This window comes from Nicotiana tabacum, chromosome 15 (genome assembly GCF_000715075.1).
Source record: "Nicotiana tabacum cultivar K326 chromosome 15, ASM71507v2, whole genome shotgun sequence".
NCBI classification, from domain to species: Eukaryota; Viridiplantae; Streptophyta; class Magnoliopsida; order Solanales; family Solanaceae; genus Nicotiana; species Nicotiana tabacum.
This window is the reverse complement of record NC_134094.1, coordinates 48,236,576-48,308,664: the sequence shown is the minus strand read 5'-3', so window position 1 is coordinate 48,308,664 and position 72,089 is coordinate 48,236,576. Positions and strand designations below refer to the sequence as shown.

The 72,089-nt window shown below is 37.4% G+C and overlaps 1 protein-coding gene and 1 long non-coding RNA gene across 5 annotated transcripts; both read right to left on the bottom strand.

The window, feature by feature from the left end:
• Positions 1 to 612: 612 nt before the first annotated feature.
• Positions 613 to 2,725, bottom strand: LOC107763981 (uncharacterized). Its single transcript, XR_001643153.2, has 2 exons — positions 2,357 to 2,725; positions 613 to 2,273 (listed from the first exon to the last, which is right to left on the bottom strand). It is a non-coding gene; the product is annotated as an uncharacterized LOC107763981 (long non-coding RNA).
• A 43,341-nt stretch (positions 2,726 to 46,066) lies between these two features.
• On the bottom strand, positions 46,067 to 66,260 carry LOC107776743 (delta-1-pyrroline-5-carboxylate synthase). Of its 4 annotated transcripts, none has more exons than XR_012699251.1 (20): positions 65,960 to 66,260; positions 65,235 to 65,306; positions 64,768 to 64,871; positions 63,971 to 64,073; positions 63,681 to 63,842; positions 62,156 to 62,433; positions 51,978 to 52,128; positions 51,731 to 51,895; positions 51,566 to 51,643; positions 51,116 to 51,205; positions 50,781 to 50,867; positions 50,585 to 50,671; positions 50,369 to 50,465; positions 50,160 to 50,263; positions 49,969 to 50,044; positions 49,386 to 49,536; positions 49,182 to 49,250; positions 48,927 to 48,993; positions 47,858 to 48,840; positions 46,067 to 46,458 (listed from the first exon to the last, which is right to left on the bottom strand). XR_012699251.1 is itself a non-coding variant. In XM_016596656.2 (20 exons), exons 1-20 carry the CDS (start codon positions 66,017 to 66,019, stop codon positions 46,371 to 46,373), a joined length of 2,160 nt encoding a protein of 719 aa, XP_016452142.1. In that variant the 5' UTR covers positions 66,020 to 66,260; the 3' UTR covers positions 46,067 to 46,370. The 4 variants fall into 4 exon arrangements, 1 of the variants encoding a protein (XP_016452142.1); XR_012699253.1 differs by having other exon boundaries at positions 48,770 to 48,840; positions 49,082 to 49,189; XM_016596656.2 differs by having other exon boundaries at positions 48,770 to 48,840.
• Between the last annotated feature and the right edge of the window lie 5,829 nt (positions 66,261 to 72,089).

Below are 72,089 nucleotides of genomic sequence, written 5' to 3'. Positions count from 1 at the left end.
CTAGCATATGATATTTCTCTGCACCAGGATGACAATAAACTAAGAGAGGCCCTCAAGTTCAAATTTTCGTTGGATGTGCTCAAGAAATTTCAGCATGTACTTTGTCTATTCAAGTGTCGTTTCTTGACTAAATTTCTATCAGATGCACCAGATGCTGGTAAGGATGCTGATGTGATTGTGAAGCAAATATATTCTCAAGAGATATCCAAACTTCCTTAGAGCTGGAACATCTAACAACTAGTGCAAGTACTCCTTCAGTAACTGCGGACAGCAACCGACTTAACAAAAGTTGATCTTGTTTCTTCAAAATAGATATTCTGGGTTGACGCTGGTTTCGTTGGAGCTATCATTACCTGGACTTGTAGTTATGAACTTTGAAGGACAAGAATAAGAACCATTAATATTGCCCTCCAAATTGTGCCCTCTTATGGCAGGAAGAATCTAACATTTCCACAAAATATAATTGTGGCGATCTAGTTTCATCAGATTTGAGTGGTTGAAGTTTGTCAATGATGAGTTCTCGTTTACAAGGGTAGTTTCCACGGTGAGGATGGGAGAGATGGAGTAGCATTGTTGGTATACATGATTCCAAATGGTGCTCCGATACCATGAAAGAGTTAAAGAAACTTGGAGTATTTTTAATATTAATCACGATACAGAGGAGGAGTTCCTCCTATATATCTACGCTTCAGAGACACTTTAAAAATACAACTCCTAGTGTATTATAAAATCTAAGAGATAATTGAAGAATACAATTCAAATGTATTCAAACTAAATAACCGAATGAGAGATCTACGTAGGCTTGAATTCTATCTTGAATGAGAGATTTACGTAGACTTGGACTCTATCCTAATAGAGCATGCTTATAAACCCCAAAACTTTTATTGGTTATGCAAAGATGCATGTCAGAGATTATGCACAACTTTCAATCATCCTCAACTACGGGCTTCAATTGCTCGAAAAGGAAAGACCATGAGTCATCGCACTTCTTGTCCACAACACAAAATGCCACTTGATGGATATAGTGCTCAGTATCCTGTCCCACCACAGTCAACGGGACACCAACATACTTGCCTGTTAAAAAGGTAAAATCAACAGCTAAAACCTTTCTTATGTTCATAAATCCTCTAACGCAAGCTCCATAAGCTACGAAAATATATAGGAACCTCCCCTCCGCATCAAGTTTCAATACAGTCTTACTAGCTCGATTTTTATTTTTCAAGCACGTAATGATATGCAATTTAAATAGCATATCTATTCTCAGGTGCCCCCCTTGTTAATGTTTTTAGCAAGAACACCCTATTCCAGCACTTCCAATAGCTCACCTCACAATGCAAATGATTACAAAATATTCCCAAATTTTTTAATCGATGGCCCTTTGCCATCAGCAAAGTCATTTATCAAAAATCCAACAATGACAAAAGCTGACGCATGCGATGTTCGCTCTTGAGATTTTGAACACCGCAAGTGTGCTCGATTTTATACTTAATAATATAGAGTCTATCCCCTTTAACGTACTTTCTTACGCGCCGTATCCACTTGCAATTTTCAACCTCACATGCCACTACATTCAATGGTTTATTACTCTTCTTTATATAGAAGCTAAAGGTCTTCTTCATGGTGCCTAGCTTTAATCTCCCAACTAACTCATGCTTCTTGAATGTTTTCTCATGAAAAAAACAGTTTTATCAAAATAACCATGACTGTCTTGTGTTCTAGAGCAACACGTCTACCAACGACGCTATGATGCTCTGAACATTGTGTTAATCGTCTGCTGGAATATCCATATTCATTGGATATTCTCTATTATCATCCAATTCCATGAACATTATTAATCATTACATCCTTCATTACACATTATTTTTGTATCAACTAATAGTTGTGGTTGTGAAAGTGGTGGTGCTGTTGAAGGTTGTTGAGACCTCTCAACCACGTTTATCCTTAGAATAGGCCTAGCACCACCATTAGCAATATCAAAAAAATACAGTCCCACATGTTGATCATTTTTTATGAAAGAAGAGACAACTTTCACCTTACTAGGAACAAAATTAGTCATAAGCTAATTAAAACATTATAAAGTTCACATCTTAACTAACCACATTTAATTACGCTCTCAACCAACTCGTTAAAAGAATAGATATAAGGCACGACAACAACTAATGCCACCTTCGATTTAGACTGCCAATTTCAGTATTTTACAGTCTGCACCCACTCACCCATGTATTCACGGCCTACTACTATATTATCCCTCATATTTGGCTGATAGACTCAACCTAATAAACCAAAAATGGTCGACGATCAGCTACAGCAGAATCAAATCTTCGAAAAAACAACAAAAAGAGCTTTCACCACTTACCAGCTAAACAAATCGAAGAAGATATCTCTTACAATAAATGTACTCACAAAAATACCTCCAAAATCACAAATTTGAATCTTCCACCTTGGATCCAATAATGAGAAAATACAGCGATACAGGTGAACTGAAACCGCAATGAGGATGGACGAAGCTTGGAGACCTGAGATTTATGCTAGCTAGGGAGAAAAATGCGAGCTCAATTAGCGCAATGGACCGGAACCACACCTAGGGCAAGCCAGATATGAAGATGGGGAGGGGGAGATTTATAGAAGGAACTGAATTGATTTTTTCCATATTGGCAAAATATATTTCTATTTTTAGCCAAATTGTATCTTTTAGAACTTTAGTGGTGGGGTTTGTGACACCTTTACACGCTTTGTTAAGCTAATCCTAAACACGAACACCTTAGTAAATGTGGTTCGCCATTTTTAATTTTTAAAAATAGAATTCATACTAGGTAAAATAGTCATTTAATTATTTTTTAAATATTTAAGACCTAAAAATTCGTTGTAATTTGATTATTAAGTCTTTCTTTATTTAAACTAGGTACATAAAATTTAAGACTTTAAAATCGATTAAAATTTTACCTTAAATAAATGTTTAAAAAGTCAATTATTTGGAACATTAGTACAAAATTTATAGAAGTTCGTTTGAAGTAGTTTATACATGACAACTAGAAAGCGACATCGTACTAGTACTCAAATTGTATTCATCGTGAACAAAATAATATTTTGACCTCAATGAGTAATTTTTTGAAGAACAATTTGACTTCATTTAGTATTTGCGACAAATTACATTAATGTATACTAACTATATGATAAATAATGTGAGACTAAAACTAAAAACTATTAAATATATAGAAATTTACACCATTTTTAAAAAAATTGTCCTCTTCAACCAATCTAACTATCATAAAAGCTTGAAACTTCAACGCGAAATTGATTGACTTGTTTATCATTTAAAAATAAATTTAATATGAACAAAATTATCATTTAATTAATATTGTTTAATATTTAGGACGTTGAAATCAACTAAAATTTTGATTATTAGATTTTTTTCTTATTTGAACTGTATAGGAAATCCTAATATTTAGGATTGTAATTCCAGTAATTACTTATATAAGTCGAGTAAGTTAATTTTCACAAGAAATCATAATTCTAGGAATTGTTATTTCACCCAAAATAATAATAATTCAGGTGACATTAGAAGTGTTCCACTTCAAGATACCAAGACGAAAACTTAAAGAAAATTGTACAGAAATCATACTCAGGAGCTCACAATTATTTTCAGATTGTTAAAATTTTAAGGTCGGTTATGTTAAAATATTAGTTATTTCAAGCTATTCTTTTTTTAAGAAAATATTAATAAAATATTTTTCAAAAGCATTGTCATAGAGTTCCGTAGTGTCGATATGTGGCTACCGATACTACCCATCATTATTGAGCTAAAAGAAGTAACAACATTTATTGGCATGTATAATCTCTTTATCATGATAATGATCGAATCTACGTGGAAAGATGGCGCGAGAACCTAAATCTATCGCTAATGAAAGTCCAAATAATAAGGTATTTGTAGAGCAAAGATCTTCTGAGTTAGATAAATAACTAACATTCATCAATATTAACAGGAACTTGGATTTTTTTGTTATTTATATTTAATAATTAATATGCTTTTGTGAATATCTGTCACGATCCGGAATTCCTACTCTCGGAAACGTGATGGCGCCTAACATTTCACTTGTTAGGCAAGCCAACGTTAGCTATATTTGTTAACCATTTTTAACAATTTAAATCAATGATAACAGTAAAACCGAATAGTCTGAAATAAAGTGATGAACTAATAAACGATGTAATCCAAATGTAATCCCAGAAACTGAAGTCACGAATACATGAGCGTCTATAGTACTACAGATAATAGTCTGAATAAAACACAAATGTTTGGAATAAAATAAACAGCAACGAGGACATAGAAGGGGACTTCAGGGTTGCGGATGTCGTGCAACTATACCTCAAGTCTCCACAGATAATTGGATCGGCGCAGTCTCACTCAGTGTTGCTGGGACCAACTCTGATACTGCACAAGAAGTGCAGAGTGTAGTATAAGTACAACCGATCCCATGTACTTTGTAAGTGCTGAGCCTAACCTCGACGAAGTAGTGACGAGGCTAAGGCGGGTCACTTACAATAATTTGTACGCAATAATAATAATAACAGGAACAGGAAAAATAGGAAATGGAAGTAAAGCAGTTAACTCATAAAAATGAACTCGAAATCCAACTACTAGAGAGCTCAGAATAACAAGTCTCATAATCTCATATCAAAATACTGAGGCAAATCCAACAATCACAAATAAATACAACATATACAATCTGTTATGGCGCGCAGGGGTATCAATGGTTTGGTTCGACCGGTTATTTTATAAAATTTATATCATACCAATTTTTCGGTTATTCTATTATGTATAACCAAAAGTAGACTTTTAAAAACCGTACCAATCATGTCGGTTTCTCTTCGGTATCGGCACGATTCGGTCAATTTTTGATATTTTTTAAATGTCATTTAAAAGTCACTAGTAGAAGCAGAATGCAATAATATACGTACTTTTATAAGACTTAACAAAACTCTCTAGACATTTTTACTATTTAAAGGGTGATGAATTAAGAAAACATGAAAGATGGCCAGAGTATAGTTCCATCAACTATTCTACAATATCGTAAAAGAAACTAAGCAAAGATTAAAAAAAAATCACAAGAGTGAAAAGATATTAGCAAGCTAGGAGTCAAGAATAAAGTTTATAGAAGATTAAATATTTAAAAATATAAATTTAAATTATACGAAAGGAAACATATTCAATACATTGTAGTTTTCTACTCATAATCACTACAATACCTTGTGTGTCTTGTTATTGAACATGTTGGAAATAATTTAGTTTCAATAGGAGTAGTAGAATAGGTTTGAGAATTAGGATATTAAGTTTAATTACTTGTTGGCTTGTAACCGTTTTCATAATTCCAAGGCCCAAGGAAAAATTTAATGCTTTATTATTTTTAAACTTGATATATAAATATATTTTCCATGTAAATTTATTCGGTACGGTTCGGTATTTTTTTAGTTTATTTTCATAAAATAAAAACCTACCCTAATTATCGGTACGGTTATAAATTTATATAAAATCCAACGGTTTTATTAAAAAAAACCTAAAAATCAGTTCGGTGCGGTACAATTCGGTCTGTTTAGTCGGTTTTGAAATATCCGTTGACGCCCCTAGTGGCGCGCAACCCGATTCCACCATATCATCATTTGTCAATATCATAATCCGTCCTTATTTCGCCATTTTAATTTATTACCTTTCGATTTCCGTTGCGGCGTGCAACCCGCTCCCCAAACAATTTCAATCAACATAAACAATTCAACAACCAAACGTTACAAGAATTTCTACATCAAGAGGGTAAATGTACGAGACAATAAATAATCAAATAATAATCAAGGAATCTCTAACAACTCGAAGTCTCAACTTTACCAACTCATCGGTATCTATCAATTAAACAACTCATGCAAGTGAAAACATATTGTAGAAGGCAACAAATATTACAAAACTATAAGGCAAGTAAAGCATATGACGATTTAGATATGCAAGTAAAGCAAGTAAAGACAAGTAGAAAATAAGCATGGAGGCATGGAAGGGACGGATAATTTAATACAAGAATAATTAAATGACAAGTAACAATGAAGGCATATGATAACAACACGATAGGGGTCCAAGAATTACTAAAGAAAACCAAGAAACGTGCGGAAGCTAAAAGAAAATAAAGAAACAAAAAAACAACGGAAAATTAAAGATAGATTGAATTCAAGAAAGAGTTTCTTGAATTCAAGAAGTCTATTCTTGAAGTTGAATCCTAACAATAACAATTAGCTAACAAAGAACTAATCGCCTTTGGTAGAGAATTAAAAATAAGAGATAGATTGTGAAACCCGACCCTTTAGAATAACAAGAACAACAATAAGCCTAAACTTATCATCTTTCTTGAATACCTAGAAGTGATCTAAGATTTCGAAAGAGTTTAATCTTACCACCTTAAGTTGAGCCTTGAAGGTTGAAGGGAGAATCATTACCAGCCACACACGAGTGCAAGAAAAATCTTACAATCAACATGCCTAGAGGAATGACTTCCCATCAAACAACAAAACTCACATTCTAGCAATTTATCACATGAAAACTCATTAGACACTTGAATAAGAGAAGAAAGAACATTTAACTCATTAGCAAGCCTCTTCTCATAAATTTCATGCCTCTTTCCACCAAGTTGGAATGCATAATCATCTATGTCATACTCAATTTCAAAAGGAAGCAAATTACTCTTGCACTTTAACTTAGATATTACAGTTAATGACTTGATATGCATCAAAATATCATCATCCACAAAAATTATAAAGTCACCAACATATGAAATAAGAGTATAGTTCATTACCTCCAAAAATACCTTAGGTGTTCTAGGAAGGCCAAGAATGTGAATGAACCAATTATACATATCATACTTGGACTTATTTACTAATGGAACAACATCACCTTGTATTCTTTTATGCAATGATTCCAGCTTAGCAATGGCTTTAGGAAACTCCATGTCATAAACCTATAAATAAGAATTAAAATAGTCAAAAGGTTCAATAACAAAGAATTTAACCAAACTTTTATCTTCCACCATCCAACAAGAATTAATTTCGCCTAATTCATGTTGGAATCTAATTGGAACCTTTACCACCATTTCTCGCGCCTCATCTCTCCTTTCAAAAGGTCTTTCAACACGTGACTACACAAAATCACAAGAACTAAAACAAGAATGAGTTAATGGGTTAGGAAGTAAAGAAATTTTATTCTTGCTTACACTCTCTTTGGCTTTTAATCACAAAACTAACTTTTCCCTCACCCTTAGCCTTTTTTCTCTCACTAAAGTTTTTTTCTTCTTCTTTACTCAAACCCTCTTGTTTTTCTCTCTCTCTACCTCAAAAACTTTTCTTATCTCATTGCCTTCTCTCTTTTCTTTTCCCTCAAGCTCACTTTTTTTCTCAATTGACATCCCATTCTCTTCACTCAATACAACCTCTCATTTTTCCTCTCTTGGGATGTCAACATGCACTCCCTTACTCCTCTCATTCTTTTCTCTCTCATATTTTTCCATATTCTCTTTAATAGTCTTTTCATCTTCATAAATTTGTGAGGGAGTCAAAGGTCTAAGAATTAGTTTCTTCCCGTTAACCTCAAAAGAGTATCTATTTTTTTCCATGTTATATGAAGCTCTTCTATAGGTATACCATGGCTTTCCCAACAAGATATGATAATTATTCATGGGAATCACATCACACCAGATCGCATCCTCATACCTTCCAATAGAGAATAGTAATAACACTCTTTTATCTACCTTTACTCCTCTCAACGTGTAGGGTTCAATATGCTCAACACAAGGCAAGTTTAATTTTTCAACCATATAAGTGCTAATTGAGTTATAGCCAAACTCTTTGTCAATTCTAAGGGCACAAATCGTAGACATCACTTTAGCTCTTGTTTGAAAAGTAATTTTACCATTGTCTTCCTTCCATTCGGTATACTGTAAGTTCGACTTTTCAAGTTGTTGAGTCATAGCTCGCCTCTTTTCACTATAACTACCTATTTGAAACATCTTGAACAAAGATTAGAAGAATTATGTATCTCTCAAATTTTGGCTTTTTCCTCTAATGTTCTCGCCTCTCTTGCCTTTTTTCCACTCAAAGCAACTCTTGGTCGTTAAACTTTAGATTTATTAATAAACCTTACTAGTCACAACTCTTAGTGATAAGAATGTGGAGTTAGAAAAAGAAAAAGAAAGTGAAGGACCAAACCTTGGAAGAATAGGAATTGGTTATGTAGAAAAAATAAGGAAAGAATTTAGGAAACCCAAAACCCACAAGAATAAGGAAAGAAGTTACCTTAATCTTCAAGAACTAGGATCCCCTCTTCTTGTTTCCTTTCTTTACTTGGAAACCAAATAACACTTGAATTCTACAAATAATTATAAGCCATAATGCTTTTCTTTTGGCTGATTTTCGTTTTTTTTTTGGAGTTTTTTTTTTGGTTTTGTTTTGCTTAAGAACCTCCCAAGATTATCAAGATTGAAATCTTGATTAACTTATGCTCTGATACCACTTGATAACAACACGATATGGGTCCAAGAATTACTAAAGAAAATCAAGAAACGTACGAAAGCTAAAAGAAAATAAAGAAACAAAAAAACAACGAAAAATTAAAGATAGATTGAATTCAAGAAAGAGTTTCTTGAATTCAAGAAGTCTATTCTTGAAGTTGAATCCTAACAATAATAATTAGCTAACAAAGAACTAATCGCCTTTGATAGAGAATTAAAAACAAGAGATAGATTGTGAAACCCGACCTTTTAGAATAACAAGAACAACAATAAGCCTAAACTTATCACCTTTCTTGAATACCTAGAAGTGATCTAAGATTTCGAAAGAGTTTAATCTTACCACCTTAAGTTGAGTCTTGAAGGTTGAAGAATAAATCCAAGAGTAGCCACACACAAGAGTGCAAGAAAAATCTCATAATTTTTATTGATAATAGTCTATAATAATCTAAAATCTAAAAACAAAGAAGACACCCCTTTATATAGAGAGGGGGTCACGAAATTCCTACCTAAAAACAAGGAAATAAAGTCCTAAACTACTTTGGACAACAAGTCCAAATACCTTAGGAAAAGGAAAAACACTAGGAAATAAAAATCAAGTAAATCTTGGAAGTAACTCCAATAATCTTAGGAAAAGGAAAACATAACCTTAACTACCTAGGAAAGCAATAAATCTAGTACCAAAATATATGAAAATAAGATAAAACCAATCTAGGATAGAATCTTGAAAGTCCCAAACCAATCATGGATAGGATCTTGGAAATCTTGAAGGCAACTTGCAAGCAACTTAGCACCAACTTGTACCAAACTTCTATCACGCCTATTGAACCTTTCTTGGGCATCAAGTAAGTCCTTTTTATGTTATAAAAACGTGGCTTCATGTAGGACTTATTGGGATGCAAGTTTGGATACATTTTTTGAATACCAAATAGGCCCAATAGTGGCCTAATTTGGACCTTCTTCAGAGGATGTCTCTTGGGATCTAATCCACCTTTCCTTGGACATGAATTTGGACCATAAAATAATTATAATACCTAGACAACTCATATCCTTTTATCCTTGAGCTCTCCATCCCAATTAACAACTTCTTTATTTGCACTTGAAGTCTAATGACCTTGTTTTGCAACTCTTTAGCTTGACATCTTGTTAAAGGCCCTCTTTGAGATTCCAAAGCTTCATTCTTGTCCTTGAATAGATTTGAGCTTCCTAGGATTCTATCAGCATAGCAGTCAAATAGAGCATGTAACAATTAAGGCATGAAGCAAGATATATCACGAAATAAACGAAAACATGGAAACAAATATCATGACGGCGTATATACACTCGTCACCTCGCATATGCGCCGTTTATCCACATAATTCACATAACACATAGTTCATGGTTCCCTAATTCCCTCATATCAAGTTTAGACCCAACACTTAACTCACTCCGCAATTCAAGTAATCAATCAACCACGACCTTGCCTTTCGAACAAGCCTCCAAACAAACCAAATCTAGCAAATTATCGATCAAATTATTCAAAATAGGTTTTAGAAACTACCCATTAATGAAAGAGGTTCAATTTTGATCATTTTTTAAAAAGTCAACATAAGTCAACCCAGTGCTTGCTTGGTCAAAACCCGAGGTTCGGACCAAAACCCGATTACTCATTCACCTCCGAGCCCGATTATGTAATTTATTTCTAAATCCGACCTCAATTTGAGGTCTAAATCTCAATTTTATAAAAATCTCTAATTCTACCCAAATCCCTAATTTCTACCATGGAAATCCTAGATTTGATGTTGAAATCTCATGAAAAGTAATGGGTAATTAAAAGAAAATGGATTAGAGTCACTTACCAATGAATTTGGGAAGAAAAGTCTCTTGGAAAATTGCCTCTAAAGTGTTTAGAGTTGAGAAATAGTGTAAAATGAGCTAAGTCCAATTTTTTTCCTCTTTACCCAGCTGCAAATGTCGCAATTGCGAACATCGCAAATGCGAGACAAGGGTCACAAATGAGAACCCTATCACAGAAGAACAGAATTCGCAAATGCGACACTTAGATCGCGAATGCGAACATTCCACCATCACAAATGCGACCAGAAGCTTCGCAATTGCGAAGCAGACTCAAGTGATGAGTGATCGCAAATGCGACCACTTCCTTCGCAAAAGCGAAAGGCCACATATCGCAAAAGCGAACCAAATTCTTGCAAATGCGAACTATGCTTTGCAAAAGCGAGGCTTGCAATTGCGAGCCAGACCTCACAAATGCGAGATCTGCAACAGAGCACCAGACCTGGTATGACACCAGCAATCCTTACACGAACCAAACTCATCTGAAACACGTCCGAAACTTACCCGAGCCCCTCGGGCTCCAAACCAATCATGCACACAACTGTAATAACATCATACGAACTTGCTCGCACAATCAAATCAACAAAATAACATCTAAATCTACAAATCAACCCTCAAAACGAATGAAATTTCAAAGTAAACTCAAGAACAACTAGAATCAGATCTAAGTGTTTGAATCATGTCAAATCAATTCCGAATTGCACCAAATTTTGCAGGCAAGTTTCAAATAGCGATACAGACCTATTCCATGTGTCAAAATCTAAATTTGAACCCGTTAGCTAGGAAGTCAACTTACAGTCAAACTTAGGAAATTTTCAAACTTTCAAAATACTAGTTTTCGGCAAAATGAGTCAAATCAATCTAGGGACCTCCAATTTCAATTCTGCGCATACGCCCAAGTTCAAAATCACGATACGAACGTACTGAAATCGTCAAAACATTGATCTGAGGTCGTTTTCACAAAATGTTGACCGTGGTTAAGTTATTTTTAAAGCCAAAAATTATGTTTTCTTCAAAATTTTCACATAAAAGCTTTTCAAAAAGCGACACGGACCACACACGCAAACCAAGAAATATCAAATGAAGCTAACGGGGGTTTGGGAACACGTAATTAAGGGATAATACACAAAATGACAAATCGCGTCTGTGAGCACCTAATTTTTGACTATATATGAATTTATATCAACTTCTACTATGTAAATATTTTTAGAAATTTAATATATATTTTTTAGCTTTGTTACACTTTTTTTATATAGGGTAAAAATTAAAAATAATTTAAAAGGTCAATTATTACTATTAATATTATTTTTATTTTTATCTTTATTTTAAAATAAAATAAATTAAAAAAGCCAAAAAAAATTAAATATTTTTTAAATTTTCGGATTGGAATAAAAATATAGGAAAAATAGAAGAATGGAATTAAAAAGTAAAAGTAAAAGTAGGTGAAAATTGTTTTAAAAAAAAGTAAAAGAAAGTGAAAATTTTTAAAAATAAAAGTAAAAGAATGTGAAAATTTAAAAAATGAAAAGTAAACGAAAGTTGGAATTAAAAACAAAAGTAAAATAAAGTGAAAATTAAAAAAAGAAAAGTAAAATAAGTAGAAAATAAAAAATAAAAATAAAAAAAGAAAAGTAAAAAAAAGTGGAAAATTAAAAAATAAAAGTAAAGGAAAGTGGGGAATTTATTTTTTTTTTAAAAAAAGAAAAATGGGAAAGGGAATTATTTAATTAAAAAATAAAAAAATAATTAAATAGTTAACAAAATCTGAAAAAATTGACTAGGGAGTGGAGACCCTATGTCTAAAATAACATCAACTAGGAAGTAGAGACCCTATATTAGAAAAGAGACTAGGGAGTGGAGACCCTATGTCTAAAATAACATAAACTAGGGAGTTGAGTCCCTATGTTGGAAAGGAGACTAGGGAGTGGAGACCATATGTCTAAAATAAAATCAACTAGGGAGTGGAAACCCTATGTTGAAAAGGAAACTAGGGAGTGGAGACCCTATGTTTAAAATAACATCAACTAGGGAGTGGACACCCTATGTTAGAAAAGAGACTAGGGAGTGGACACCCTATGTCTAAAATAACATAAACTAGAGAGTAGAGACCCTATGTTGAAAAAGAGACTTGGGAGTGGAGACCCTATGTCTAAAATAACATCAACTAGGGAGTGGATACCCTATGTTGGAAAGGAGACTAGGGAGTGGAGACCCTATGTCTAAAATAACATCAACTAGGGAGTGGAGACCCTATGTTGGAAAGGAGACTAGGGAATGGAGACCCTATGTCTAAAATAACATCAACTAGGGAGTGGAGACCCTATGTTGGAAAACGCAGCTAGGGATTAAAGACCCTATACTTCCATGATTTGGAACTTCCTTTCTTTTCTTTATTTTTCATCATTTTAATGTTGTTGTTTTTTAATTATTTTTTAGAGAATGAGTAAATGCGGGAAAGAATTTGAAGAAGACTTCCCTTTTGGAGTTGTTGCTGTTGCAGAGCTGTTTCTAGCTCCCGCGTGGTTTCTTCTTCTTTTTCTTTTTTTTTGTTGCACCTACTTCTTGCAAGGTTGCTTTTGGGTTGCATATGTTTCTTGTCTTTCAAACCAAAAACAATTGTTAGTTTGAAACGGTGGTTGGTTTTGCGGCCTTGAGTGTTTTAGTTGCTTGATCTTGGCCGGCTTCTCTGATGATAATTTCACCTGCAACTGCTAGTTTCCTGAATACCGATTGCATTTCTGGCCCCGGAGAACCTTTGGCTTTTCAAGACTCTACCATGACGGTTAGTCGCGTGGGACTTAATCTTTTTTAACTTTATTTTGCCTTTGTGTGCATTTGACTTTCTTTCTTCTAATTTTAACTTCAAAGCATTAGGGAATCCTTGGCTTTTCAAACCTTGCCAAGACGGTTAGTCACGTGCGACTCAACCTTTTCAACTTCGTTTCTCCCTTATAGGCACTTTAATTTGATTTCCTTCTTTCGAGAGTTTTTTATTTCAAACCATTTGTCGCCATGGCCAGTCGGGGACGACTTGATGCCCCTGCTGAGGCTGGGTACCTTTTGCATATTAGCTTGTATCAGATGAGAACCTTGTAAATCAGTCTTGCCCTTCCTTCTTTGCCTTAGTTTTCATAACAGAGTTAGACCGAAAGGGATTCAAAGAAAAACAGACAATGGAATGAACAATGAATTAGACAAAAGGTGTCACTTTCGGGGAAAAGGACTTATCTGGAGTGCATGCGGACTTCAATGAACATGACATGCCTTTTGGACTGGATGCCTAATCTATGCAAACTGTCCGACTCTCAGAAATTCATAACAACTTTTGCCTCGAAACCGAGAAACCTTCCTAGGACTGTGTCGGTGCCAATGACTGTGAGGATCTTCTTTTCGATCAGTGGCTCCCTTTGCGGGTTTTCACCGGCTGACCTCTCTCATTTCTCTTCTCACATCGCCTTATAGTGATCTTTGCGAGTTTTCACTAACAAGACTCTCTCATTTTAATTTCTTTACTTCTCATCGCCTTACGGTGCCCGTGAGGCTTTTCACCAACAAGACTCTCTCATTTCATTTCTCTCATTTTGGTTGCATCAGATCCTGTGACTGTATCCTCCAATTCTTGAATATTTTCATTGATTGATCGGAAGGACTTTGGAAAGGGTTTGGGTGAAAAGGATTTGGATTGAATTATAATTTTGGAACCCTTCGGGCAAAACCATCGCCGAACAATATTATAACTTCTGCCCTAGTTTCAACTTTTGGGGAATGTGAATTTTTATTTTGGTGTGACTGAACCCCAGAGAGAGGATGCCTACGTATCCTTTCGGAATCAAGTCGAACGTAGTTCAAGAAATTTTGTTTTTGATTTTCTTTTGTTTTTCCTTTTTTTTCTTTTTTTTCAATTTTTATTTTTTTTGTCTATAACACTTTCAGGTTTCAAAGAGGGTAATCAAAGAATGAAAACCGGCTCAAAGGGTTTGCAAAGGATTGGTAGTGTTTGGATAGTGAGAAAGAAAGCCTTCATCATCCTAATCGGAACATGTTAAACATGTGAAAGTAGTCAAACATAAGACCTTTTGACCGTATCTGCATTGACAGCTGTCTCGAAATCATTTCCTTCGATGTCTCCCAAATACAGCGCTCCCTTCGGCAATACTCTTCTTATAATGTATGGACCTTTCCAATTAGGAGCAAATTTTCCTTTGGCTTCTTCATGATGCAGGAGAATATGTCTCAGAACGAGTTTTCCCACTTTAAATTTTTTAGGCCGCACTTTCTTGTTGTAGGCACGGGCCATGCTTTGTTGGTACAACTGCCTAATTTATTAACTAATTAACCAAATATAAACTCTAAAATTTAATCAGCAAAACAATCAAAACTCATGGCAAATCAGGATATGAACCAATGAAAATTCTTCAACAAATACCACAAGCAAACACATAAACAGAGATTCATGACAAACATAATGAAAAGATCGACCAAAAAATATAAATCAAAATAGGCAAGAACGGACCTTAATCAGCCGCAATTTTCATTTAAAATGGGAGCTCTCAAATCCAAGTACAATGAAGAAATTCGACTTAATACTTCTGCTAGACATCTGAACCAATATCGGAGGCTTCTAAAGGCGACATCGCCAGAACCTCGAACTAGCAAACTTGAACATCACCTCACTTTAACGATGGTTTCAGAACTGATTTTAGACTGATTTTGAAGCTGTTTTTGAGCTATTTCGCAGTTGGTTTTGCTGCTCCTTTTTGGCTGGATTTTTCGAAAGAAAGAGGAAAAAAGAATGACACGAATAAAAATTCCCTTAGTGTAGAAGAAGAAAAGAAAAATTTCTCTCAATTCCCTCCTCTCTTTTTTTCTCTCCTTCTCCTCACATTTTCTCTTCTATTTATAGAAATATATTTTTGGAATTTTTTCAGATTTCTTTTTAATTATTTTATTATTTTATTATTTTTTTAATTAAATAATTCCCAACTCCCATTTTTCTTCTTTTTAAAAAAAAAAAAATTCCCTACTTTCCTTTACTTTTATTTTTTTAATTTCCCACTTATTTACTTTTATTATATTTAAATTCCCACTTTTTTTACTTTTCTTTTTTTTTATTTTCCACTTATTTTACTTTTTGTTTTTAATTTCAACTTTCTTTTACTTTTAAAAAATAATTCACCTACATTTCTTTTATTTTTAATTCCAACTTTCTTTTACTTTTTATTTTTTAAATTTTCACATTCGTTTACTTTTATTTTTTTAATTTTCCACTTTCTTTTTCTTTTTTTTATAAACAATTTTTACCTACTTTTACTTTTACTTTTTAATTCCATACTTCTACTTTTCCTATTTTTTTATTCCCATCCGAAAATTTTAAAAATATATATTTAATTTTTTAAAGTTTTTTAAATTTATTTTATTTTAAAATAAAGATAAAGATAAAAATAAAAATAATATTAATAGTAATAATTGACCTTTTAAATTATTTTTAATTTTTACCTTATATAAAAAAAGTGTAACAAAGCTAAAAATATATATATAAAATTTCTAAAAATATTTATATAGTAGAAGGTGATAAAAATTCAAATATAGTCAAAAATTAGGTGCTCACAGGGTCATTACATTCTACACCTCTAAAACAAACGTTCGTCATCGAACGGACATAGAAAGGTACCTGGACTGGTGAAAAGGTATAGGTATCTACTCTGCATATCGAACTCGGACTCCCACGTAGTTGCCTCGATCGTCTGACCTCCCCACTGCACTCTAACAGAAGGATAACTCTTAGACCTCAACTTCCGGACCTGCCGTGCTAGAATGGCCACCGGCTCCTTCTCATAAGTCAAATCCTTGCCCAATTGGACTGACCTAAAATCTAATACATGGGATGGATCACCGTGATACTTTCGGAGCATAGAAATATGGAACACCGAGTGAACTGCTGATAGGTTAGGTGGCAATGCAAGCTTGTAAGCCACCTCACCAACTCTCTCAAGGATCTCAAAGGGTCCGATATACCTAGGGTTCAACTTTCCCTTCTTCCCGAAACTCATCACACCTTGCATGGGTGAAACCCGGAGCAAAACTCTCTCTCCAACCATGAACGTAACATCACGAACTCTCCGATCGGCATACATCTTCTGCGTAGACTGTGTTGTACAAAGCCGATCCTGAATCATCATGACCTTTTCCAAGGAATCCTGAACCAAATCAGTACCCAACAACCGAGCCTCTCCTGGCTCAAACCAACCAACTAGAAAATGACACAGCATCCCTTATAAGGCCTCACAAGGAGCCATCTGAATATTCGATTTGTAGATGTTGTTGTAGGCAAACTCTGCAAGTGGAAAGAACTGATACCAAGAACCCCCGAAATTCATAACACAGGCGCGAAGCTTATCCTCCAATATCTGAATGGTCCGCTCGGACTACCTGTCCGTCTGGGGTAAAATATTGTACTCAACTCAACCCGTGTGCCTAACTCACGCTATACGGCCCTCCAAAAATGCGATGTGAATTGTATGCCCTGATCAGAAATAATGCACACCGACACACCGTGCAGACGAACAATCTCGTGGATATAGATCTCAGCCAACCGCTCTGAAGAATAGCTAGCTGCCACCTGAATGAAATGCGCCGATTAGGTCAAACTATCCACAATGACCTATACTGCATCGAATTTCTTCAAAGTCCATGGGAGCCCAACAACGAAATTGTAACGACCCGGCCGGTCGTTTTGAGTATTACAACCCCGTTTTCCCATTTACTTCTCAAATTAGGCTTTACATTTGTTGTGTGACTTGCCGGGGCAATTGGTTCGGGTCCAGTGAAATTTTGGAATGAATTGGAACATCTAGTTCCAAGGTTTAAAGCTTAAGTTAAAATAGTGACCGGATGTCGATTCTTCAAGAATATGTGGTATCACATTAAGCAAATGAGCTCCAAATTCGGTTTTGATTGAAGTATTAGATCCGTATTGAAATTTCGGAGCCATAGCAAAAAGAATCGTCGAATTCGGACATCGTATGAGAGAGTTATGCCCATTTCTGTATCGGAGGAGATTTCCCGTCACCGCGAGCGCCCAGGGTAGCGTGGGGCGCTAGCCCTGGCGCTGGGAATTTTGGGATGCTGGAAACTGCGCCACAGGCAGCGCCCCACGCTACCTGTGATGCCCGAAATAGCTAAGGGTCCATAAAACGGGGTTCTTGCCATTTTTACTCATTTTTGAGTTTATGGAGCTCGGTTTAGACGAATTTTGGGCGATTTTCAAGGGAAAACATTGGGGTAAGTGTTCCTTATCCTATATTGATTATATTTCATGAATCCATATTCATTTACATCATGAATCCATGAATTTATAGAAGAAAAATCAGATTTTTTATAAAATCTTCCAAAAATATAAAATGAAGATTTGAATGTCAATCCGATGTCGGAATTTGATAATTTTTGTATGGTTGGACTCGTATCGGAACGGGTGTTCAGATTTCGTAACTTTTGTCGGGTTCCGAGATGTGGGCCCCACGGGAAATTTTTGAACTAAATTTCGAATTTTTATGTAAAATTAGCATTTTCATATGGAATTGATTCCTATACCTCGTGTTGATTGTATCAAATTATTTTAACTAAGATTCGAGGTGTTCGGAGGCCGAATCAAGAGGAAAAGGTTTATTGGAATAAAAAATTTGCTTGGATTGAAGTAAGTAACTCTTCTAATCTTGGAGTTGAGGGTACGAACCCTGAATATATGTATTTTGTGAATTGGTGGGAGGTGACGCACATGCTAGGTGACGGGCGTGTGGGCGTGCACTATAGAAATTGTGACATAATTGTTTATGTGGAATTTTATAGTTAAATAACCTTAGTATTTTCCATGAGGTTTTATGTGTTAAAAAAATTGAGCTGAAAAGCATATTACAAATCATGTTGAGGTTATGTGCCAGTATTATTGGGACCCACAGAGATTATATTACTGTGAATTATTGTGTTAAATTGAAAAGTCATACTCAGTCATATTCATTTCATTGCATATCATAACTCAGTTTTATGACTTTATTTTTATGCATAAAAATGTTTTGGGCCGAATGCCCTCTTTTACTGAGATGCCTGAGTGGCTTGAGAGGTTTATGACTGAGTGAGGCCGAGGGCCTGATTTATGTTTCATATTTATGGGATCGGGCTGCACGCCGCAGCATGTTGCATATTTATGGGATCGGGCTGCACGTCACAGCATGTTTGATATCGGCTGAGGGCCTGATTATGAGGATATTAATACCATAGCGCGTAAGTTATCCGCGTAGCACGTGAGTTGACCGTGCGGGTCCAGGTATTTATACCATAGCGCATGAGTTGTCCGCGTAGCACGTGAGTTGACCGTGTGGATCCAGGTATTGATATGATGGCACGTGAGTTGTCCGTGCAGATTATAACGCTTGGGATGAAGGATCCCCTCCGGAGTCTGTACACACCCCCAGTGAGCGCAAGTACCTACTGAGTGCGAGTGTCGAGTGCTGAGTGCCGAGTGATGAGTGACTGGGAGGCAGGAGTGATTATGAGGTATGCCCGAGTGGCAAGAGTGATTGTGAGGTATGCCCGAGTAGCACGAGTGACTGTGAGGTTTGCCCGAGGGGCTGTATATGAGTGATGTTCTGCCCGAGGGGCTGTTTATGATTTTGTCACTAAATTGCATCGCATTGGCATGCACACATGACATACATGTATCGAGATGTATTTTTCCTCATGCTGTACAACATCACATCATTCATGATTTCTCACATATTTTTGACAGATGGGCATAGTGATGCATTTGTTTTTTTTTACACGGGTTATCCGGAAGGAAAATGAAACATCTTATTTATTATTGACAAGATTTTGGAAGAAATTTATTGTTTTCAAACTATTCATATTTTTGGGCAACTCTAGGAAACGATTTGGGTTTTCACTGATGTATTTGAAAGAAAGAACTACTATTTTGAAATCATGATTTGGCTGAGCATTTTATCTCGGAGTTACTTCTGGTATTATTTGCTTTATGTTGTTATGGATTGTTGTGGACTATTGGTTTTGGACCCGACCTTGGTAGAAGCTCGTCACTACTTTCAACCTACGGCTAGGTTTGTTACTTACTCAGTACATGGGGTCGGTTGTACTGATACTACACTTCTGCACATTGCGTGCAGATGTTGGCTGTTGTTGTTGCTGTGCTCGATGGTTGCGGGACTTGAAGATGTACCTGCATTCCTGTTGTAGCTGCCTCTTGTTCAGGGTAGCCTTAGATTTATAAAAGCTCTGTTTATGTATTATTCAAACAGACTATGTATTTATTTCATTTCTGCTTTGTATACTCTATTCTTAGAAGCTCATGATTTGTACTACCAGTTCTTGAGGAGATGTATCGGTTTTAGATATTTTCTTTTAATTAATTTCATTGGAATTGGATAGTTGAAAATTGGCTTACCTAACGGGTTGGGTTAGGTGCCATAATGACTAGTGGGTTTTTGGGTCGTGACAAGTTGGTATCAGAGCTCTAGGTTCATAGGTTCTACAAGTCATAAGCAAGTGTCTAGTAGAGTCTTGCGGATCGGTATGATGACGTCCATACTTATCTTCGAGAGGCTACAGGGCATTTAGGATATATACTTCCCATCTTTCTTTCCTTATCATGCGAGATTGATTCAGCTTGAGACATAACTATTTGAATTCTTTCCACGTATTCTTATGCGCACATGAGCGCTCGGTATCAGCTGTGCATCGCCGGCTTGTGATTTTAGGAATGATGTGCGAGATGTGTATTCTGTGTTTTGGTGATGGGCCAGTCTGGAGTACTTGAGGCCATGGTTAGACCACAGCTTGAGCTCGGTAACTTCAGTTATAACATGTACATTTGGACTCATATGTCCGGTAATGTCCCTACGAGTGGAATTTATGGCTCGATGAGCGGTGAAATGTCTTTGTGATGAGTATGATGTAACTGAGGGATGTGTTAAGACGATGTGAATATGACGAGAAGTGTTTCCTTGAAATGTAAAGGAAAGGCCATTGGGTGCTTGATTTTTCGAATTGATGTGGCGTACAGTCTCCAGTATGAATATTTTGAAGGATCTTTCACATTGTTAAATTTTGGGGTAAAACTAAATTCTCATGTCTGGTTAATGAGTTTGGACTCAGATAGACTAAGTGATTGCATAGTAATTATGAATGCGAAAGGGTATAACAAGATACCAGATTGAGGCTAAGCAGGTGGATTATCCCCTGCGGAGTAATCTACATAGGAGTATTCCTTATGATGTGAGCAGAGAGTTTCTTTTCTAACGACGGGGTGTATGGGTGGAGATTTGAATCTGAATCTGGTTGAGAAATTTAACTTGTGTGTTAAGAGGATGAATACGACTTAGCGGATGATTGAGGTATTTTTATGGTTGGCGTTGTATGAACTTGGGAAGAAGTTTCGTTGGACTGACTGTGACATTATGGCAGTAAGAGAGTATTGGTATTGTGAGTTATGAAATGTTTTAATCTATGGCTTTGAGCAAAGTGGGTGACTCCCGAGAAAATTCTAGTGGGTATGAGAATTATATATAGCAATTGAGAATGTTTTCGGACTCGCGTATGGATAAAAATCTGAGATTTTTGTTTGATGGTGCCTGGACTTATGGAAATTCTGTATAATTATGGATTCTACACTTTTGTATAAGGAAGGTAAGAAGAAAAAATTCAAATTCACATAAGGTATTCTCAGAGTAAGGGTTACAGTTGTAGTAGTTTTGAAGGTGTTTAAGAAGAGTACATTTGCTTATGGGTTGTACAAAACCTAGATTTTCATGTACAAGGTGGCAGTACATTCTTGAAAAGAAGGTAATGAATGTTGGACAACATGAACGGTTTCAAATAACTAGATAAATACTATTACTACTTGGTGTTGTATGAGAAAAGGGGCGGACTTCAGAAGGCGCATTGTATTTTTACTTACAGATATATAAATTAGTATTGCGGTACTCACATGGTTAATAGATTGTTGATATTCAAATTTTGTCAGTTGGCGAAAGAATTTTTATCTATTGTGGGTAACCCGAGTTGATTTGGGGGTCCATAGGTAGGCCCAATTAAGATGTGTATTCTACACCGAGCCGGAATGGTTGGCTCCATACTACTATTGTTGAGGGATGTGTCATTTGGTTGATTATATCCGTGGTGATAGTTATACCTCGATGCAACTTGTTCGGATTTATACGGTGTGTAAATGTAAGACTTGTGTCTTGAAAGAAATTCTAAAGGTTGGAAATATAATTCCAAGGTTTATGGGCTAGAGTTAACTTAATGAATCAGTTGGATTATGTTGTCAAGCCTATATGGAATAGGGTGAGGCGGGTTCACCCCCGGGTACGTGTATGGTAAGATGGAATAGTGATTTGATGGCTTGGAGATAACTCTTAGCACGTTCGAGGACGAACGTATGTTTAAGTGGGGGAGAATATGATGACTCGGCCGGTTGTTTTGAGTATTACAACCACGTTTCCCCATTTACTTCTCAAATTGGGCTTTACAGTTGTTGTGTGACTTGCCGGGGCAATTGGTTCGGGTCCAGTGAGATTTTGGAATGAATTCAAACATCTAGTTCCAAGGTTTAAAGCTTAGGTTAAAATAGTGACCGGATGTCGACTCTTCAAGAATATGTGGTATCACATTAAGAAAATGAGCTCCAAATTCAGTTTTGATTGAAGTATTAGATCCGTATTGAAATTTCGGAGCCATAGCAAAAAGAATCGTCGAATTCGGATATCGTATGAGAGAGTTATGCCCATTTCTATATCGGAGGAGATTTTCCGTCGCCGCGAGTGCCCAGGGTAGCGTGGGGCGCTGGGAATTTTGGGATGCTGGAAACTGCGCCACAGGTAGCACCCCACGCTACCTGTGACGCCCGAAACAGCTAAGGGTCTATAAAACGGGGTTCTTTCCATTTTTACTCATTTTTGAGTTTATGGAGCTCGGTTTAGGCAAATTTTGGGCGATTTTCATGGGAAAACATTGGGGTAAGTGTTCCTTATCCTATATTGATTATATTTCATGATTCCATATTCATTTACATCATGAATCCATGAATTTATGGAAGAAAATTCAGATTTTTTATAAAATCTTCCAAAAATGTAAAATGAAGATTTGAAGGTCAATCCGATGTCGGAATTTGATAATTTTTGTATGGTTGGACTCGTATCGGAACGGGTGTTCGGATTTTGTAACTTTTGTTGGGTTCCGAGACGTGGGCCCCATGGGAAACCTTTGAACTAAATTTCGGATTTTTATGAAAAATTAGCATTTTCATATGGAATTGATTCTTATACCTCGTGTTGATTGTATCAAATTATTTTGACTAAGATTCGAGGCGTTCGGAGGCCGAATCAAGAGGAAAAGGTTTATTGGAATAAAGAATTTGCTTGGATTGAGGTAAGTAACTCTTCTAATCTTGGAGTTGAGGGTATGAACCCTGAATATATGTATTTTGTGAATTGTTGGGAGGTGACGCACATGCTAGGCGACGGGCGTGTGGGCGTGCACTATAGAAATTGTGACATAATTATTTATGTGGAATTTCATAGTTAAATAACCTTGGTATTTTTCATGCGATTTTATGTGTAAAACAAATTGAGCTGAAAAGCATATTACAAATCATGTTGAGGCTATGTGCCAGTATTATTGGGACCCACAGAGGTCATATTAGTGTGAATTATTATGTTAAATTGAAAAGTCATATTCAGTCATATTCATTTCATTGCATATCATAACTCAGTTCTATGACTCTATTTTTGATGCATAAAAATGTTTTGGGCCGAATGCCCTCTTTTAGTGAGATGCCCGAGTGGCTTGAGAGGTTTATGACTGAGTGAGGTCGAGGGCCTGATTTATGTTTCATATTTATGGGATTAGGCTGCACGCCGCAGCATGTTGCATATTTATGGGATCGGGCTGCACGCCGTAGCATGTTGCATATTTATGGGATCGGGCTGCGCACCGCAGCATGTTTGATATCGGCCGAGGGCCTGATTGTGAGGATATTAATACCATAGCGCGTGAGTTGTCCGCGTAGCACGTGAGTTGACCGTGCGGTCTAGGTATTTATACCATAGCGCGTGAGTTGTCCGCATATCACGTGAGTTGACCGTGCGGATCCAGGTATTGATATGATGGCACGTGAGTTGTCCGTGCAGATTATAGCGCTTGAGATGAAGGATCCCCTCCGGAGTCTGTACAGACCCCCAGTGAGCGCAGGTACCTACTGAGTGCAAGTGTCGAGTGCTGAGTGACGAGTGGTGAGTGACTAGGAGGCATGAGTGATTGTGAGGTATGCCCGAGTGGCAAGAGTGATTGTGAGGTATGCCCGAGTGGCACGAGTGACTGTGAGGTTTGCCCAAGGGGCTGTATATGAGTGATGTTCTGCCCGAGGGGCTGTTTATGATTTTATCACTAAATTGCATCGCATTGGCATGCACACATGACATACATGCATAGAGATGTATTTTTCCTCATGCTGTACAACATCACATCATTCATGATTTCTCACACATTTTTGACAGATGGGCATAGTGATGCATTTGTTTTTTTACACGGTTTATCCGGAAGGAAAATGAAACATCTTATTTATTATTGACAAGATTTTGGGAGAATTTTATTGTTTTCAAACTATTCATATTTTTGGGCAACTCCAGCAAACGATTTGGGTTTTCACTGATGTATTTGAAAGAAAGAACTACTATTTTGAAATCATGATTTGGCTGAGCATTTTATCTCGGAGTTACTTCTGGTATTATTTGCTTTATGTTGTTATGGATTGTTGTGGACTATTGGTTTTGGACCCGACCTTGGTAGAAGCTCGTCACTACTTTCAACCTACGGCTAGGTTTGTTACTTACTCAGTACATGGGGTCAGTTGTACTGATACTACACTTCTGCACATTGCGTGCAAATGTTGGCTGTTGTTGTTGCTGTGCTCGAAGGTTGCAGGATTTGAAGATGTACCTGCGTTCCTGTTGTAGCTGTCTCTTGTTCAGGGTAGCCTTAGATTTATAAAAGCTCTGTTTATGTATTATTCAAACAGACTATGTATTTATTTCATTTCCGCTTTGTATACTCTATTCTTAGAAGCTCATGATTTGTACTACCAGTTCTTGGGGAGATGTATCGGTTTTAGATATTTTCTTTTAATTAATTTCATTGGAATTGGATAGTTGGAAATTGGCTTACCTAACGGGTTGGGTTAGGTGCCATCACGACTAGTGGGTTTTTGGGTCGTGACAAAAATCCATGGTAATACGCTCCCACTTTCACTCGGGAATCTCAAGTCTCTAAAGCAAACCGCCAGGCCTTTGATGCTCGTACTTCATCTACTGGCAATTCAAACACCGAGCCACATATGCAACTATGTATTTCTTCATTCTTCTCCACCAATAATGCTGCCTCAAATCCTAATACATCTTGGCGGCACCCAGATGGATGGAATACCGTGAACTGTGGGCCTCCTCAAGAATCAACTCACGAAGCCCATCCACATCTGGCACACAAATCCGACCCTGCATCTGCAACACCCCATCATCTCCAATAGAAACCTTCTTGGAATCATCGTTTTGCACCGTATCCTTAAGGACAAGCAAATGGGGGTCATCATACTAACGCTCTCTGATGCGCTCAAATAAAGAAGACCGAGAAACAGGGCAAGCAAGGACCCGACTAGGCTCTAAAACATCTAACCTCACGAACTGATTGGCCAAGGCCTGAACATCTGATGCTAGACGTCTCTCACCAACTAGAATATATGCAAGGCTACCCATGCTCACATCCTTTCTACTCAAGGCATCGGCCACCACATTAGCCTTCCCGGGATGATACAAAATGGTGATATCATAGTCTTTTAAAAGCTCTAACCACCTACGCTACCTCAAGTTGAGATCCTTTTGCTTAAACAAGTACTAAAGACTCCAATGATCTGTGAATACCTCACACGAAACGTCGTAGAGGTAATGCTTCCAAATCTTCAACGCATGAACAATAACTGCCAGGATGCGTATGCAATCACCCTGTCATCCTGCATCAATATTGTACCAAGCCCAATACGCAATGCATCACAATACACAATATAAGATCCCGAACCCGTGGTTAATACCAACATCGGAGTTGTAGTCAAGGCAGTCTTGAGCTTCTGAAAGCTCAACTCGCACTCATCAGACCACCTGAATGGGGCACCCATCTGGCTTAATCTCGCCAATGGGGCTGCGATGGATGAAAACCCCTCCACGAACCGACCATAATAACCCGCCAAACTAGGAAGCTCTGAATCTCTATAGCTAAAGTAGGTCTAGGATAGTTCTGAACTGCCTCAATCTTCTTAGGATCCACTTTAATGCCCTCGGCAGATACAACATGCCCCAAAAAGGCAACCGAGTCCAACCAAAACTCACACTTTGAAAACTTGGCATACAACTGACTATCTCTCAGGGTCTGAATTACCACCCGAAGATGCTGCTCATGCTCCTCTTGACTGCACGAGTAGATCAAAATATCATCAATGAAGACGATCACAAAAAAATCCAAATAGGGCTTAAATACCCGATTCATCAAATCCATAAATGTTGTTGGGGCATTTGTCGAGCCAAATGACATCACTAGAAACTCATAATGTCATACCAAGTCCGTAAAGCTGTCTTAGGGACATTAGATGCCCTAATCTTCAACTGATGGTAGCCATATCTCATATCAATCTTTGAAAATACTTTGGCACCCTGAAGTTGATCAAATAAGTCATCAATCCTCGGCAAAGGATACTTGTTCTTAATGGTGACTTTGTGTGATGACCCAGAAGGTCATCTTATGTTTTAGAACTCGATTTTGTGTTCCGAGGCCTTTAAAACCTCATTTTATTCCTTCTCAATTTGCGTGCATAGTTCAGACGTGTTTCCGAAAAGCTTTTATGTTGAAAGTTGATGAAAATAAGGAATTTTGCTTTAAAACCTCATTTGAGTTGACTTCAGTCAATATTTTTTGGTAAACGGATCTGGACTCATGTTTTGACAGTCCCGGTGGGTCCGTATCGAAATATGGGACCTGGGCGTATATCCGGAATCGAATTCCGAGGTCACTAGCTCGAGATATGAATTTTTGTTGAAACTTTAAAGGCTGAAAATATAATGGTTTTAAGAATTTGTTTAATGTTTGATCTTGTTGGTATCGATCCCGTATTTTGGTTCCGGAGCCTGGTACAGGTTCATTATGATATTTAAGACTTGTCTGTGAAATTTGGTGAAAAACGGAATTGGTTTGAAAATAGAGGTTTTAAAGCTTTCTTGAAAATTTCATTCAATTTGGCACTAAATTCATAGTTCTAGGTGTTATTTTGGCGATTTGATCACGCGAGCAAGTTCGTATGATGTTTTAGCACTTGTGTGCATGTATGGTTTGGAGCCCCGAGGGCTCAGGTGAGTTTCGGATAGGCTACAGGGTGAATTGAACTTAGAAAAAAATCTGGTTTTTCTTCAGCTTCAGTGTTTTCTGGTTTCCTTCTTCGCGTGCGCGAAGGAACTTTCGCGAACGCGAAGAGTGAACTAGAGTTGTGTGGATTTTATTCTTCGCGAACGCGGAGCAGTGGGGGAGGGGGGTTTACCCTTCGCGAACGCGACCGGCATCTCGCGAACACGTAGCGTTAGGGACCTGGGGGAGGGGACAACTGTTCTTCTACGCGAACAAGCAATGGCTCGCTAACGCGAAGGCCGGGGGGAGCAGCCTTCGCGAACGCGTAGTAGGACTCGGGAACGCGTAGGCCTTTTGGGTCGCTGCCTTTTGCGATCGCGGCAGGCCTTTCGCGAACGCGAAGAAGGCCTGACGCATGTGACTTAAAACAGAATCAAACACGGGAATTTGCCATTCTTTCAAAAATTTCAAAACTAGAAGACTTAGAAGGGATTCTCAAGAGACATTTTCTTCCCCAATTAATTGGTAAGTGATTCCAAACTACTTTCTTTCAATTACCCATTGCATTTCATGAATTTTCAACCTAAAATCTAGAGTGTTCATGGTAGAATTGGGGGGGTTTTGGGTAGAAACTAGGGATTTCGAAATATGGGGATTTAGACCTCAAATTGAGGTCGGATTCCAAAACCAATTATATATCCGGGCTAGGGGGTGAATGGGTAAATAGATTTTGGTCCGAACCTCGGGTTTTGTCCAAGCGGGCCCGGGGTCGATTTTTGACCTTTTGGGGAAAAATTTAGGGAATCTAAATTTATGCATTATAGTTGATTTCTTTAGCAATATTTGATATTATTGAGTCGTTTGTGGATAGATACGAGTGGTTCGAAAGTGAATTCTAGAGGAAAAGCGAAAATTGAGCATTGAGTGGCCTTTGAAGCGAGGTAAGTGTTGTGTCTAACCCTGACTTGAGGGAATAAGACTTGTTTTGTCTATTTGCTACATGTTTAGATGCTGGGGAACAACGTATATGTGAGGTTACCTGTACTTATGTATTATAGTCGGGTTAAAGCATGTGGGTGGGGGCTTGGTTTCTTGCAATTATAGCTTCCTTTGTTCATGTTATCCATGTTTAGACTAGTATTTGTTAAATTGATCATTTTTATCATGTTTACGGATTTCCTGGTGATAATTGAGTATTGATTTCGAAGCTGAGGTTGGTATTGTGGAACCAAATATCGAAGTAACGCTTGTACTTGTTATTCTATCTCTCTGTTGTTATTTGTTCATTACATTATGGTAAAGGAGAGTGTTAATGCACGAAGGGTGATGCCGTGCCATATTGTGAGTGTTAATGCACGAAGGGTGATGCAGTGCCATATTATGAGTGTAAATGCACGAAGGGTGATGCCGTGCCACGTTATGAGAGTTAATGCACGAAGGGTGATGTCGTGCCGTATCTATTGATTTATATTGTGAGGCTGAGAGTAAAAGCATGAAGGGTGATGCCGTGTAATTCTTTTCATTGTGTTTAGTTGTTTTTCATTGGTTAAAAGCATGTTGACTGTTCTGGTTATCATTTTCGTTGTATCTCCTATAACTTGTGCCCCTTTAGCATGTTCCCCCTCCCAATAGTACATGTTTAGTTATTACTGTTGTTTTCTTGTACATATACTGTTATATGCACAGGTTTATTACGTGGGTGTCTTCTCATAGCCTCGTCACTACTTCGTCGAGGTTAGGCTCGACACTTACCAGTACATGGGGTCGGTTGTACTGATACTGCACTCTGCACTTCTTATGCAGATTTTGGTACCGGTCCTAGCTGATCGTGAGGCATAGAAGCTTGGATTTGCTATCAGGAGACCCAAGGTAGATCTACTGGCGTCCGCAGACCCTAGAGTCTCTTCCTAGTTTTATCATTTACTGTTTCCTTACTCCAAAATAGTGTATTTTTCCTTTTCAGACTCTGTTTGTAGTAAATCATAGTAGCTCGTGACTTGTGACTATAGATCCGGGTGGTAGTAACTAATGCAGTTTTTATATTATTCCGCACTCACTATATTTCATCTTAGCTAATTTGCTGTTATTTACTGAATGGAAAAAGGATTGGTTTAATGATTCTCTAATGTTGGCTTGCCTAGTAAGTGAAATGTTAGGCACCATCACGGTCCCGACGGTGGGAATTCCGGGTCGTAATAAGTTGGTATCAGAGCACTAGGTTGCCTAGGTCTCACAATTCACGAGAGAGCTTAGTAGAGTCTGGGGGATGGGTACGAAGACGTCGGTTCTTATCTCCCAGAGGCTATGAAGTTTAGGAACAAATTTCACTTCTATTATTCTCTGTCGTGCGATTTTGTTCTCACAATGCTAATTGAACTCTTCTACTCTTATTCTCTCGCAGATGGCGAGAACACGTACCGCATCTGCAGCCGAGCAGCAGCGAGAGCCTCCAGTGGCAGCTCCTACGAGGGGCAGAGGTCGAGGCCGAGGCAGTGCCAGAGGCCGAGGCAGGGGCAAGGCTCAGCCCAGAGCCCGAGCAGCGGCACCAGCGGTGGAGCCTCAGGTAGAGTTTGATAAGGAGGTTCCAGCCTAGGCTGTGCCTGTCAGACCAGCTCAAGTTCCGGAGGGGTTCATTGCCACCCTAGTGCTTCAGGACGCTTTGGTCCGTTTAGTGGGCCTTATGGAGTGTGGCCCAGACTGGCGCATTTCCCATGGCACCAACCGTCTCTCAGGCTGGAAGAGGAGCCCAGACTCTTGCTACTCACACTCCGGAGCAGATGGCTTCCCAGTATCAGACTCCAGCTGCTCATCCAGTCGGAGTAGTTCAGCCGGTTGTTGCGGTACAGACCAATGATGGGTCAGTTATGTCTTCTGAGGCTTTATGGAGATTGGACAGGTTTACCAAGCTCTTCCTGGTTCACTTCAGTGGTGCTCCTTTAGAGGATCCCCAAGAGTATCTTGACAACTATCATGAGGTGCTACGGAACATGGGTATAGTGGAGACCAATGGGATAGATTTTGCTGCATTTCAGATGACTGGTTCCACCAAGAAATGGTGGAGAGATTATTTGTTGACCAGACCAGCGGGGTCGCCTGCTCTTACTTGGGACCAGTTCTCTCAGCTCTTTCTAGAGAAGTTTCTCCCTGTCACACTAAGAGAGGAGTACCGTCGTCAGTTCGAGCGTCTCCAGCAGGGCGGTATGGCTGTTACTCAGTATGAGACCCGTTTTGTGGATTTGGCCCGTCATGCTCTTATTCTACTTCCTACCGAGAGAGAGAGAGGGTGAGGAAGTTTATTGATGGACTTGCTCAGCCTATCAGATTGCAGATGGCTAAGGAGACTGGGAGTGAGATTTCTTTTCAGGCGGCTGCCAATGTTGCCAGGCGAGTCGAGATGGTTTTAGCTCAGGGGAGTGGTCAGGGGTCTGACAAGAGGCCTCGTCACTCCGGTGGATTCAATGGAGCTTCATCTAGAGGCCGGGATACTTATGGCAGAGGCCATCCTCCCAGACCGTTTCATTCAGCACTCCAGGCATCCCACGGTGCCTCAGGTGGTCGTGGCCCTCAGATACATTATTCCGACCAGCTAGCCTACAGTGCACCACCAGCCCCTATTAGTGCACCTCCACTCCAGAGTTTTCAGGGTGGTTACTCAGGTCGACAAAGTCAGTTTCACGACCAGCAGTCACAGCAGTCGAGGTCTTGCTATACTTGTGGTGATCCGAGGCACATTGCTAGATTTTGCCCTCGGACATCAGGCAGCTCAAAGCATCAGGGTTCTCGTGTCATGGTTCCGGCACCAGTTGTTGCACCACCTGCTCAGCCAGCCAGAGGCAGGGGTTAGGCAGCTAGAGGTAGGGGCCAGACTATTAGAGGTGGAGGTCAGGCCGTTAGAGGTAGAGACCAGCCAGCTAGAGGTCGTCCCAGGGACGTAGTTTAGGGTGATGGGATCCAGCCCCGGTGTTATGCTTTTCCAGCCAGGCTTGAGGCTGAGTCATCTGACGCTATTATCACAAGTACTGTTTCAGTTTGCAGTAGAGATGCTTCAGTTCTATTTAATCTGGGTTCTACTTATTCGTATGTGTCATCCTATTTTGCTTCATATTTGGTTGTGCCTCGTGATTCTTTGAGTGCTCCTATGTATGTGTCCACACTAGTGGGAGATGCTATTGTTGTAGATCGTGTTTATCGTTCATGTGTGGTCACCATTGGGAGCCTTGAGACTCGTGTAGATCTTTTACTTCTCGATATGGTTGATTTTGATGTCATTCTGGTATGGATTCGATGTCACCTTATCATGCTATATTAGATTGTCACGCCAAGACGGTGACCTTAGCCTTGCCGGGGTTGCCTCGATTAGAGTGGAGAGGGACTCCTGGCCATTCTACCAGCAGGGTTATCTCTTATGTGAAGGCTCGGCATATGGTCGAGAAGGGGTGTCTAGCTTATTTGGCTTATGTCCGCGATTCTAGTGCGGAGGTTCCTTCCATGGATTCAGTGCCGGTTGTTCGTAAGTAATTCCTGCAGATCTGCCGGGGATGCCACCCGATAGGGATATTGATTTCTGCATTGATTTGGCTCCGGGCACTCAGCCCATTTCCATTCCGCCATACCGCATGGCCCCGCCAGAGTTGAAAGAATTAAAGGAACAGTTGCAAGATCTGCTTGATAAGGGCTTCATTAGACCTAGTGTCTCACCCTGGGGTGCACCTGTGTTATTTGTGAAGAAGAAAGATGAATCGATGAGGATGTGTATAGATTATCGGCAGTTGAACAAGGTCACCATCAAGAACAAATATCCATTGTCGAGGATTGATGATTTATTTGATCAGCTTCAGGGTGCCAAGGTGTTTTCGAAGATTGATTTGCGATCTGGCTACCATCAGTTGAGGATTAGGGAATCAGATGTCCCTAAGACATCTTTTCGAACTCGGTATGGGCATTATGAGTTTCCAGCGATGTCATTTAGGCTGACAAATGCCCCAATAGCATTCATGGATTTGATGAACCGGGTGTTCAAGCCCTACTTGGATTCCTTCGTGATTGTGTTTATTGATGATATCTTGATCTACTCCCGCAGTCGAGAGGAGCATGAGCAGCATCTCAGGATTATACTTCAGACTCTGAGAGCCAGCCAGTTGTATGCTAAATTTTCAAAGTGCGAGTTTTGGTTGGATTCAGTCGCTTTCTTGGGGCACGTTGTATCAGCAGAGGGCATTCAGGTAGACCCTAAGAAGATTGAGGCAGTTCAGAACTGGCCTAGACCCACATCACCTACAGAGATCCGTAGTTTCTTGGGTTTGGCGGGCTATTACCGTCGATTTGTGGAGGGATTTTCATCTATAGCAGCCCCGTTGACCAGGTTGACCCAGAAGGGTGCCCCGTTCAGATGGTCAGACGAGTGTGAGGCGAGCTTTCAGAAGCTCAAGACTGATTTAACTACAGCGCGGGTGTTGGTGTTGCCCACAGGTTTAGGATCTTATACGGTATATTATGATGCATTCCATGTTGGGCTCAGTGCAGTATTGATGCAGGATGGCAGGGTGATTGCATATGTCTCGCGGCAGTTGAAGGTTCATGAGAAGAATTACCCTGTCCATGACTTAGAGTTGGCAGCCATTGTTCATGTGCTAAAGATTTGGAGGTACTATCTTTACGGCGTGCCATATGAGGTATTCACGGATCATCGGAGCTTGCAGTATTTATTCAAGCGGAAGGAGCTCAATTTTGAGGCAGAGGAGGTGGTTGGAGCTATTGAAAGACTATGATATCACCATATTGTATCATCCCGGGAAGGCTAATATGGTGGCCGATGCATTGAGTAGAAAGTCAACTAGTATGGGTAGCCTTGCATATATTTCAATTGGTGAGAGACCGCTTGCACTAGATGTTTAGGCTTTGGCCAATCAGTTCGTGAGGTTGGATGTTTCTGAGCCCAGCCGTGTTCTAGCTTGTACCGTCGCTCGGTCTTCGTTGTTTGAGCGCATCAGGGAGCGGCAATATGATGACCCTCATTTGCTTATCCTTAGGGACACAGTGAGGCACGGTGATGCCAAGCAGGTTACGGTCGGAGATGATAGAGTTTTGAGGATGCAGGGTCGTGTTTGTGTGCCTAATGTGGATGGACTTCGTGAGTTGATTCTTGAGGAGGCCCACAGTTCTCGGTATTCTATTCATCCGGGCACCGCCAAGATGTATCAGGACTTGCGGTAGCATTATTGGTGGAGGAGGATGAAGAAGGATATAGTTGCATATGTAGCTCGGTGTCTAAATTGCCAGCAAGTAAAGTATGAGCTTCAGAGACCTGGTGGTTTATTTCAGAAGATAGAGATTCCTGAGTGGAAATGGGAGCGTATCACTATGGACTTCATTGTTGGACTCCCACAGACTCAGAGGAAGTTTGATACCGTTTGGGTCATTGTGGACAGGCTGACTAAGTCAGCGCATTTCATTCCTATGGCAGTTACCTATTCTTCGGAGCAGTTGGCAAAGATTTACATCCGCGAGATCGTCCGTCTTCACGGTGTGCCCGTGTCTATCATTTCTGATCGAGGTACGCAGTTCACCTCGCACTTCTGGAGGGCAGTACAACATGAGTTGAGCACGCGGGTTGAGTTGAGCACAGCGTTTCATCCTCAGATAGATGGACAGTCCGAGTGCACTATTCAGATCTTGGAGGATATGCTCCGCGCATGTGTTATAGACTTCGGAGGATCGTGGGATCGGTTCTTGCCCCTTGCAGAGTTCGCCTACAACAACAGTTACCAGTCAAGCATTCAGATGGCTCCCTATGAGGCATTATACGGTAGGCGGTGTCGGTCACCAGTTGGGTGGTTCGAGTCGGGGGAGGCTCGGTTGTTGGGTACAGATCTAGTACAGGATGCCTTGGATAAGGTCAAGATTATTCAGGATCGACTTCGCACAGCTCAGTCCAGGCAGAAGAGTTATGCCGACCGTAGAATTTGTGATGTTGCATTCATGGTCGGAGAGAGAGTGTTGCTTCGGGTATCGCCCATGAAGGGTGTAATGAGATTCAGAAAGAAGAGCAAGTTGAGCCCTAGGTATATCGGGCCCTTTGAGATTCTGGAGAGAGTGGGCGAGGTGGCTTATAGACTCGCATTGCAACCTAGTTTAACAGTTGTTCATCCGATATTCCATGTGTACATGCTCCGGAAGTATCACGGCAATCCGTACCATGTGTTAAATTTCAGCTCTGTCCAGTTAGACAAGGATTTGACTTACGAGGAGGAGCCGGTGGCAATTCTAGCCCGACAGGTTCGACAGCTGAGGTCTAAGAGTTATCCTTCAGTTCGAGTGCAGTGGAGACGTCAGCCCGTTGAGGCAGCTACTTGGGAGTCTGAGACAGATATGCGGAGTAGATATCCGCATCTTTTCACCAGCCCAGGTACTATTCTATGTCCGTTCGAGGACGAACAGTTGTTTTAGAGGTGGAGAATGTGATGACCCAAAAGGTCATCTTATGTTTTAGAACTTGATTCTGTGTTCCGAGGCCTTTAAAACCTCATTTTATTCCTCCTCGATTTGCGTGCGCAGTCCGGGCGTGTTTTCGAAAAGTTTTTATGTTGAAAGTTGATGAAAATAAGTTTGCTTAAAAACCTCATTTGAGTTGACTTCGGTCAACATTTTTGGTAAACAGACCCGGACTCGTGTTTTGACAGTACCGATTGGTCCGTATCAAAATATGGGATGTGGGCGTATGCCCTGAATCAAATTCCGAGGTTCCTAGCTCGAGATATGAATTTTTGTTGAAAATTTAAAGACTGAAAATCTAATGGTTTTAAAATTTTGGTTAATGTTTGATCTTGTTGGTATCGGACCCATATTTTGGTTCCGAAGCCCAGTACAGATTCATTATGATATTTAAGACTTGTCTGTGAAATTTGGTGAGAAACGGAATTGGTTAGGCATGATTCGGATGTCCGGTTGTAAAAATAGAGGTTTTAAAGCTTTCTTGAAAATTTCATTCGATTTGGTGCTAAATTCGTAGTTCTAGGTGTTATTTTGGCGATTTGATCGCGCGAACAAGTTCGTATGATATTTTAGGATTTGTGTGCATGTTTGGTTTGGAGTCCCGAGGGCTCGGGTGAGTTTCGAATAGGCTACAGGGTGAATTGAACATAGAAAAAAATCTGGTTTTTCTTCAGCTTCAGTGATTTTTAGTTTCCTTCTTCGCGTTCGCGAAGGTACTCTCGAGTTTGATATCATTGTAGTTGATTTCTTTAGCAATATTTGATATTATTGAGTCGTTTGTGGATAGATACGAGTGGTTCGGAGGTGAATTCTAGAGGAAAAGCGGTAATTGAGCATTGAGTGGCCTTTGAAGCGAGGTAAGTGTTGTGTCTAACCCTATTTTGAGGGAATAGGACTTGTTTTGTCTATTTGCTACATGTTTAGATGCTGGGGAACAACGTATATGTGAGGTGACGAGTACTTATGCGTTATAGTCGGGTTAAAGCATGCGGGTAGGGGCTTGGTTTCTTGCAATTATAGCTTCCTTTGTTCATGTTATCCATGTTTAGACTAGTATTTGTTAAATTGATCATTTTTATCATGTTTACGGATTTCCTGGTGATAATTGAGTATTGATTTCGAAGCTGAGGTTGGTATTGTGGAACCAAATATCGAAGTAACGCTTGTACTTGTTATTCTATCTCTCTGTTGTTATTTGTTCATTACATTATGGTAAAGGAGAGTGTTAATGCACGAAGGGTGATGCCGTGCCATATTGTGAGTGTTAATGCACGAAGGGTGATGCAGTGCCATATTATGAGTGTAAATGCACGAAGGGTGATGTCGTGCCACATTATGAGAGTTAATGCACGAAGGGTGATGTTGTGCCGTATCTATTGATTTATATTGTGAGGCTAAGAGTAAAAGCACGAAGGGTGATGCCGTGCAATTTTCTTCATTGTGTTTAGTTGTTTTTCACTTGTTAAATGCATGTTGATTATTCTGGTTATCATTTTCGCTGTATCTCCTATATCCTGTGCCCCTTTAGCATGTTCCCCCTCCCAATAGTACATGTTTAGTTGCTACTGTTGTTTTCTTGTACATATACTGTTATCTGCACAGGTTTATTATGTGGGTATCATGTCATAGCCTCGTCACTACTTCGTCGAGGTTAGGCTCGTCACTTACCAGTACATGGGGTCGGTTGTACTGATACTGCACTCTGCACTTCTTGTGCAGATTTTGGTACCGGTCCTAGCTGATCGTGAGGCTTAGCAGCTTGGACTTGCTGTCAGGAGACCCAAGGTAGATCTGCTGGCGTCCGCAGACCCTAGAGTCTCTTCCTAGTTTTATCATTTACTGTTTCCTTACTCCAAAACAGTGTATTTTTCCTTTTCAGACTCTATTTGTAGTAAATCATAGTAGTTCGTGAATTATGACTCCAGATCCGGGTGGTAGTAATTAATGCACTTTTTATATTATTCCGCACTCACTATATTTCATCTTAGCAAATTTGCTGTTATTTACTGAATGGAATAAGGATTGTTTAATGATTCCCTAACGTTGGCTTGCCTAGTAAGTGAAATGTTAGGCGCCATCACAGTCCCGATGGTGGGAATTCCGGGTCGCGATACTTTGTTCAACTGTCGATAATCTATACACATCCTCATCGAACCATCCTTCTTCTTCACAAACAACATTGGCGCACCCCAGGGCGAGACACTAGGTCTAATGAATCCTTAATCAAGCAAATCCTGCAACTGCTCCTTCAATTTCTTCAACTCAGGTGGCGTCATACGGTATGGTGGAATAGAAATGGGCTGAGTGCTCGGAGCCTAGTCGGTACAAAAGTCAATATCTCTGTCGGGTGGCATCCCCGGCTAATATGCAGGAAATACCTCCGAAAACTCACGCACAACTGGTACTGAATCCATGGAAGGAACCTCCGCACTAGAATCGCGAACATAGGCCAAATATTCTAGACATCCCTTCTCGACCATATGTCGAGCCTTCACATAAGAAATAACTTTGCTAGTAGAATGGCCAGAAGTCCCCCTCCACTCTAATCGGAGCAACCCCGGCATGGCTAAGGTCACCGTCTTGGCGTGACAGTCCAATATAGCGTGATAAGGTGACAACCAATCCATGCCCAAAATAACATCAAAGTTTACCATATCAAGAAGTAGAAGATCTACACTAGTCTCAAGGCTCCCAATAGAAACCACACACGAGCGATAAACACGATCTACAACAATAGAATCTCCCACAGGCGTGGACACATATACAGGAGCACTCAAAGAATCACGAGGCATAATCAGATATGAAGCAAAATAGGATGACACGTAGGAATAAATAGAGCTTGGATCAAATAGAACCGAAGCATCTCTATGGAAAATTGGAACAATACCTGTGATGACAGCGTCAAATGACTCTGCCTCAGGTCAAGCTGGAAATGCATAAAAATGGGGTTGGGCCCCACCACCCTTACCTCCGCCCCTCGGGCGACCCCTAGCTGGCTGGCATCTACCTCTAATGTCCTCACCTCCACCTCTAACAACTTGACCCCCGCATCTAGCTGGTTGTGCGGGCGGTGGAGCAACCGGTGCCGGCATAATGGCACGAGAACCCTGCTGAGGTCTGCTTCTCGTCAATCTAGGGCAATACCTCCTGATGTGACCTATGCCCCCACACTCAAAGCAGTCCCTCGGCTGCTGAGGCTGCTAAAGCTGAGACTGGCCTTGACGGCCCGGATATCCACTCTGAAGTGGTGGTGCACTAATAGGAGCTGAAGGTGCACTGAATGTTGGCTGCTCAGGATGAGACCCATGAGAACCACGACCGCCAGCACCATGGGATACCTGAAGAGCTGACTGAATCGGCCTAGGAGGATGGCATCTACCTAAGGAACCTCTGCCTCCAGATGAGGCACCACTGAAGCCACCGAAGTGATGGGGCCTCTTCTCAGAGTCGACCCTCTATCCTGACCACGAACTATCTCGATTTGTCTACCAATTTCTACGGCCCTTTAGAAAGAAATATCATTCCAAGTCTCCTTGGCCATCTGAAGCCTGATGCCGAAGGAAGACCAACTATAAACCTCCTCACCCTTTCTCTATCTGTGGGAATCAACATAGCTGCATGACGGGCCAGGTCCACAAATATGGTCTCGTACTGGGTGACGATCATTCCACCCTGCTGAAGGCGCTCAAACTACCTACGATACTCCTCTCTCAGAGTGAAAGGAATAAACTTCTCCAGAAATAGCTGTGAAAACTGATCCCAGGTAAGTGAAGGTGAACCAACTGGTTTGCTCCACTCAAAATTCTGCCACCACCTCTTGTCAGAATCGGTCATCTGGAACACTACAAAGTCGACACCATTGGTCTCAACAATACCTATGATGCGCAACACCTCGTGGCAACGGTCCAAGTAGTCATGTAGGTCCTTAGAGGGTGCACTGCCATAATGAACAGGAAAGAGCTTGGTAAACTTATCCAATCTCATCAGTCCCTCAGAAGACATCGCGGGCCTCTCCCCAGGCTGTGTAGCAACTACGGGCTGAACTACCCCAACTGCTGGAGCTGCTGGAGTCTGGTATAAGGGATCCATCTGCTCCGGAGTGTGAGTGGCGGGAGTTTGTGCTCCTCCTCCAGCCCGAGAGACGGCTGGTGCCATAGGAAATACTCAGGTCTGAGCCACACTCTCCATGAGTCCCACTAAGCGGACTAGAGCGTCCTGAAGTACGGGAGTGCAATAAATCCCTCTGGGACCTGAGCGGGTCTGACTGGTGCAGTCTAAACTGGGACCTCCTCTTCATGGTCAGTCTAAGGCTCCACCATAGGTGCTGCTGCTGCTCGTGCTCTAGGCTGAACTCTGCCTATGCCTCTGCCTCGGCCCCTACCCCTGGTAGTGGCTGCAACAGGGAGCTCTTGCTCCTGCCCGACTGTAGACAATGTGCGAGTTCTCACCATCTGCGAGAGAACAAGAGTAGAATGGTTCAAACTTCAATAATGGAAATAAGTCGCACGATAGAGAAAGAAAGAAGTGAAATTTTCCTAAAGCCGTATAGCCTCTAGAAGATAAGTACATACGTCTCCATACCGATCCTTCATACTCTACCAAGCTTGCTCATAACTTGTCAAACTTACACAACCTAGTGCTTTGATACCAACTTGTCACGACCCGGACTTCCCACCCTCGAGATCCGTCTTTATTCCGCCATTTAAATTCATTACCTATCAATTTCCGTTGCGGCGTGCAACTCGCTCGCCAAACAATTTAAATCAACATAACAACAACCAAAATTTACAAGAATTTCTACATCAAGAGAGTAAATGTACGAGAAAATAAAGAATCACATAATAATCAAAGAATCTCTAACAACTCGAAGTCTCAACTTTACCAACTCATCGGTATCTATCAATTAAACAACTCATGCAAGTGAAACCACATTGTAGAAGGCAACAAATATTACAAAACTATAAGGCAAGTAAAGCATATGACGATTTAGATATGCAAGTAAAGATAAGTAGCAAATAAGCATGGAGTCATGGAAGGGACGGACAATTTGATACAAGAATAATTAAATGACAAGTAACAATGATGGCATAGAAGTCAAATAGAGCATGTAACAATTAACGTATGAAGCAAGATATATCATGAAATAAATGACATCACCTCGCATATACGCCATTTTCTCGCATAATTCAAATAACACATAGTTCATGGTTCACTAATTCCCTCAAATCAAAGGTTAGACTCAACACTTACCTCACTCCACAATTCAAGCAATCAATCAACCACGGCCTTCCTTCCGAACAAGCCTCCAAACCAACCAAATCTAGCAAATTATCGATCAAATGATTCAAAATAGGCTTTAGAAACTACCTATTAATGAAAGAGGTTCAATTTTGATCATTTTTGAAAAAGTAAACCCCAGTCTTGCTTGGTCAAAATCTGAGATTCGGATCAAAATCTGATTATTCATTCACCCATGAGCCCGGTTATGTGATTTGTTTCGAAATTCAACCTCAATTTGAGGTCTAAAACTCAATTTTAAAAAAATCTCTAATTTTACCCAAATCCCTAATTTCTAACATGAAAATCCTAGATTTGATGTAAAAATCTCATGAAAAGTAATGGGTAATTGAAAGAAAATGGATTAGAGACACTTACCAATAAATTTGGGAAGAAACTTCTCTTGAAAAGTTGCCTCTAAAGTGTTTAGAGTTAAGAAATGGTGTAAAATGAGCTAAGTCTCGTTTTTTCCTCTTTTATCCAGCTGCGGATGTCGCAATTGTGATGTCTTGTTCGCAATTGCGATGTCTTGTTCGCAATTGCGAAAATCGCAAATGCAAGACAAGGGTTGCAAATGTGAACCCTGTCACAGAAGAACAGAAGTCGCAAATGCGACACTTAGATCGTAAATGCGAACATTCCACCATCGCAAATGCGACCAGAAGCTTCACAATTGCAAAGCATACTCAAGTGGTCAATGATCGCAAATGCGACTACTTCCTTCACAGAAGCGAAAGGCCACAGTTCGCAAAAGCGAACCAAATTCATGCAAATGCAAACAAAGCTTCGCAAAAAGCGAGGCTCGCAATTGCGATTCAAACCTCGCATATGCGAGATCTGCAACAGAGCACTAGACCTGGTATGGCACCAGCAATCCTTACACTAACCAAACTTATCTGAAACACGTCTAAAACTTACCTGAGCCTCTTGGGCTCCAAACTAAATATGCACACAAGTGTAATAACATCATAAGAACTTGCTCGTGCAATCAAATCACCAAAATAACATCTAAATCTACAAATCAACCCTCAAAACGAATGAAATTTAAAAGTAAACTCAAGAACAACTAGAATCACATCTAAGCGTCTGAATCATGTCAAATTAATTCCGAATTGCACGAAATTTTGCAGACAAGTTTCAAATAGCGATACAGACCTATTCCAAGTTTCAACATCAAAATCTGAACCCATTAGCTATGAAGTCAACTACTTACTGTCAAACTTAGGAAATTTTCAAGCTTTCAAAATACTAGTTTTGGGCAAAATGAGTCAAATCAATCTAGGGACCTCCAATTTCAATTCCGAGCATACGCCCAAGTCCAAAATCATGATACGGACTACCGAAATCGTCAAAACGCCGATCCGAGGTTGTTTTCACAAAATGTTGTCCGTGGTCAACTCAGGTTGTTTTTAAAGCTAAAAATCATGTTTTCTTCAAAATTTTCACGTAAAAGCTTTTCAAAAAGTGACACAGACCACGTACACAAACCAAGAAACATCAAACGAAGCTAACAGAGGTCTCGAAATACAAAATTAAGGGTTAATACTCAAAATGACATATCGGGTCATCACAATATCTACGCTACTTTATAAGATTTGTATTCATTGATATAAGATACACGTGCAACGTGCGTACTCTAAGACTAATCTTAAAAAAGAATCACCTAGATAAGAAAATAACTTGAGGGTTTGGTTTTCCAATTGAGTGTGTAAATAGGGTGGTTTACCCGATGCACCCTAAAAGTAAAAATTGCACGGGCGCCTTATTTGGTCGCCCTCATTTAACCTGTACCCACTTTTTAAATTTTTTTTAACTTGTACCCACTGTTTAAATAATTTCAGGCCTTTTTCTCCTCCTCCTCCTCCTCCTTCTTCTTTTTCTTCTTCTTCGGGTAACATTGATTTTATATGGTGTTTGTGAACATATTCTAAGGTAGTTTATGATATTTTACAATGGTGAGCTGTTGTGGGGCTTTATTGTTTATTATTGCTTAGGGTTTCTTCGTTTTCTTTTTCTTAATTGAAAAATTGGTCCATTAGATATATGGTTATTTTCACAAATTAATGATTGGGGTTTGTTCTTGATGATATTTGGAGGTTATGTTTTAAATTTGAGCTCATTTGGAGTATATTTAGGTATTAAATCGTATATTAAATTGTTAAATTCGAAGAACAAATTTCTGTTTCTGGGCAATTTGCACTTCGAGCCTATTTGGCCTTAAGTGCATGAAAACGTTGGTTGCAATTCAGACCTTTTGGCTTTAAGTACATCTGAAGTGCAATTTTTCAATTCAGACTTATTTGCCTTAAGTGTAGGAAAACGTTTGTTGCACTTCAGACCTTTTGGCCGTAAGTGCATCTGAAGTGCAATTTTTCACTTCAAACTTATTGGCCTTAAGTGCATGAAACCATTGGTTGCACTTCAGACCTATTTGGCCTTAAGTGCATCTGAAGTGCAAGTTTTCACTTCAGACTTATTGGCCTTAAGTGTAGGTAAACGATTGTTGCATTTCAGACCTTTTGGCCTTAAGTGCATCTGAAGTGCAATTTTTCACTTCAGACTTATTGGCCTTAAGTGCATGAAACCATTGGTTTCACTTCAGACCTATTTGGCCTTAAATGCATCTGAAGTACAATTTTTCACTTCACACTTATTAGTCTTAAGTGCATCTTAAGTACAATTTTTTTTACTTCAGACTACTCCCCCCGTTTCAATTTAGATGAGGTAATTTGACTCGGCACGGAGTTTAAGAAAAAAAAAGACTTTTAAAACTTGTGGTCTTAAAAGTTTAAGGGGTAAAAGCTTTGTGGGACCATGCTATTTGTGTGGTTATAAAAGCTTCTCATTAAGGGTAAATTGGATAAAATGAAGAGTTTAAAGTTGAATTATTTTCAAATTTATAAATGTATCATTTATTTTGAAACAGACTAAAAAGGAAAGTACCTCGTCTAATTTGAAACGGAGGGGGTAATTTTTTTTAACTTCAGACCCGGTAAGTCTGAAGTTGATCGTAAAGTGGGTAGGCTTGTAATTTTTTCTGCAAATTGAGTATATGTTCAATTGTGATCCCAAAATCGGGTATAGATGCAAAAGCCCCGAGCAGCTCCTTGCAAACATTAGACCTTTAAATGCGATAACATGTCTAAAACTTAATCCCAACTAATTTGGATCGTTTATATTGATCTTTGACATCCATTGTGCATTTATCATTAGGTTTACACATATTCCAAGAGATTTTAGATCTTTAGATAATTTCCTTCCATGTGATTTTAGATCTATTTCATGAGCAATTTACGCTAAATGCCCATGCAACCTAAATTTATTACCTTTCTTTACCCATTTTTATAATAATTACAAAACATATCCACATCACTCAAACTTATTACCCATCTACTAGAACTCTATTCCTTAAGTCACAAAAGACTTCCGAAGCCAAACTGACAAACTTTCCTCGTTGCATGATTCTAGTAACTTTTCCTTTATTTCTCTCCCTTTTTCTTTCGGTTTCAGTATTGAATTAGCTGCTAATTTATTTAGTATTTGAATTAGTTGAGCACATAATTCAATTATGACAAAATTTCAAACTAAAAAAAAAAAAAAATAAACTCCATGTGCATAAGTTTAAAATTTCATATATAAATTTTCATGTGTGTTTTGAAGTGGTTCATTGTTGGAATTTAGTGGGTATTGTTTTATGATGTATAGATTGCGGTGTTAATGATGAATTTTGGAGATTTAATTGTTACAAAATTAATCTGCTATTGGAGAACCTTGAAGCTTGAAACTCATAAATTGGGTTTGTTGAGTTTGTGGTTATTTTGATTCGATTATGACTGGGGTATGTTCGAAATGTTAATTGGAGGATGTGGTTATATTCTGAGTCAATTTTGTGGAGATTTTAGAGTAAAGTTTTAAAATTTGGGTTGCAATTGAGTTGAACTAGCAAAGAAGATAGATTTGTACTGTATACCAAAATGTTATATCGTATACTGTATTGGTATACAATAATTAATTCAAGAGTATATAATTAATTACAATAGTATACTACTAATTTTTTTGAAGGAATGAACCAATCCTCTATATATCAAAATAACATACTATATACCATTTTGGTATATAATATTTAATTCAATAGTGTATAATTTATTGCGTTTAACTGGTGAAGAAGAATTTGTACAGTATACCAATATGATATACTCTATATCATTTTAGTATACAATTCATTCCAATGATATACTATATAATGTAACAGTATACTATTACAATTTGGTCCTTTTGAAATTTTCATTGAGTTCTTTTTCAACTTTTCAATGAAGTTCTCATGTTTTTTTTAATTTTTTTTCTTAAACCAAAATATTTAGTTTGAAATATTTAATTGGAGGTTTATGGCTAAAGTTTGAGTAAATTTGGTGGAGATTTTAGAGTAGATTTTTAAAATTTGGATCGAATTGAGTTGAACTGGCAAAGAAGATAGATTTGTACTATATACCAAAATGTTAATATAGTATAAAATAATTAATTCAAACGTATATAATTAATTACAATTATACTACTAATATTTTTGAAGGAATGAACCAATCTTGAACATACCAAAATAACATACTATATACCATTTTGATATATAATTATTAATTTAATAGTGTATAATTTATTGCGTTGAACAAGCGAAGAAGAATTTGTATTGTATATCAAAATAATATACTATATACCATTTTGACATACAGTTCATTCCAACGATATACACTTACAATATACTATATGATGTAAGAGTATACTGCATCAATTTGGTCCTTTTAGAATTTTTTGAAATTTTTATTGAGTTCTTTTTCAACTTTTCACCAGAGTTTTCATATTTTTTAAACCAAATATTTAGTTTAAAATATTTGATTGGAGGTATGTGGCTAAAGTTTGAGTCAATTTGATGAAAATTATGGAGTAGATTTTTGAAATTTAGGTTGAAATTAAGTTGAACCAGCGAAGAAGACTAATTTGTACTATATACCAAAAACATACTATATACCATTTTGATATATAATATTTAATTCAATAGCGTATAATTTATTGCACAATATACTATTACAGTATATGATATAATGTAACAATACAGTTAAACTTGGTATTTTTTTAATTTTTCAAAAAAAATTCAATGGGTCATTTATCAATTTTCTAACAGAGTTCTCGATATCATATACCATGTTAGTATATGATATATAGCATGTGGGTATCATACTATACTACAATAATATACTTCAATTGCTACTAATATATTATTTTTGATATACTATATGCTAAAGTAAGTTATTTTCTAATAATTAATATATAAAAAGTACAAATAAATAAAAAGAACAAAAATAAAGGAGCCAAAAATGTGTGCAAAATTAGGTTAAGAAAAAAAGGAAATAAAAAATGATTTGAAATAATAATAATAAATAAAATTAAAAAATTAAAAAAAAAATGAAAGCATAAAAGAGAAAAGAAAATAGTTATAATGTATAAGTTGTTCTAATAATTGAATTAAAAAAAAGAAAAGAAGAAAAGAAAAAAAAACTATATATTATACCAATTATATTTAAAAAAGATGAACAAATATTTACTATATCAGTTATCTTTTCTGATTGAATAAACAAAGAAGAAATAAAAAAAGAGCAAAAAAAGTAAATGAAATTAGATTATGAAGAGAAAAAGAAAATAAAAGAAAAGAGTTAAATGAAATTAAAAAAAGGAATAAGAAATAAAGAAAATAAACAAAAGGAAAAAAAACAATAAAGGAGGAGCCAAAATTGAGTGTGAAATTGAGTGTGAAATTAAATTACGGTAATAATAATAATAATAATAATAATAATAATGTGATTTGAGCAAAAATAAATGAACAAAAAAGGAGAAAAAAGAAAAAGAAAAAAAAAAAAAAAAAAGAGAAAAGAAGGAAAAGAGAAAAGAGGCAGAGAAATAAAAAGAAAAAGAGAAAAAAGAAGAAATTACTCACAACAAAAGCTGCCATTGGTACGAAAGGTAATTAGTTTGACGAGTAGAAAAGTAATTAGATAGGCAATAGTTTTATTTTTGTGGGTAATTGTATCCCCTATTTCATTTCTTATAACATCTCCAATCACTATTGTTTCACACCTATATACTAATGCAATTACAGTAGGACAAAATCAAACTATCTCAAGCAACCTTTTAGTTTTTGGGGAGTACCGACAATGCATTTTCTATAAAGAGTTCGGTAAGGGCACTCCCCATATATTTATTGACTTGGGGGTTGGGGGGGGGGGGGGGGAAATTCAGCTTTAGCAACAAATTTAATGAAACTCGAATTTGGACTCAAGGTTGTAGCCTATGAAATGGATACACATATGGGAGACCAGGGTTCAGATCCTAGCAAAGACAAAAAAAAAAGATGATTTCTTCCCATCCGCCTAACCCTCAGAAGGCAAAATTATCAGGTACTTGTGTTGGTGGAAAGTAGTAGAAAGAAAAAATAATAATAATAATAATGAAACTCAAATTCTTTTCTATGAAAAAAAAATTCTTTGGAACACATTCCTATTTTATCATAATTGGAAACCTTTGCCAGACAAAATAGACTGCGAGTTTATAATGCTACAAGTTATAACCTATGCAGCAGTGAAACTTTGTTATACAAAATAATTTTTGACCTGTAGTATGCAAATGATCATAAGTCAATCCATGACTGGAACGTACAGAGAGTAAGCATCAAACCTGCTTTACCCACATCCAATAGTACAACAGAAGATCTTCGTAAAACATAACTGGGACAACCAATGCTTTCAATTATGCAATCTCAAGCCCACTAAGGTCTTTGTGAGTGTAGACAACTGCTTTATCACCGTCAACAATTTGTCCAGTTCCCCTTGCAAGCCTACAGAAAATTGCAGCATTGGCCAAATAATTTGAACAAAATTCATGTTCAAAATGCAGAATGAATATAAGTGTGTTATGCCCAAGGAAACTAACTAAACGACCTTAAGAAAACTTTAACAAAGACAAATTCCTTTATAAGAAATCAAGAAAGAAACGGCTGAAAAAGCAGAGGTAAAAGTAGGTACTGGAATCCAAAACTTAGCATATATTTCAGGCCAAATACATATTGCCGCGATTTTTCATTTTAGCACTTCAACTTAGGCTCTTTCCTATTAGGCAGTCCCAACTTCAATAAATGTGTGCTATTAAACACAAAATGATGACATGTCATGTTATGTGAATAACAGTTCTCTTTGCGTGATGAGCCTAATATTTTTATTTGTAATTAAAATTTTATTTTTTTAGTTTCTTCACCAGAACACCACAATAAACCCATCGGCCACTCAACTTAGGATCGTCGATGACCGGCCAGCAGTACCACCTAAGCACCAAAACAAAGAATCATTCCTTACAAACTTTCCAATTCCACCAGCAACCATTCTCAGAGAAATTTTATTTTGAGATCATTTTCACCATCCTCTAATCTTTATCTCCAATTTCATTTATTACACAAGACCGAGGAGAACAACAAAGAATCATTCCTTATTTCCTAAAAAATCTCCTTCAGCTTATTCTCAAAATCTTCTTCATCATCAGCGCCGTCAAAGCTCTCGTTGTCATTGAGAGAACTGGAATAGATATCCGGTCAAACTCAATGGTTCTCTTATATTATTTTGAAGGTGCAAGGATTTTTTAATGTGCATCTGAAATGAGGAGAGAATAGAACAAAAGGAGACAAAGGGTCGGCTCGTTGTACAGGTTCGCCGGAGAATTAATTTTTGGACCAGGCTCGAGTTTTTTTCGATGGCCGCTGCTGGTCGGATATTTTTTGGTTGTTGTTTGCTCAGATACTGTTGGTTTTTCTCTGGTTGTAGAAGCTGTTTATAGTGGGATTATTTTTGGTCGAAATAACACATGTCTTCATCCCATTCATACATGATCAATGAAGTGCTCAATAGACACATTTTAGATATACTTTAAGTGACTAATAGGAAAGCCTTAGTTGAAGTGCATGAAAAATCGTGGCAATTTTAGGTGGCCACTTATGTATTTGGCCTAAATTTTGTACAGCTACTAAACTCTTCCTCTTACACATGCCATACACCCAGTAAAACCACCGCAAATTCATGCCTCTGATCTCTCTTTTTCCACTTTGGGGATAAAGCATTCATGCATCTTGAACAGCAGTCAATCTAAGTGAAATTTGTCTTACCAGACTATTTCATAACACTGCTAAAGAAGAGAGTCAAGAAAGATTTCTGATAAGAATCAAGAGCTCATGGCAAAAAAGGACATACAGCAACTATAGAGTAGATTCTTGAGATTAGGTCTCCATCTCCAATTTAGTCAGAGATGATCATTTGCGCATCCATTTTCGTGTGATTTTCCAGTATTTTCCAAGCAAAAAGAAAGAAAAAAAGTCAAGCGTCTGCCGGGCTTTATGTGCAACATGCAATAAAAGCATGCGTCTAATAGAAGAAGGCACAAACAAAGAAGGGTATACACACACACACACACACACACACACACACGTTCAATGTATAAGCAGAAATGTAATACCTCTTTCTGATCGAGGGAAATATAGTAATTCTTTGACTTTACTCGACAGCCGTGCTCAAGAACTTAAAAGTTCCAACTCTTTTTGGACTTTTTACTTAAACAATATGAACTAGCTAAGGAGTTTTGTGATGTATGTCCTTTGGCCTACCACATCCAAATCTTGCCAAGTAGGAAAACTACCGGGCAACGGACTGCAGGCTGGATATGCAATTATGCACAGAGATCTGGCTACACTTGATATAAAAGACTGGTTTTGGTCAAGAAAAAAACTAAATTGGGGCCAGTTCAGTCAGATGTGATCCTGTAATGAAGTAATAACCAAGTTCATGCAGCAAACAGACAAAGATAAACAAGAAGTTGTAGCAAATGCAATAAAGCTGGAGGACATGTCTTATAGGGAACCCATGGGATCTAGGTCAAGCTGAGAGACTTCATTTTCGACTAACATAAAGAGATTTAACTGACAACGTCATCTTCTTTACTTCTATTTTCTCTTTTATCATAAGGGATACGTGAATTGCCAGAGATTTGAGAAGTCTCTTGTTCCGAGGGCAATCTCTCAAGAGTGGTAGTTTTCCAGATAGGACTTAAAGCCAGAATGATGTAGAAAACAGGGATTGAAATCAAAAGAGAGTTGACAACAGATATACCATCTCGTAGTTAGCAACCCTTCAACTCCAACTGGGCCACGAGCATGAATACGACTTGTGCTAATCCCAACCTATTCAACCAAAAGCAATCAAGATACTTACAAATATGAAATTATGATACCAAAAGACAATTTGGAACCACTGATAGATTATATACCTCTGCACCCAGTCCAAAGCGGAACCCATCACTAAATCTTGTGCTTGCATTATGAAATACAGCAGCACTGAAAAGTGAAGATCAAACATGTTTAAGCAGGGATGGTAGTAGTAGTTCCCCCAATTAAATGATTAACAATAATGGGCAAAACTTACTATCAGAAATTAATGAAATTCCAGAGGTCTTAGTATATCAGATTGAAGAAACTACTCATCAGTCATGACGAAAGATGAAGTTGAAAACATGAGAATGTACCTGTCAACCTGACGTAAAAATATTTCAGCAACTTCCTGATCTTTGGTAATAATGCTATCAGTGTGGGTACTGCCAATGAGTTGTGTATAAAAATAAGGATTGCAAAAGTTTGCATAGTATAAGAGCTCCAATATGAAATAATTTGAAAAAGAAAAGAATCATAATGCAGCCTTGTAAAAGATAAAAGTTAGGCAAACATAACACCTTCCATGCTGATGTATATGATCTATTGCAGCATATACATCTTCAACAACTTCCACAGTGCAAGCCAGTGAACCATATTCGTGATGAAAAGTACGCGCCTCTGGAATCTTGAGCAGGGAGCTTGCTTTTGGTCCACCATATAAAGAAACCCCTGCCACAAATGCAAACATCAGTTCACATTTCTTCAATCCAATTAAACTTTATTTTCAGGGCCAAGGAATGTGAGGATAGTCGGTCACTTTTCTCAACAAAAAAAGAAAGTTGAGGAAAGACAGCATTTACCATATTCTAAAACTATTAGGACAGAATGATTAGTACGCAAAACTGTGTGAAAACTATTAGGCAGCATTTTAGAGAGTCCGTGCAACATAGCTGTTCATTATAGATGAGCCTCAACAACAAGAGTGTTTTCGTGGGTGATGCAACTCAACGCTAAACTGAGATTAACAAAAATAATCATTACAAAGCAGATTTTGCTATCAGAAATACCCTCAGATTCTATTTTCCCTACTTTCAAGTCAAGACTCCACAGTAATCATATAGAAGCTTTAATTACACAAAGAATTTGAAAAAGAAGTTCTACCTTTTGTTTGAAGTTCCACAATCAGGTCATTAAGACCTCCATTTTGTGCCAAATCCTTATGCACAAGAAGTGTTTCCTACCAGGGAAAGCAATGAAACAATTTTATTGCAAAAAAACCAAAAAAGAAAAGAAATCAATAAACTACCTGGTTAAAACTGGACACTGTTTTATGAAAAAGTATAACAAACTACCATCGCATTACAGGCTGCAGGATAATCCGTTTTTGCATCCACAACAACCCGCTTTGCCATATCCATGTCAGCAGACTTGTCAACATAAACATGGCAAATTCCATCTGGAAGCAAACATAGTAATATTACCATCGCAGGAAAAGAATCCGTGACATCAAAGCAGAGATTGAGTCTAGCAAGTAACCAATACTCAAGTAACACATAATTACCAGCATGGCCAAGAACAGGAATTTTTGTTGATGCCTTAATTTGAGAAACAAGTTTATTGCTACCTCTTGGAATAACAAGATCAATCACATCATCATGCTGCGGGATGCAAGAAAAATAAACTAAGAACCAAACTCATGTCCAGTGTAGGTCATGATTTCCTAAAAAAGAAAGAGAGGGAGAATATAAGTTTCTCATTTAAGATATTTGGCAGGTACCTTGAGCAATTCAGGGATCTCTTCTCTAGAAGTCACTAGTCCAATAAGCCTTTCACCAACAGTTCCAGGAATCGCTGAGGTAATCACCTAAGACGAAAAAGAAAAAGAGGAGAAGGTGACAAAGCTGGACATGAAATGATGGAAACGTGAAGCTTCAGTGAAGAGTGTATGATAGCGTGTAAGATATCAGTTAAACCTTGTGTAAGATAGCGTTTGATCTTTTGGCCTCCTTTCCTCCTTTCAACAAGAGGCCGTTCCCACTTCGGACTGCTAGAGAAGCTATCTAGTCATGCAAAAAAAGTGCAACGAGTTTGTGAACTGTAAAGGTATAATCCAAGGACATGCAATTCAAGCATGCAGAGAATTCCGTGAAGTTTACATAGACAGACATATGTTAATCACCATTGTCCCCGCCATTAGTAAAGAAAAAGTGTTTCATAACTACTAAAAAGAGAACCCTACTAATTTATATTGGACATGCAGCAGAACCTTCCTGCTAGTGGAAAACTTCTTTTTGCCAGCATTGCTTACCTGTACAAGTGCATCCGGTCGTGACTCAAAAATAATCAATAGAACGCCTAATGGAGATGATGATTTCTCCAAGATGAATCCATCAGCAACCTGGACGAGACGACAATATTCCAGACATTAAATCAACATCTCACTCTGAAACTAAAGGCTAATAACTGAACACTGATCAATAAAGGTTTCTAGTTACAAATCGACATCTCTGTTGCTCCCAATATTCCAACAAGTCAGCCCAGTTCTTTTCATGGCCAAGAAACAAAACAACAACAAAATAGCTTTGGCTATACCATTAAATATAATTGTCAATGGACATTGTACAATACCCACTAAATCGTCTGAGAGTGCAGAAGTTTTTTCTTAAAGAAGTACTTCACAAGACTCCTTCACAATTTGTTCTCTATTCCTCATGTATTAAAAACTACATGCCACATATATTTGGTGTGATTTGCTTACCTCCGTTCTCTTTAAAATGCGACCAATGGGCTCATCCATGTTAGCAAGCACACGAACTGAATTTGCAAGATTAGAAATCTATGACAAAGGAGTAGCCCTTTCAGCAAGAATACTAAAAAGGTACATGATCATTCAGACTAAGTTGCAAAGTGAGCACGCTCTTACTTTTCCTGGCTTTAATGCCAGCCGAGATATCAAAGACTTCTCATATCCAGCCTGTTGAGCAGCAACCACATCAGCTTCATTCTCAGCAAGGATTGCCTTTTCATTTGCTTCCAATGCATCAGCCATATCCTGCAAAATTTTACTCCTTTCTTGGGAAGAAAGTGCCTGGAGGTGAAGGAACAAAGAATAAATATTCACATCCATGCGGTTTACAAAATGTTACAGCCAGATGTCTCTCTAGATATACCTGAAGCCGCCTGGAACATTCCCTTGCGGCAACTGCCATCTCACGAGCACCTATCTCTCCAGTTGATGCCCATTTATTGGCATCACGATGGAAGAGGGTGCCGATACATTCCCCATGTAGCACTTTAATGATGTTATCGACAGCGAAGCCACTTATCCCCGCGAACGCACACAGACGGATAGAGAGAAAGAATCAGCAGAAATTTTAGGTAAAGGGAGCAAGAAACTTAGAGAAATCAGCTTTCACACTGAACATCTGAAGAACAATGCTTTGCTACATATAATACGCTTTACTCATGTACTGATTTGCATTCGTTTTTCAGCCTTATTTTATTGCATTCGTTTTCAACCTAACCACTTACTATCACCATCTTGTTCTGCTAGCACCCTTTTCTTTTTAAATAGCAATGGTGTTTTATTGGTGTTTTGGACCAGCTTGCACGTACCTCAACTATTCCACCGGGTAATTACATCCTCCCACCAATACATATACAGGCTAGGGTAACTTTGTTCACTTGGCCTCTGCTGGATTTTAGACCATGGTCTCCTATGATCTTTATCCCAGCTTCATCCACTGAGCCACAGCTTGGAAAAGTTCTTCATAACATAGTTATTCTTTCTAGCTAAGCTCCATAGTCGACATTTTTGACAGTAACTTTATATTTCCAAGGTAAAAGTCCAAGGATGAAATAGAGTAATCTCTTTTAGCAGTTAATGCACCCAACTTTTTTTTTTGGAATAGAAGAGAGCATAAAGTATCTTCAATTGTAGTAGGACTTCTGATAAACTGTATACAACAAAGGTTAATTACCAAAAAAGAGGCCTGCAGGAATCTGTTTTTGAGGATTAGAGAACAGTCTAAATTGATTCGAAGGTGGTCTTCTCCAGAATGTGTCAAGTGTTAACAGATCTGTTGGTGGATGCAAGGGAGTATCTATGTGTTGGAGCATGGGGCACATGAACCCATACTCGTCTCTCTATACCATGTATAATAATGTTATATTTCTTTAAAATTGCTTAAATATACATGTGTGCACCCCAGCTCAAAGAGTCCTTTAAAACAATGATTATTGGGTGCACCTTTCCAAGTGAACTAGAGGTTTAAATCTCAGTTTGAAGGCATATCTAGTGTCCCCTATTTTATTTTAATTAAGTATTTTCTTTTTCTTTTTCTTTCATTTTTAATTTAATTTATTCATTCAAAATCCCCATATCTAAGACATTGAAATCCTTGATCTCCTTTTGTCATAGCAAGATTTTAAATAATTAAAACTAATAGCAGTGGATGATATAACACGGTTCAATGACCCAATATTTTTTATATGGAGTATAGGTATATATATGTTAAAAATCTCTAAAATTGCACGAAATTTTTAATTTCAAGCTATAATTTCTAAATGGTAATAGATTCACCTATAACTTAACCTATTAACCTATAACTTTAACCTTTAGGTTCATGGTAATCTATGTTGCAAGGACTCTCCAAAATGTAACCGCACCCGTGTCGGATCCTTCAAAAATGCACTACTTTTGGAGGATCCGACACGTATCCGGCCACATCTTCGAAGAGTCCGAGCAACATAGATGGTAATAACTTACAAATATAACTTCTAGATTCACCTCTTTGTAATAGTGCACCCATCTTCTTAGAATCCTGGGTGGATGAATAGAAATTTTTATGTTTTCCAACCATTGAACTTACAACATTAGGATTATCAATGCTTAAAATGCATTAGAATGAGAAACTTTACAAAGTGTTATCATACATAAATAGAAGCACTTTTCCTACGACGACTAAAATATTCACTCTGTAGGCTGATTTATTGTTTTGGTTATACTTTTTGGGTTCTGACTAGGTTAAGTCTGAGATGAGAACCTCTAATCTTTTTGAGACTTGTAACAATATATTAGAAAACGCACTAAGGCAATGCAGAAAACCATATGTACAAGGTGGATAAATCAAAACTGATCCATCGAAGTTACAAAAAGCCTAACATGTCAACCAAGGACTCTGTATTATCTACATGACTTTCTTTACACCAAAAATAAAACAAAAGAATACAATTCATCTTGATATTTTGGAGGGGATTATATATATCTTCAAAAACTCATGTATTCCTCTCTTTCCATACTGTCCACTAAATGCAAGCAGGTATCAGCCTCCACCATGCCTTCTGTCTAAGTGAACCTCCATTGTTATTCCAAGACTTCAAAAGCTCCTCAGTAGTTGAAGGCATGGTCCACCTGAGGCCCACAATGTTAAGGAACGGTTTCCACAGTTGCCTAGTGATAGGACAATGCAGGAACAAATGGCTGTTTGTTTCCGGATCTCTACCACATAACTGAAATCCCCTTCTTTTCAGTTTTTCTTGAGGCAAGCATGCTTCTCTTGCTACCCAGCCATGAGAAATAGACCACCTTAAAGGGAGCTTTAGCTTTCCATATTCTTCCATGACCATCCCTCACTATGCTGGCCTTTATTTGAAAGCACAAGATAGGCAGATTTGAAAGTGTAGCTCCAATTCTTACATTTGTTCCATAGTAAGGTATCTTCATGATCAGTGAGACCCTAGAAAACTTCCAAAGCTTTAAAGAAGTCAGCATTTCTTCCCATTTCCCAATCACTGAACCCTCTTCTAAAAGTGATATTCCAGCCATGCAGTCCCCGGGCTTCTTCCACTTTAATTTCAGGTATGGTGGCAATACCATAGAATTCGGGAAACATCTCTTTAAGTGGATCATGTCCTAACCAATTATCACTCTAAAATAAAGTGTCTTCCATTACCCACCTTTATGCTAGTGTTAACCACAAGAGAATTCCAAAATTGCGACACCCACCCACATATGGACTATTAACAGATCTTTTGCACCCCTATTCAATCTTGTCAAACTACACATATATTACCTTTCTCCATGAAGTATTGGTCTCTAAGTTGTATCCATCTTGTCTGCTTCACATAATTTCAAACTTTCCAGTACTTCTTGTTCTTCAAAGTCTCTTTGCATCCACTCCCTTTCCTCCTCTCTAATGCTTGACCCACCCATTTTGTTTTATATCAGGCCTCCAAGATTCTGTTTCAGCATATAGATTCTGATAATAGGCTATAATCTCCCTTTTGATATCATCTAGATTAGTAATGGTCTCGCCTTGAACCATAGGATGTCTGATGTACTTTCAAGGTTTTGCACCTCTCACACATAAAGAAGAAAGAAAAACAAAAAAACCCCACTAAAGTTTTCCACAAAACTAGTGAAAGCGTTCTTCAAACTCATATTAGAAGAATGTAAGATGAAAAGAAACCTCACCCACACGTTCCGCAATCCAGCAAGATTGCAAGAAACGTTGAATAAGCGAAGAACAATGAAATAAAAAGTAAATCACGTTTTTGAAGCAAGATCATAGAAAAATTAATTACCAATCTTTATTTTCAGCATATTGAGCCATTTAAATAGTGCTTACAATGAGTAAAATTGATGATGTTAAGGAAAATTAATCCTAATTAAACTAGAATAAGAATAAGGTTAAGAAAAATATATCCTAACTAAAAAAGAAAAAAGAATTCTAGTAGGAATAGAATACCAACTAACAATTCTGGTTTGACTAGGACTACAAAAATATAAGCCTACTAAATCAAGAATCAAATTACTAGAAAACAGGAAATAAGAAATCCTAATCTTGATGGAGAAATTCTAATCTTGAATGGATTCTTGAATTCCCTGAATTCTTGGCCTTCTTGATTTCGCATTCTCCCCTAGTTGAAAAAGACTCGTCCTCTAGTCTAACAACTTCCATAGATGGTGCAAGATTTGCTATATTAAGGAATGGGGACCCAGTGCTCACTAGGTTTCAAGTTATATTTTGCTAGCTTATTTATGGAGCTTCTTCATGTTGTAAGTGAACCTTAGCACTTGGGTCGAACTAAATCCCACTTTCTAAGTTTCAACTTTCTACTAAGCCTTCTCCATGTAATATTTCTATGTTGACTATCAAACTTCAACTTTCAATAAGAAGTTATTGGTGTTAGAACTTCATAAAACTTAGCTAACTCCGTGTCTAGCTTTGAATTAAGTATAGAGATCAGCGCTCTTCGTGGGAATGCATCAATTGCAATGATTGTACACCAAAATTTGATGATGGCCATATATATTTATCAAGTGAAGACATCTTGTTTCTCCAATATACCTCAAACTCTCCATTATCCACTATTTTTTAAGTAATCCTTCCTCTTGTTCATGCATATTTTTATGGACTTTAGGATTAACGCAATATGCTGACTTGTTTGGAATGATAGAGTCAACAATCAAGTCAACATTGTGTTGAGCATCTCTGAAAGACGGAAAGTCAATGACACATGGCTAGATACTACAATGGATAGAATCAACAATCAAGTCAACATTGTGTTGAGCATCTCTGAAAGACGGAAAGTCAATGACACACATGGCTAGATACTCCAATGGATCATCATAAAACTTTGGTAGTAAATCCTCAACTTGTGGATCCAATGCATGTTCCTTGTCTCTTTGATATTGTATTCATCAGTTTTGTCCTCTTCACTCCCTTGATTATCTGAATATTTATAATATTGGGCCCTTGGTACTTGTGAAAAATAATCGGAAAATTACATTTTTGATAACCAAAAAGGTTGTTGTAAAATAATCGGAAAATTACATTATTGATTGATGTATTAACTACTCCCTCCGTTTCAATTTATGTGAACCTATTTTCTTTTTAGTCCGTGCCAAAAAGAATGACCTCTTTCCTTATTTGGAAACAATTTACCTTTATACAATGATTTATAGCCACACAAAATATGTGTCTCATTATACACCACAAGTTCAAAAGTCTTCTTTCTTTTCTTAAACTTTGTGCCCAGTCAAAAGGGTTCACATAAATTGAAACGGAGGGAGTATAATACAATGAGCCATATTTATAATTATACACAATACATACTCTATTCCTATTCGATGTGGGACTATACTTATTTACATAACTATCTAACACTCCCCCTCAAGCCGGTGCATACAAATCATATGTATCGAGCTTGTTACATATGTAACTAATACGAGGCTCAGTGAGGGACTTAGTGAAAATATATGCAAGTTGTCATTCGACTTCACAAACTTTATAGTAATATCTCCTGAGAGTATCTCTTTCTCTGACGAAGTGACAGTCAATCTCAATGTTTTTGGTTCTCTTATGAAACACCAGATTTTGTGCAATAAAAATGGCGGCTTGATTATCACTCACAAGTTCCATTTGGCTGCTTTCACCACATTTCAACTCCTTGCGCAACTGTTTGATCCAAATTGTCATAGTCTTTGCTCGATATTCTGCTTCTACACTAGACCGAGCAACCACATTTTGTTTCTTACTCTTCCAAGACACCAAATTTTCTCCTACTAAAATACATTATCCAGACGTAGAACGTCTATCAGAAGGTGATCCTGCCCAATTAACATCTGAGTATCCAACGATTGCTCATGGCCTCGATCTACGAACAATAATCCTTTGTTTGGGGCTGATTTTATATACACAATTGCATTCCAATGACTATCACAGGGAGAATCCATAAACTGACTCACAACACTCACAGGAAAAGAATTGTCAAGTCTAGTACCTGTGAGGTAATTTAACTTACCAACCAGCCGCCTATATCTTCCAGATCGTTTAGTGATTCCCCGGGTCCTGGCGAAAGTTTAGAATTCGAATCCACATGAGTGTGAATGGGTCTACAGCCCGGCATTCCTATCTCCTCAAGAATGTATAAGGCATACTTCCGTTGTGATATCACAATACTAATCACCAATCTTTATTTTCAACATACTAAGCCCTTTAAATAGGCCTTACAATGAGTAAAATTGATCATGTTAAGGAAAACTAATCATAATTAAACCAGAATAACAATAAGGTTAAGAAAAACATATTCTAACTAAAAAAGAAAAAGAATTCTATTAGGAGTAGAATACCAACTAACAATCCTAGTTTGACTAGAGCTACAAAATTCAATCCTACTAAATCAAGAATCAAATTACTAGGAAACATCAAATAAGAAATCCTAATTTTTATGGAGAAAAAATCCTAATCTTAAATGGATTCTTAGACTTCTTGAATTTCTTGGACTCCTGACCTTCTTGATCTTGCATCATTTATGTAGTTGAATCTTCTATGAGAACTTGCCATTTTTTGGGCAACTTTTAAATTTTTGTTTCTTTCCTTTAGCCATAATATTCTGGATTTCTGCCTCCATACTATCTCTTCATATTTTGCTATGTCCTCAAACTCCATGAGAAGACTAGCCTTTTGTAGTAGTTCATTACTTCATTACATTGCGTCTAAATATTTGCTTCAAACTACAATATAGAAATATTTGCTCAAAATCTGAGCGAAGATCTAGAAGAATTTAAGTTAAATAAAGATACAAGATTGTACTCTATAATAGATCTGGGAATACATTTTATTTATCTAGAACAAAATAGAAATAATTATTTTGATTTACATAGAAAAAAACTATAATTAGTACGAAGGTTATTATCATCTACTCTAAGTAGAATATAATTTTAGTACTAGAATTAAAAGTAAACTACTACTAATTTAGGTTTAGACTCACTACTATATTGGTTCCTAGATTTAGAACAACTATATAAGGGCAACCGGGTGCACTAAGCTCCCGCTATGCGCGGGGTCCGGGGAAGGGCCGGACCACAATGGTCTATTGTACGCAGCCTTACCCTGCATTTCTGCAAGAGGCTGTTTCCACGGCTCGAAGCTGTGACCTCCTGGTCACATGGCAGCAACTTTACCAGTTACGCCAAGGCTCCCCTTCTATATACCCAACTATATGTAATACAATTTAGATTTAGACTCATTATTATATTGGTTTCAATTTATGTGAACCTATTTCCTTTTTAGTCCGTGCCAAAAAGAATGACCTCTTCATATTTGGAAATAATTACCTTTATGCAATGATTTATAGCGACACAAAATATACGTTTCATTTTACAGCACAAGTTCAAAAGTCTTCTCTTTTTTCTTAAACACTGTGTTCAATCAAATAGGGTCACATAAATTGAAACGGAGGGAGTATGTATGTGTGTGTGTGTGTATATATATATATATAACCTACTACATAGTTGTAGTAGGTTAGCATTGTATACAAATTTGGTTTCACTTAAATACCCTTAATAGTGGTTCAGCAACACATTAATGGCAAGTGCATTTTTGTCTTCTACTGAAAACTTAAACCCAAATTCTTCTCCCCTTTTTCTCATTCTAGCATTCTCGTTAGCTTCCTCTTCCGATCTATGAAGGAGTTGCAATCTGATGTTTTTGTGTGAGATTTTTTTATCTTCGGAACTTTATATGTCTAAATCTAACCTATTCATAACTTTTATAAAATTGGAACCGTATACCTTTTTCCTCTTATCATTTTATGGATACTCGGCAAAAGAACAATCTCGTATGAGTAAGAATCCAATGCCAGAATATAATGCTACTTAAGCTTCCTCTTTTGAGTCCAAGCTGCATCTTCAATTTTCTATATCGGTTTTGTAGTCCAATCTTAATCATTCATGAATTTCACCCAAATTTCCCTATTTCTACACAGATGAAGTGGAAGACAATGCCTTGGGAAGTCGATGAAGTGATGCAGAGCAAGCTCTACATCCTCTTTCCTTGTTTTTCTCGTCAACATTCTAAGCCGGTTTGACCAGCATTTTAAAGATTAACCATAGCTGGATTTTGATCTGAACAGATCTAGAATCGAAATGGGGCTTAGTATTACATATCAAAACATAATGATTCCTCTATCTTTTTGTTAAGAACTTGATTCAATTTTTTTTGGAAAAGAACAAAAAATCAATTGAAGCCCAACATTGATAAATTGCTAAAAGGAAATTTGTTGCATTAATAACAAAGAATTCCAGTTTTCAGCAAAAACGGGATTAAAGATTCACGAGGACGGAAAGTTTGCCGAATGGAGATGATTGCCCTAATTGATTTAAAAGACAAAGATGTCCTTACTATTAAAGAAAACATGGGGGTATTTTGGAGAAATGAAATATGTATACAATGCTAACTTACTACAACAATGTAGTAGGTTAGCAAGACCTTATATAGGTTTTGCTAACCTACTACATAGTTGTAGTAGGTTAGCATTGTATACATATTTGGTTTCACTTAAATACCCTTAATAGTGGTTCAGCAACACATTAATGGCAAGCGCATTTTTGTCTTCTACTGAAAACTTAAACCCAAATTCTTCTCCCTTTTTTCTCATTTTCTCATTCTAGCATTCTCTTTAGCTTCCTCTTCCGATCTATGAAGGAGTTGCAATCTGATGTTTTTGTGAGAGATTTTTTTATCTTCAGAACTTTATATGTCTAAATCTAACCTATTCATAACTTTTATAAAATTGGAACCGTATACCTTTTTCCTCTTATCATTTTATCGATACTCGGCAAAAGAACAATCTAGTATGAGTAAGAATCCAATGCCAGAACATAATGCTACTTAAGCTTCCTCTTTTCAATCCAAGTTGCATCTTCAATTTTCTATATCGGATTTGTAGTCCAATCTTAATCATTCATGAATTCACCCAAATTCCCCAATTTCTACTCAGATGAAGTGGAAGACAATGCCTTGGGAGGTCGATTAAGTGATGCAGAGCAAGCTCTACATCCTCTTTCCTTGTTTTTCTCGTCAACATTCTAAGTCGGTTTGACCGGCATTTTGAAGATTAACCATAGCCGGATTTTGATCTGAACAGATCTTGAATCGAAATGGGGCTTAGTATTACAGATCAAAACATAATGATTTCTCTGTCTTTTTGTTAAGAACTTGATTCAAATTTTTTTCGGAAAAGAACAAAAAATCAATTGAAGCCCAACATTGATAAATTGCTAAAAGGAAATTTGTTGCATTAATAACAAAGAATTCCCAGTTTTCAGCAAAAACGGGATTAAAGATTCACGAGGACGGAAAGTTTGCCGAATGGAGATGATTGCCCTAATAGATTTAAAAGACAAAGATGTCCTTACTATTAAAGAAAACGCGGGGGTATTTTGGAGAAATGAAATATGTATACAATGCTAACTTACTACAACAATGTAGTAGGTTAGCAAGACCCTATACACACACACTCTTGCTAGGTCCTTAACCACACATAATTAGAAAATTATTACATTTGCCTTTCTCACTATCTATGGACATTAATGGTCACAAGCGGCATAATATTATTCAACAATAGAATACAGTAGTCTCATATGCGACAGATTTATAAAAAGTCTACCCGTTTTAATTTTTCAATTATAAACTGCTTAGCCTGAAATTCAATCAATTTTGAAATGAAATATTACAGGCATATATTAGCCACTTGATATACCCAATATTTACACAAATAATATGGCAGCATAAAGAGCTCAAACTTCTCTACCGTTGGCATACTTTCGTTGCTGAAGAGCGTCTTTTCTTAATTAAGCATCAACAACTAGAAGCCAAATTTTCTGGAAGCAGGTTCACCTAAAAGTCAACTGCCCCAACCCACTCAATTAACGCCCAAGCGGTTCACTCAAAGATAACAAGAATTGTTTTTTAAAGAAATGGTTATACTACTCAAAATGCATTCTTCATAATGCAGGCTATGCAATACAGAATCGGTTTTACCTCATGTTTGTTCTTGCTTTTGCTTCTTTTTTATTTTTTTTACTTTTTTCTTCTTTTTTTTTTCTTGTGTGCCTGTTTGTGCTTTCAGCAGATCAATTGTCATGTTTTATCACAGTAGAATGACATCTTTTTCTCTTTCAGCTCCAGTAAAATACCTCAGATTCTTCTGCATTTCCTACCGTAAGCTATAAATTCAACTTTGATACAGACTCAATGACAGCATTTTCCTTTCAGCTCCAGTCAGGTACCTCAGATTTTCTTGTGCATCCCCAACAAAGCTATAAATTCAACTTTTAATTCAGACTTTTTTTGCACTTTTAAGGTCATCCTAAATGCTTCTCTTTGGACAGTTATATTATTTTTATTGACAAAAAAGGGCAAAGCCCATATATAAAGAGGTATCACAAATCCTGTCCACTCTACTAAGAAGACAACACTTGAATATTTTAAATGAACAAGTGTAAAACTGATGCACATAAATATTAAGAATTCCAATTGCGTAAATACTAGTATCAGACCTGGTTATGACAACAGGAATGCCAGCATAAGCAGCATACATAGCAGCTTTTACTTTGGCAGTCATGCCCCCTCTTCCCACCCTGGACTTGTCTCCAAAAGTAATCACTGTCTCATGTCTCTCCTTAATGTATGTGTGAATTAACTTCGAATCTGGATCACGGGGAGGGCCACTATAAAGACCCTCTACGTCACTCAACAGAACTAGAAGATCAGCTTTTAATTCCAAAGCTAGTAGAGCTGCCAAACTGTCATTGTCCCAAAATATTCCAGAAGAGTCCTACAAGAAGTGTTCATTATTACAATAAAACCATGAGCTGAGGAAATGAAAAGATATAAGATATTATATCTAGAAATACTTGCTAGAACTCGAAATCATATTACAGATTTGGAGAACAGCAGGATTCAACCAAACAAAAGCTCATTAAAGCAAAGATGAAATTTTGGGACCAAAGTGGCAGAAACCAACTTTAAATGCCGTGCATGGTCACATGCACTATCTTAATACATTCCCCTCCCAATCCCAGGAAACAACAATGAGAATAATAACAGAGAACTGATGAGTAGAAGCATATATCAGACAACCATATATGTATATGTCGACTGTAAAATCAACAAATGAGTTCTTTATTTTTGATTAGTTAATAACAGCACATGATGAAGTTTACTTGAAATAGATGCATGAACATTACTCAAGGGATTTCTAGTTCCAACGCATGGATTGACCAATTACGCAACTGGTCAGCCCTACAGCAAGAAACATTGTGACCTATCTACTAATGAGAGGAACTTTCTGATGAACATACAAGCTCAAGACGTGATGTTAGAGTAGCATGGAGGCCATGTTTTCTACAACAATGGAGGCTTATTGGGTTCATGAAGGTGCCAATGGATTTGGAGAATTGGGCCACAAATTTAAAATGGTTACACTAATTAGCCCTGGTCCAATTGAGGCCCAAGAATCTCAAGAAATTGAAAGTCCAAGAATCCATTCAAGATTAGGATTTCCTTTCCTTAAATATTAGGATTTCTTAATTCTTGTTTTAGTAGGATTATATTTATGGTTCTAGTCAAAGTGGGATTGTTAATTGGTAGTCCATTCCTACTAGAATTCTTCTTCCTATTTTAGTTAGGATAGGTTTTCTTCGCCTTATTCTTATTCTAGTTTAATTAGGATTAGTTTTCCTTAACCTTATCAATTTTACTCATTGTAAGGCCTATTTAAAGGGCTCAATATACTGAAAATAAACATTGGTGATTAGTTTTTCTAAGCTCTTGCTTCAAAAACGTGATTTATCTTTTATTTCATTCTTCCTCCAGAAGAACAGTGGTAAGGTTCTTTTCATCTTACATTCTTTTTACGTGAGTTTGAAGAACGCTTTCACTAGTTTTTTGAAAAAATTTAACGGGGTGCTTTTATTTTTCTCTCTTCTTTGTGCTTAAGAGGTGCAAAACCTTAAAAGTACATCACTTTCACAAAAAGGGGCAAGAAGACAGCAACTACAGTGTAAAATCAGAGAGACACACCTCATAAGGAGCTTTCCGCGTACTGATAGCGTCATTCTCATTAAATATAGGTATAACTTTAAGAGACAGCAAAGAGTTTACTGTGTCATTGAGTTGTCTCCTAAAATCTGGATCCCTAAAGTCATTATCAGTCACCAAAAGCTGAGCTGAAGTCATATCCAACTGTATAAAGATGGTACAAAGAATAAAAAGTCAGTAGACAATCCTTTAAGCTAAGGACGGTTATGTGGTTATGATAAACAAATCAAGAGTTAGAACAAACAAAAAAGTTCCAAGAACTGTGCTTCAACCTGACTGAACAATGAATCATACAGAGCCATAAGGCCATTCTGGCCCACAGCAGCACAAGCTTTGCCATCAAGCTCACTTTGGGGCTTTTGAAGATCAAGAAAACTGCAAATATGATGACTTGGTAGTTAATAGTAAATTGCAGATACTGGAATATTCAAATCCTATCGTTGGAATCTTGTCACTGAGGATAAAAGATAGAGTTTAATACCCTTTCAGTACTACATCAAATCAAAAGGTAAGAATATTGATTCTTTTTCAAGTAACTTCTGATTCACAGAGTGAGATATATATAGAGCATTACTTTATTATTCAGATCATTAGTACAACCAATATATATATCTATGAACGAGTTACAACCTAAGACCCAGTTCATATGACCCTTCTTTCCATTTTGAGATCCCAAAAGGATTGACACCATATCTTTATACAATTTTTACAATTTTCCAGAACTCAAATTCATTAAACTATTCAAATTTTAAACTGACTTGATATTTTTTCTATCAAACTAACTTTTCTTTTTGCTTTAATGTTTTCTTCTACCATCACTAATATAATGTGTTAATTAATATCTTAAGTCGATGCACAATCAAATATAGCCATATAAAATGGGATGGATAGAGTACTTCAGATATGTTTGTGGTTCATTTGCATAATTCAATATCAACTATACCATCAAGGTTAGCTCTTACTAATAAGTCAAGTTACATTTGAGTTAAACTTGTTTATTAACAATTCTAGTTATATAACCTATTTACTAAGTAAATATCTTATTTGACAGCAAGGACATGGTAGAAACCTGCTATTCAGCAACTTCCTATATCTAAGCCGCTGACGACCAACACCTACAGCACCTGAAGTCACCAAAATAACTTCATAGCCTTGCGAGTTAAGCTCCTGAATCTGTAATGCAGTTTGCAGCAAAACCAGTAAGCTTTAGAAGATGCAGATATATACTAACAATCAAACTATTTCTCCCTCTGTTTCAATATATGTGACACAATTTACTTATTGCAAAAAAGAATGAAAAATTTCTCTATTTGGGAACAACTTAACTTTGAACTTTCCAATTTACCCTTAATGAGAAGCTTTTATAGCCAACAAATGTTATGGAATGTTTAAGACCACAAGTTTCAAATGTCTTATAGACACCCAAATATTATGGCAAGTAAGACCACAAGTTTCAAAAGTCTTCCATTTTTATTAAACTCCATTCCAAGTCAAATTATGTCACATAAATTGAAACAGAGGGAGTATAAGATTCACCTGCTCACAGAGCGCTCCCAATCTTCCAAGTGCTAATCTTCCATCAGTCCGTGTCACAACTGCAGTCCCAACCTTTAAAAATGACATCAAAAATTAAATTTGTTAGCAATATATTAAGAAAAAACTAAAATAACAGACAGGGAATAGAAGGAACAACATACACAATGATTTTAACTTTTGTACATTGACAGTGTAAAAATTATCCCCTCTCTTCCAGCTTATATGACCCTATTTCCTTTTTAATCTGTTTTGAAAAGAATTTGGAAACAATTTAAGTTAAACTTTCCATTTTACCTTAATGGGAAAGCTTCTATAACCTACAAGTATTATGGCATATTTAAAATCACAAGTTTCAAAAAAATTTAATTTCTTTTCTTAAATTTCGTGCCCAGTCAAATAGCTAATTAAAACACGTACTTAACAATCAAGTCACTTAAAAACTAATTACAAGTAAATATCAATGTTAAGTACGGATTGGTAACCTGAAAATATGTTAAAACAAGGTTAAATTACACTCATTGTCCCACTATATAAGTTAAATCCTTATACATACAATAAACATAAGTATGATAGCTAACTAAAATCAATCTTCATTAAGGACAGACGACTCTTTCCAATCTGACAAGAATTATTCTACAAAAGAAAATCAGGGCCAAATGCAATGCAGGGATTAAGCAATAATAAGGAAAAGAAATTAGAGGAAAAAAGGAGGATAAAGTTGAGACCTTGACAATTACTCGTTTCACGTTCCTGACAAATGTCCGAGTAGAATCAGCTGTCTCCATTTTTAGCTCAGAAGAGAGAGAAAGAAATGTAGACTGCAAAACGGCAGCAGAAATATGTGGAGTCTACTGCCTTCAGCCAGTTCTCTAGTTCTACTTAATCCGACTTCGATTTGGGGATTTTGGGTTTTGTACGGGCGTGTATTGGAACTTGGGGATTGCTCAGCACGTTTTCCTCCACTATTGTTTGTTTTTGTTGTGGAAAGTCGTTTTCCCTTACCTTATTTTGCTTTTTATCCAACACATTTTCATTTTCTTTTCCGAACTATATCCAACACATAGTTGAGAGAGAATAACAACTTTTACTCAATTCTTTTATGCCAACCGGAATAAAAATTAAGTTTTCAATTTAACCAAAATTACTCTCTTAGGTGTCACCATTTGAATTTCGAGAGTCACACTTTTTAATTTTAATTATAAATTCAAACATAAAATCTTTAAAATTACATATTTGAAAAATACGTAATAAGTATTTTAAGTCACAATAATTTACAATATAAAATATTTAAAAGTTACATGAAAAAATCATGGTCAAATAGAAATTCGTTTGACTCTCGAAATTTGAATGGTGACACATAAATTGGGACGGAGAGAGTACCATATAAGTGGTTAAATTAATGTTTATCACGTGTTTGTGCCGGGGTCAACCCCAGACATCATCAGGCAGCTCAATCCAAGATTAGCTGAGTTTCCTTCTCGTACATGTCATTGTAGGTGATGACTCTTGGTCAATTTCGTCTTCTACATAGATGCAAACATGGGTCGTAGTTCCTCACAAAATAGAACTATAACAACTCAACCGATTGTTTTGTATTCTAGAACCTCTTTCCCATATTTGAGACTTGCTATAGGTTCTTTTGGTGATTTATGACTTGCGGGTACTGGTGGTACAGATCCCAAGGAATTCAGGAGCATTTTTGAACACTTAAACTTGAAGTCTTAAGTTAAGAAAGTTGATCAAAGTTAACATTTGGGCTAAACAGATTTACAATCATGATTTTAAGATTCTTATAGGTTCGTATGAAGATTTTTGACTTGTACGTATATTCGGTTTAGCACCCGAGACTCTCGGGTGTGATTTAGATGCTGTGTGAAAGTTAAAATTTGAAAAACTTAAGAAATTTCATAAGTTTAGTTTGGACCTGACTCTTAGTTATAATATTTTCATAGGTGTTTGAGCCCTTGGACAAGTTTGTATAGAGTATATGGACTACTCGGGATGGTTTGGAGGGGGTTCGGGTGTGTTTCGAGATGGTTTCAGATTATTTTTGGGCATACTGTAGCAGCAAATTTTCTGCTATCAGTTAATGCATCGCGATCGCGAGGCTAGGGTCATGATTGCTGTCACGACCCAAAATTCCACCAAGTCGTGATGGCACCTAACCCAACCCGCTAGGTAAGCCAAACAGTATAAGTTACAACTATAATGATAAATCATCAGTAACAATAAGTAAAACTCAAAAGAATTCAATAAGACTATTGTATGGGCCAAAAAATATCTTTGATATAGGTGAGCCACGTCAGCACCGTGATAGCCTTCATCGGCTACCACGTGTTACCAGTAAGGTCTCCACAAAGATTTGCCCCAGGTCGAAGTAGCCTCAAAGCGATGACGGTGCGGTCGAAGAATCAGCAAAGATCAAGGTCGTGAAGTCATCGTAGTTCAAGGTCGAGCATCTCAGACAGAGTTATAACGGCTAGTTTTAAGATATGACACAAAAAAGAATAGGGTTTCTAGGAATATGTTCCTTATAAATAGAAAAAGACACAATGATAGGGGAAATGAGATATTCATTTGTAAAAACACATTGACGTGATAGAGAGGATCTCGTCTTATTACAAGCATACAAAAATAACCTTTTTACTAAGATTCTTGCCTAGTATTCCCACTGGATCCAAGAACAATCTAAGTGTTCAAAGGCTTTTCAATCATTCATTATTGTCAGAGAGAATATCCACAGATCTCACACCTTTTCGGTTGACTCACATGTTTCTATTTACTTAAATGTCATTTATTGCTACTTGTTATTATTTAATGCCATATCCTATATTTTTGGATCATTGAACACTGTCATTATTGTTTACATTCATTGTCATCCAGACAAACATACAAGTTATTTGTCATAAAACTGATAGCTTCGTCCTTAGGATATTAATATTAACTAAGATTGACTCTTCTTTATTTAAATCTAACTAGTTGAACCAAGATCTATATTTTTGGTCAAACAACTATCCCAAGGATACGAAGTACAAGTCATGAGCCACTATGATTTAGATTTACAAGGCTAGTATGAATAATAAATACAATATCTGTTTGAAGTTCACAAAAATAGAAATGAAATCCTAAACTACCATGAACAAGAGGTAGCTTGAATCTAGAATGTTGGTACGTCTTCAATGCAAGGCTTCGTCTTCCACAACTACTCAGCTCCAGAATCTGCACGCAAGATGCAGAAGCATAGTATGAGTACAACAATCCACATGTACTTAGTAAGTGTCATGACCCAAATCCAACCTTAAGGCCATGATAGCGCCTAACCGAACTTGCTAAGCAAGCCAAGTTGCATTCCACAAAAATGAAGTCTATATTCTTAAATTAATATTAAGATAACATAAATAGAGACAGTTATAATCCAAAACGGTAACCAAATCCGATAAAGTCATAATACTGTCTAAACACGGCCAATATCGCATAACCCCAAGACTTGGTAATACAAGTACATGAGCTACTACGGTCAGAGAATATGAATACATAACCAATTGTCTGAGATACAAATAGATAGGAATAATAATAGAACAGGGACTCGAAAACTGCAAAATAGATCCATGAAGTGCAGCTCACCCTGAGTCTTTGTGTGAACTCCAAGCTCAGTCCAAAACTCTGCTAGGACCCACCTAAGGATTTGCACAAAAAGATGTGCAGAAGCGTCGTATGAGTACAGCACAATCGGTACTCAGTAAGTATCAAGACTAACCCCGGTGAAGTAGTGACGAGGTTCAAGTCATGTGATACTCACTAGTCAAATAAGTTGCTCGATAAATCAATAACTAGAAATATAATACGAAGTGAAAAATAATATCAACAAATCATTAAATAAAAGAGAAGCCATATGAAATAGCATGACGAGCGAAATTCCACAATTTATGAAAAATACAGCACAAAGTTTCAATGAAAAATGAGTATAGAATTAACATATTACTTTCGTCCCATCAAACCAATAATATCATAAATGACATCCAAAATATCACATAATCTCAGCAAGAATAACCCCCGAAATCATGTACAACAACATTACAATACTATCATTATCTCACTGCATGTGCTAAAATAAAGTAAATACCCACTTTATCTCGCCACACGCGTATTAACAATTCATCCCACCTTGTCTTGACACATGTGCAAACTCGATATAACCCACCTTGTCTCGCCATATGTGCATTATAAACAATAATAATAGCACAACAAAGACCTCGTACCAACACCCAAACAATTCACCCAACACGTCTACATATGCCTACAATCATAATAACATAACATGCCAACAATTGTCATCACGACATAAACTCACAGTCTACCAACATAGTGCACAAGGACATATCAATAAAGAAATGTGGATGGTTGTATAACATATAAGCATGAATTCGGTTAACTGAATTTAGCAACAATCTCACAAACACCCAACTTGGCCAATATAGGAAATAAAATCCTAAAACATAATCTATAGTATGGAAAATTAGACTCAAGTAATCATCCAAAGTGAATACACGTAGCACAGAGATCTCTCAATCAAAACAAGGTAATAAGAGCAACCTCGGGACAAATCCGATCATAAACCACACTTAGCAGCCATGTACACGCTCGTCACCTCATGTACATGTTGCTTTTCACATAAAAAATTACAATTAAGGCTAAATCCTAAGGGTATTCTCCCACACAAGGTTAGGCAAGATACTTACCTCAAACAAGCCAAATCAGTAATCTAGAAATCCCTTCCCGCTTGAATCAACCTCCGGACGACTGGAATCCTAAAGAAAATCGTGAAAATCCCCTCCAAAATCGCACAAATTCGAGCTCCCAATCTCAAAATGCGATAAAATCACCAAACCATCAAAATAAATATGTTCTACCCAGTGTCACAACCCCAAAATCCCACATGAGGTAGTCGTGATGGCACCTAATCTTTAAGACTAGGTAAGCCTAATATATAAGAGAAAAATGACAGAAATAACGACTAAGAACATTAAATAAAGCTGATAAGTCTCATGATAACATCAACACTGAATAACAATTACAATATTCCAAAAACTCGGTGAAACTGAGTCATAAGCTCTAAAGAAAATACTCTAGTAATCTTTAGATACAACACTGTTAAAAGTGAAGATAAACAGTAGTAAAGTAATAATAGAAGGTGATTCCGAGGCTTGCGAGCGCCAAGCAGGTATACCTTGGAATCTCCGGCATATCTGGTCAATCACTAGTGCCCGGCATGAGCTGAAGTAGCTGAATCTACACAAAAATGTGCAGAAGCGTAGCATGAGTACACCACAACGGTACCCATTAAGTATCAAGCCTAACATCGGTAGGGTAGTTACGAGGCCAGGTCAAGACGCTTACTAGACTAAGAATCCGGAATAGAATATAATATAACTAATAACGGAACAAGAAATAATTGACAACAAAGCAATACAATAAGGTAAGACTAACAATGGATAACAAAGCAATAAAGGACAACAAGAGTGAACATATGGTAGGAACAACAAGTGATCAAGTATAGTAAAAGTACAAATAAAATCAAATGAAGGAAAGACAATAACTATACAAATCAACAAGTCTATTCACATAGAATGTACAACAAGAATCACAACCGAGGTACCATACCTCATCTTTCACATTTCACAAGTCATGATCGCAATCTTCCTTATATCGCCGCATGAGCCTTGCATTTATTTTTAAAAATATTTTTTCCGAAATAGCTACACGTGCATTAGCCCACTTATCTCACCGCGTGGCTTCAAGTAATTCCCTTACTAGAAACACGCGTATAAATCCCACCTTATATCACAGCATGCACATCAACCCTTATCGTTATACCGCCGTATGTGCATCAATATTACAATACAATAAACAACTCTCAGCCCACGCGCCCATATGTCACAACTTTGCCAAAATCAACAATACCTATGTTACCACATCACATAGCCCACGCCCCAACTATAATGTGTACAAGAATCTTAATAATGATGAATGAATGAGAAACAACTCAACAACGAAGAGATGTCATGGAATAACAACTTCAAATAAGGATAAATCAACAATGAAAGAGGTAACATGCAATGAGAACTTCATATAAGAATTACTCAAAGGTAAGAGATGTAACATGACAATAACAGAGGTAACAACTGCCATTTTAAGCATATAAGAGTAAACATGAAAAAAAAAACATGTATTAACAACTTTCAATGAAATGCATGAAAAAAGCCTAAGAGTCTAAGCCGGTCAAATACCACATATAAGCCTATGTACACACTCGTCATCTTGTGTACACATTTTTCATATAATTCCAATAGTATAATTAATCCAAATCCTAAGAGGTAGTTTCCCCCACACAAAGTTAGGCAAGATTCTTACCACAAACAAGCTAAATCAATCCACTAATAAGCCATTCCCATGAAAATCCAACTCCGAACAACTCAAATCTAGGCAAAATAACTTAATATCATAAATAAAAGCCATATGAAGCAATTCCGGATAATAAAGATTAGATCTTTAATGAAATCAAAAAGTCAACTTTGTGCCCCCACCCCGAAACCTGACGAAACTCATAAATTTCGAAGACCCATTCCGATACGAGTCCAATCATACCAAAATTATTCAATTTCGACCTCAAATCGACCTTCAAGTCCTCAATTTATGTTCTAGAAAAGTTTTTACAAAAAATTCCCAATTTCTCTAATTCAAATAACTAATTAAATGATAAAAATAAGGACCGAATCATGAAATATAACCAAATCTGAGTCAAAAACACTTATCCCAATCCAAATCGTGAAAATTTCCTCCAAAATCTCCCAAAAC

Excerpts from the sequence above, each read along its gene's own strand:
- LOC107776743 (XM_016596656.2), bottom strand. The coding sequence starts at position 66,019 with ATGGAGACAGCTGATTCTACTCGGACATTTGTCAGGAACGTGAAACGA. Across the intron at positions 64,872-65,234 it reads TGGGAGCGCTCTGTGAGCAG|ATTCAGGAGCTTAACTCGCA; the intron begins GTGAATCTTATA and ends ACTGCATTACAG. Across the intron at positions 48,994-49,181 it reads TTTTTACGTCAGGTTGACAG|TGCTGCTGTATTTCATAATG; the intron begins GTACATTCTCAT and ends TTCACTTTTCAG.